This window comes from Xenopus tropicalis, chromosome 2 (assembly GCF_000004195.4).
Source record: "Xenopus tropicalis strain Nigerian chromosome 2, UCB_Xtro_10.0, whole genome shotgun sequence".
NCBI lineage: Eukaryota > Metazoa > Chordata > Amphibia > Anura > Pipidae > Xenopus > Xenopus tropicalis.
Window position 1 is genome coordinate 14,287,806 of NC_030678.2, and position 72,089 is coordinate 14,359,894.

The 72,089-nt window shown below is 42.3% G+C and overlaps 1 protein-coding gene across 1 annotated transcript; it reads left to right on the forward strand.

Moving 5' to 3' along the window:
* The first annotated feature begins 575 nt into the window (after positions 1–575).
* Positions 576–41,758, forward strand: mrps6 (mitochondrial ribosomal protein S6). The gene is given in 3 exon segments (NM_001097389.1): positions 576–695; positions 36,992–37,131; positions 41,504–41,758. Coding segments are annotated over 3 exon segments (369 nt in total). The 5' UTR covers positions 576–650; the 3' UTR covers positions 41,688–41,758.
* Positions 41,759–72,089: the final 30,331 nt, after the last annotated feature.

A 72,089-nucleotide genomic window follows, 5' to 3' on the forward strand; every position in this document is an offset into this window, starting at 1 on the left:
AAGCCCCCAGACGGATTCATCCGGCCCATTCCCCACACAGCCCTTATGGGGCTTCTTTTGTATTCACTGCACTCAGCCTCTTCTGATAAGTTGCCACCTGGCAAACAATTTCAAAAACGGTTTAAAACTAGTTTATTAACATCCCAAAAGTTTGGGCACACTAGCACTACTTTCCTGAGGTGTGCCAGCATATTACATATAGCTAGCGGGCTGCACATTGTAACTCAGGGAACCCACAGGTGCTTTGGCCATTTCAATATAAAACTGTATATTTGAGGTAGCAATTAGTATTAATTCATGGAATTAATAATACTAAAGGAATCATATTAGCAGGCTCCTAGTGAATACACAGAATGAATGTGAGGGAATATTGCCGCCCTACTGAGTGACACTGACACACTGGGGGAAAGGTCAGGCCGCCCATGTCCCTCAGGCTACAGTACAATGGCACAACCAGTGCGTGGGCGTGTCTAGGTAGCGGGGGCGGGCCTAGCGAGAGGAAGAGGCGGAAGAGGGGCGGGGCCAGGTGGCAGCAGTCGGAGTGTCCTTTAAGCTGCCTCTCTGGATTTTATTCAGTCGGATCTGGGCAGAGCCAGCACCTCTAGAGCAGAATCAGAGCCGCCGCCGCCGTGTGCTAGTACCGAGCAGCCATGCCCAGATACGAAATGGCTCTGATCCTCAAGGCCATGCAGAGGGTGAGTGGCGCCCATGCTTGCTGCTTTGTGTTCCTTCCTCCTCTCGCAGCCAGACGTGCCCGGCCCTTATTGGGTCTCATTGGCTTCCCCATGTGTCTCTCATTGGGGGCCCGATACACGTGTTTTGTAGGGGCCACAGGAGCCCGGCAGCTTGGCAGTCGCAATGGCACAGATGGCATCTTTTATTTCATACAAATTGTGCCTTTTTGCGTATATACTGCGTGTAGGGCTCGTACACACGCAGCTGCAATAGGAGGTTCAGGGACAGATTGGGCAGATATGGCAAACCATAAAAAGAAGTGCAGGGAACAATCTATATTGGGCAACAGCTGTTACATATTTTATTATAGGAATCAGACATGGCCAACCTGAGCTCCTACAGCTGGTGCTAAACTGCAACTCACTGCATCTCCGCAATACCTATACAGGGTCCCAAGGTTGTCCTGGGCCCTACAGTGTAGCATACTAATTTGGGATTTGTAATAATCCATAATACTCAACTGCTTAGAGATGTGTACAGCTTCTTGTTTTATATTTGTCTTTTACTAATGGTGACATAGTATTGTTTACCCCACAAATACACATATTGTATGTGCATGTAGTATTTATAGTAGTAGTGGGGATAATAGCCTCTGGGAAGGGACTGGGGCTGTGGGATAGCAGGTATAGTAGGGAGAGATGGTGCCTATAGTAGCAGTGGGGGGATAATAGCCTCTGGGAAGGGACTGGGGCTGTGGGATAGCAGGTATAGTAGGGAGAGATGGTGCCTATAGTAGCAGTGGGGGGATAATAGCCTCTGGGAAGGGACTGGGGCTGTGGGATAGCAGGTATAGTAGGGAGAGATGGTGCCTATAGTAGCAGTGGGGGGATAATAGCCTCTGGGAAGGGACTGGGGCTGTGGGATAGCAGGTATAGTAGGGAGAGATGGTGCCTATAGTAGCAGTGGGGGGATAATAGCCTCTGGGAAGGGACTGGGGCTGTGGGATAGCAGGTATAGTAGGGAGAGATGGTGCCTATAGTAGCAGTGGGGGGATAATAGCCTCTGGGAAGGGACTGGGGCTGTGGGATAGCAGGTATAGTAGGGAGAGATGGTGCCTATAGTAGCAGTGGGGGGACAATAGCCTCTGGGAAGGGACTGGGGCTGTGGGATAGCAGGTATAGTAGGGAGAGATGGTGCCTATAGTAGCAGTGGGGGGATAATAGCCTCTGGGAAGGGACTGGGGCTGTGGGATAGCAGGTATAGTAGGTAGAGATGGTGCCTATAGTAGCAGTGGGGGGATAATAGCCTCTGGGAAGGGACTGGAGCTGTGGGATAGCAGGTATAGTAGGGAGAGATGGTGCCTATAGTAGCAGTGGGGGGATAATAGCCTCTGGGAAGGGACTGGGGCTGTGGGATAGCAGGTATAGTAGGGAGAGATGGTGCCTATAGTAGCAGTGGGGGGATAATAGCCTCTGGGAAGGGACTGGGGCTGTGGGATAGCAGGTATAGTAGGGAGAGATGGTGCCTATAGTAGCAGTGGGGGGATAATAGCCTCTGGGAAGGGACTGGGGCTGTGGGATAGCAGGTATAGTAGGGAGAGATGGTGCCTATAGTAGCAGTGGGGGATAATAGCCTCTGGGAAGGGACTGGGGCTGTGGGATAGCAGGTATAGTAGGGAGAGATGGTGCCTATAGTAGCAGTGGGGGGATAATAGCCTCTTGGAAGGGACTGTGGCTGTGGGATAGCAGGTATAGTAGGGAGAGATGGTGCCTATAGTAGCAGTGGGGGGATAATAGCCTCTGGGAAGGGACTGGGGCTGTGGGATAGCAGGTATAGTAGGGAGAGATGGTGCCTATAGTAGCAGTGGGGGGATAATAGCCTCTGGGAAGGGACTGGGGCTGTGGGATAGCAGGTATAGTAGGGAGAGATGGTGCCTATAGTAGCAGTGGGGGGATAATAGCCTCTGGGAAGGGACTGGGGCTGTGGGATAGCAGCATTAGAACCTTACACACAAATGAGCTGTCCAATGTATATACTGGTTCTTGCTAGAATGTTTCTCGTTTGGCAATGGAAATCTACAAATAGGCTACTTCTCCAGTTTTAAAAGCAGCTACAAGCAGTTTCCTTTTTGGTGAGAATATTTCACTTTTTATAGTTTTGTTGCTGGGGAAACTCTCAGTGTGAATGTGACCCAACACATATTTTACTTCACGCTGATGGTTTGCTGTACGGATGTGTTGTACACCAGTCATCTCATCTTCTCCTTTAGTCTCAAAGTTTCTGAAAAGCCTCATTCGCTTATTTCAAGTGATCTACTACAGTTTAGTGGCCCTCGCCTTGTAGGCCAGGGGTGGCCAAAAGGTTGATTGCGGTCCACCAGTCGATCCCCATGGATTTCTGGTGGACCACGTCAAAGCCGGGAAGTGCGGCGGTTCCGCACATTTATTGGGTTCGTGTACGTATGCGGGAGGGGCCAAAAGTCGAGTGCCGGGGGAAAAAGTCTGGGCACCCCTGTTGTAGGCACTGAGTTGCTATTTGAGCTTTGTTTCTATTGGTTAGTGGTGCAAGGTATTCTGGGGAGTGACTGAATTGCCAAAGGATTAAATGTTTCATTTCTTGGATATTAATTGGTTAATACATGCCTTTGCATGGGGGGTAGCTGTCCCTTTTTATTCCTCTCAGTTTTCGGTTTTGAAAACCTTCACAGATTTCTTCAGATTTTGAAAGGGGAACCTGAGGAGATTTTTAATGGCCTAGCTATGGAAAGAAATGACTTTGGATAATAATATGTCAAATTTTATCATCAAAGACTGGTTCTTTCTACTGACTCTTTATCATGTGAATTATTTGGCACTGAAGCAAAAAGCGACACCCAACAAACATTTAGTAGAGAACTAATGGTTTAAGAACAGGAAAAATGAAGTAGGCAGGCACTCCGGAACTCCAAAAATGTAGATATAAAGCTCAAGTATCAGTAAAATCAAAAAAGTTTTATTATAACCTATACACATAAATACTATAAAGCCTTACGCGTTTCATACCTAATCATAGGCTGAATGACATCCAACAAGCACAAAATATTTAAAGCCAAGGTGGCCAATCACATTTCCAGAATATTGACCAATCACAAAGGACATGTAATTACAGGACTATTGTGGTATATAATACAAGAAAAGCTTTTAGCGTATCCACATAGTGTTAGTAGAAATAATAATAAAGTATAGTTTGTCTATTGACTAATAACTAATGTGCATGAAAAGTATATGCTATATCATATTATATTCACTGTTTATATCCCCGAAAAGTAATGAATTAATTAGCAGTAGTATAGTGGGAGGTAACAGAAAAAAGTATAATGGGGCATATAAATCTAGTATCTATACCAGAATACAAAATATGTGTAAGCTATAGTATAGATGGGGGGCATAATAAATTGCATATTCTACCTCAGGACCTTAGGGCGCTTCTTATATATTCACCACGAGGATCTGGTTTAACCCTACAAAACTGAAAAAGCCCTATGCCTATAATCTAATAAATACTTCCATTTAATGCTGCATTGGTAATAGGTTGGACCAAATATCCTTTAATATCTTAACTAAGAATTAAAGGAACAGTAACACCAAAATATGAAAGCGTTTTAAAGTAATTGAAATATAATGTACTGCTGCCCTGCACTGGTAAAACTGGGGTGATTGCTTCAGGAACACTACTATAATTTATATAAATAAGCTGCTGTGTAGCCATGGGGGCAGCCATTCAAGCTGGAAAAAAGGCACAGGTTACATAGCAGATAACAGATAAGACACCATTGTATTCTACAGGGTTTCTGTTAGCTGCTATATAACCTGTGCCTTTTTTTCTTTTAAATGGCTGCCCCCATGGCTACACACCAGGGTTTAAATAAACTCTAGTAATGTTTCTGAAGCAAACACAAAACTTTTACCAGTGCAGGGCAGCAGTACATTATAGTTTAATTTCTTTGAAATATATAAATTTTTTGGTGTTACTGTTCCTTTAAGGCAGGGGTGGGCAAACTACGGCCCGCGGGCCACATCCGGCCCCTTGGCCTTTTTAATCCGGCCCGCCGCCAAGTCTCATCACGTGAGACTTGGTGTCATTGGCGGGCCAGAATTAAAGAGACGAAGGGGGCGTAACGCTGGCCTGGTCCTGCCAGCCCTGGTCCGGTCTGGGGGTGAGTAAATGTGGCCCGTGAGCCAAAAAGTTTGCCCACCCCTGCTTTAAGGGCTCTGGCACACAGGGAGATTAGTCGCCTGCGACAAATCTCCCTGTTCGCGGGCGACTAATCTCCCCGGATTGCCATCCCACCGGCGATGCATTTTCGGCAATTTGCTGAAATCGCCTGCGCAGCGTGTGCCATCCCACTGGCGACTTAAATTTTCGCTGGTGGGATGGCAGCCGGAGAGATTAGTCGCTCACGAACAGGGAGATTTGTCACGGCTACTAACCTAAACAATGCTGATCATTTACTGATAATTGTCTCTACATGTGGTTTAGCAGAGACAATTCTCAGTATTATCTATGGCAGTGGATTTTCTGGCATTTAGCCGTGACAAGTAGCTGCTACTAAGTAGCTCTGTGTGTCTTCACCCTTAGTAAAAGACTGAAGACTAGTACTAGGCATTTCCAGAAAGTACCGATGATTTGACTTCCTGATAAAGTCCTGCCTAGTAGATATCAGGCCAATATCTATCCAGATATCTGTGTTTTGGCCTCATACAAATGTCAAAAAGTTGTAGGGTAAGTTGAGAGCCTGTAACTGCCAATGTAAAGCCAACTTTGGATATATACGGTAATTAGGCTTATTGATGTTCAGCTGATTCTAGCTAAAGGCATATAAATTCTTTACTACTGTTCCTCCTTTCAGCCTGAGGTCTACACTTTATTTTCTAATAAAGCATCTTTAAACTCTTTATTTACTTTTGTAGTTATTTCACTTACCCAAGTTGTAGACCAAGAAAAGGAAATTATTTTTAAAAATTAGAATTATTTGCTTATAATGGAGCCTATGGGAGAAGGCCTTTCCGTAATATGAAACTTTCTGGATAAAGGGTCCCATACCTGTACCAAAACTTGCCTCCAAGCCAGAAAATAAGCATCCGCTTTGAGGCCACTGGGAGCGACATCCAAGGGGTTGGTGAGCAACATGTTTTTCCTGGGTAACTGTTTGGGGATCACTGATCTAGACCATATTGTGTTAAGATGATTGATGACTGTAGGCAGGTTGGAGACCAAGGAATATCCCTGGCATTGTGCCATAAAATCTCCATTTGAAAGCCCCCATTGCAATATTTAATATGTTAAACAGTTTCAAACTGTTCCAAACCTTCAAAAGAATATTAGACTTATCCTTTTGTTTGGTGTAAAAAAAAAAAAATATTAACTAGACAAAAAAGTTTCTTCCAAAGGAATCAGCAGAGGTGCTTTGGGGAGATTATCTCATTTCAGTGAGGTAGGCCATGTACAGCAACCCAACCTTTAGCCATTTCTTAGTATCCAGGAAGACAGCACTGTGTATGAATAAAAATCCTAATACAATGCTGTTATAACGCCCTGTTAATTATCTGTATTCACACCTTTTTGATATATTAATGTCTTACTGTTTGAATGGTATAATAGTTCCCTAAATAAAGCCTAACACAATGTCCATTAACTACCTGACTGTAACCATCTTTTCCAGAACTTCATTAATGCAGAAATAGAGATAATAAAAGGAAAAGAATAAGAAAATTCATTTCTTACCTTGTTGTATATGAAGGAGCAAAGCTATGAACCAAGTGTCTTTATACAGATCTAAGACTGCTACTGTAAATGTATTATAATAAGATAATGTACCATCATTAGATGGCAGGGGCTCTCAAATGGTCAGGGGCAGATGTAGCATTATGTCAGATTAGAACTCATTACAGAAAATGTCTATTCATTCCTATGGGATTTTTAGAGGTGTATTTATCAAAAAGTAGACCCCGACAACTGTTAGTCCTGGCAGCATATAAATATTAGAAGTTACCTCTGTTTAAATAGAGTTCCTTAGAGACTTCAAATATTCCTATAATTTACAAAAGGGAAGGGGGAGTACATAATCCCTTATAATATTTTTCCCACAGCCTTGTGGCTTTATATGGGCACAGAACCCCTCAGTGACTTCTAATATCCTTATCATTTACAGTAGGGGGTACATTATCCCTTATAATACATGAGTGATACTCAGAGATCCCTGTATAACTCAGCCTGCAGCCTTGTGCCTTTATATGGTCACAGAACCCCTCAGTGACTTCTAATATCCTTATCATTTACAGTAGGGGGTACATTATCCCTTATAATACATGAGTGATACTCAGAGATCCCTGTATAACTCAGCCTGCAGCCTTGTGCCTTTATATGGTCACCGAACCCCTCAGTGTCTTCTGATATCCTTATAAAGTACAGTAGGGGGGCACATTATCTCTTATAATACATACTCATAGTATCCCTTATTATCCCTTGTTATAAGTCATACTCAGAGTTCTTTGTGTAATTCCTGTGCCATTGTTTTGGTTTGCAAAATATTGTAGAGGGTACATAATTCTATAGAATGGCTCTTCTTTCTAAATAAATAATATCGTTCATGATATACATGATAAAATTCATAAGCAGACACCTTGTTGCCACTTTGGGTACATTTTTTTCATATCACTAATGATAACTTTCCCTTTAAAGGACAACTAAGCCTGCTCCAAACATGTTATTTACATGTTTTGAGGAAGGCATCACTGAAGGAGCTCTATAAGTAAACTTGGGTTCTCTCTTGCATGACTTAGGACTACGGGCTTTGGGTTTTATGATATAAAAGCCATAAAAAATAACCAATGTATCTAGTGGCTATAGTTGCCCTTTGATTGTGTAACTGTATCACCTGTTTTCAGGGCTTTTTAATTTTAATAAACTTCTGCCTTTTTTCTTATGCAATAACTTCCCTGGCCAGGAGCTGGGGCTAATCCTTGTTTACTGGGCATTTCTATGTTAATAATACAATAGAAAGCTGTTTTCCCCGTAAGTAGAGATTATATGGCTTTACAGCATGTCCATTTGGCAGCTTTTAGCCTTACATTCAGCTTTTCTAATAACCATTCTGTTTAAATATGTTTTGTCCTAGATTGTGTAGAACAAGCTTCTTTCTCCTTTGTATTTAATAAGGAACATGTTAGATATAATTTTAACATGGTGACTCTACCTAAGCTGATCAGAAAACCCTGCACTACACTGATGAGCCCAAGAAAGGGCGAAACCGGTCTGTAGTTGGGAATCTGATCAGCTATTATCCTGGCTTCAGCTTCAAACCCAGTGGGTGAGCAGTAGCCTATAGGATAAACCCATGTAAATGGGATTTTTTTAAGAGTTTGGAATTCATTCCCAGAATTCCTTTTGTTTCTTCATTTCCATAGGAGTGTTAGTGCCCGGAGCAGCTCAGCAGCAGCACTAAACACCAACACAAATTCAAACAGTTCGAACAAAAAAAAATAACGGTGCATATGTAATTTCTGCATGCATCTTGCATCAAGGGTTAGTGGATCAGACAGTTATGTAAAAATAGCTTGTAAAATAGGAAACATGGTATACAATGTGACTGGATAAACCTGCCCATCTGTTTTGTTTTATGGTGAATTTAAGTAGAAGATATTTCTGCACCGTATTCTCTTTTTATTATTGATTGATCTTGTGCTATTTTTTAGAAGGGTAAATTGAAGTGCAGAAAGTGATCTGCTGGTTAGTACAGGTATAGGACCCGTTATCCAGAATGCTCGGGACCAAGGGTTTCCGGATAAGGGGTCTTTCTGTAATTTAGATATTCATACCTTAAGTCTACTAAAAAATCAATAAAACATTAATTAAACCCAGTAGGACTGTTTTGCATTCAATACGGATTAATTATATCTTAGTTGGGATCAAATACAAGGTACTCTTTTATTTTTATAGAGAAAGGGTAAATCAGTTTTAAAAACCTGAATTATTTGATCAAAATGAAGTCTATGGGAGACAGGCTTTCTGTAATTCGGAGCTTTCTGTATAACGGGTTTCCAGATAACGGATTCCATACTTGTAGGACTATATAGCAAAATCAGTGGAGAAGTTCTGGAAAGGCTCCATTTGATAGGCTACATGCAGTTGTCCTGGTATTTAGCTTGGCACCTTGGTGTTAGGCCTCAGAACCTACCGTTGCCAGAGCTCTTGGCTTTCCTGGCTAAGGGGTTTCAGCTCTGCTCCATTGGTTGCTGTAGTAGCTCTACAAAGTTTCCCCTCCCCAGAAAATTCACAGAGGAAGGGTTGTGGTGTTTTGACCATAATGTTTGCACAGTGCTCAAAATGTTCATCCAAACATTCAATGAAAAATGGTGCCAAGCAGGAGAAGGCGTTTTGGTCACTATTGTTCTCCATGATGGAGGGCTAAAATAAAATACACTCTGGTCCTAAAGCAAAACATGTTCCTAGTTAGAATTCCCCCACACGGTGACACCAATGGAATCTTCTGCAGACTATAACTGGCGCCCTATGGCTGCCAGTCCACATTCACTCAGAGATCCCAGACAGTCCCCTGTGGCTTAATGTAGCGCTTGGGCTAATGCTAACCTTGCTCTGGCATATTACTTATGATAGTGTCCTTAAAGGCTCAGTCCACAAGTCTTCCTCTTTACGTGTGTGTACATTTATATAGGTATGGGACCTGTTATCCAGAATGCTTGGGACCTCTGGTTTTCCGGATAAGTGGTCTCTCTATAATTTAGATCTCCATACCTTATGTCTACTAAAAAGTCATTTAACCACTAAATAAACCCAATAGGACTGTTCTGCCCCCAATAAGGGGTAATTATATCTTAGTTGGGATCAAGTACAGGTACTGTTTTATTATTACAGAGAAAAGGGAATCATTTAACCATTAAATAAACCCAATAGGGCTGTTCTGCCCCCAATAAGGGGTAATTATATCTTAGTTGGGATCAAGTACAGGTACTGTTTTATTATTACAGAGAAAAGGGAATAATTTAACCATTAAATAAACCCAATAGGGCTGTTCTGCCCCCAATAAGGGGTAATTATATCTTAGTTGGGATCAAGTACAGGTACTGTTTTATTATTACAGAGAAAAGGGAATAATTTAACCATGAAATAAACCCAATAGGACTGTTCTGCCCCCAATAAGGGGTAATTATATCTTAGTTTGGATCAAGTACAGGTACTGTTTTATTATTACAGAGAAAAGGGAATCATTTAACCATTACATAAACCCAATAGGGCTGTTCTGCCCCCAGTAAGGGGTAATTATATCTTAGTTGGGATCAAGTACAGGTACTGTTTTATTATTACAAAGAAAAAGGAAATCATTTATAAAAAAAAAAAAAATCAAAATTATTTGATTAATATGGAGTCTACGGGTGGTGACCATCTTGTAATTTGAGCTTTCTGGATAACAGATCCTATACCTATATAGGTGTATATATAAGTAGAATAACCTGGTATAATCAATTGGTCTTCATTAGTTATCACTGTGTACCTTTACTTTCATTGTTCCTATTATTTTATTGCTTCATCTTTCTGTTTAGGCTCTCTGCTATTCATCTTTATATTTTTAACTGGTTACAAACTGGTTAATTATTACTTGCAAGCCACCTGATACATTTCAAGCCTTTGAGCTGCACAGAAGAAATTGTAATTAGTTTTAATACTAAATACTAAAAGTTAATGTGCACAATCCCTTTAAAGGAGAAGGAAAGTCATTTTGGCATTTTACTGCCAATAGATTTGCCACTTTAGTGCCACCTAGAACCCTATATTTATTCTGCAGAAAGCTTTACCATACCTAGAAGCTTTCTCTGTTTAAGATTGCAGCTGCCTTTTTAGCTTGGTCTTCATAGCTTCCTGCTTGCAACTCTAGCCGTTATAGCTCAGATCACACATTCCTAAGGGAGGGGGAGTGAGTTTTATTCAAAAAAGTGTGCTCAAAGAGCAAAAACTAAATCTGATTTCTCAGTACTAAAGAAAAAATATAAATAAACAGATAAATGTCTAAATGAATAGATAAATGATCAATACACCATATATACAGATTGTCATATTAGAAAATATGTAACTGAATTATATACCAAGTAATTAGTTGAGACCCGGGTGTCAAAACCCCGAGTCTATCACTTAAAGCGACACTGACACCTAATATACCTTTTTTTTTTAAAATCAGCTATGTTGTTTGTAATGGTGGGAGCTTCTAAAATCCTAACAAAAAAATTCTCAAAGCTAAACCACCTTTCCATGCTCAGCTTCGGAAGAACTGTCCCACGGGGTAGCCATCTTAGCACCTCTTTTCATCGCTCCAAAATCAAAGGAAATGTCTGTCCAATTGCAAAGGACCAGCGACGCCGGACCTGTGCTGCCCTTCTGCCTTCATGCGCCATCACGTCATCGCGCGCATGTTGGCGCTTAGACACCGTGTGGTACTGGTATAATACAACTACAGTAATACCCCCCAAAGCCACACTATAACAATATAATATTACTATATTACTACTATGCTGGTGGTACTGGCGGCTGTATTACTCTAAAGACCCGGAGAAGAAATTACAAGATCACATGTTAGGGTCACATGATTTATTACACTGCTCAAAGTAAGGGAAAAGGAAAGGGGAGGATCTCCTCAGGTTGTGACGTCAGCCTGTTCGACTGACAGGCTGAGCAGATACAGTCGGGTTGGCAAACAGTCGGGTCCAGGATCTTCTTAAGTTTTTGAATAAGCGCTTTCTTGAAAAAACAGTCCACATGACTTATAGGTATGTTTGGAGGTAGATTCATTTTTTGAAAAGAATTATTTTGGTGTCAGTATCCCTTTAAAATCCAAGGGGAAATCTCAAATACGGCTTTCAAAACAGAGAAATCAATGTGCTCACCGAGATCCAGTAGTGGTCCGGGTGCTCAAGGCCCCGAACCCATAGCTAAAGGGAGAAATCATAGGCTTGATTAATTGCATGAACGCATGAAACGCGTCAGGCATTTTTGGTTTTAACATGAAGAAATAAAGACCGAGTTTTATAGCAGATTCTCTGAGTCCGGAGTGCTTGATGTTCCATTTTTGATATTGGAGTGAGTTTTATGAAGTCTTATGGGAGGGGGAGAAGGGAGAGAGCTGTGCAGCCCCAGGAATGAAGGATTTTTCTGAGAGAGGAAGTCAGATACCCTAAGAACATGTTTACAAGAAACGAGACAAGAAATCCTGTGTTTCTTTTGATAGAGGACTTTCTTTTTTTTTTTTTTTTTCACTGCCCATTTAACTCTCTCTGAATTCTAATTAGCATATGCAAATGTATGCTAATTCAGATTCGGTTCAGCTGGGACCACAGATCCGGGCGAAACATCCCTACTTAGTTTTTACCTTTCCTTCTCACTTAAGACTTAATCTTTAGAAAAAAAAAACCCCAAAAAACGAAGTAGCCTAATGCAAGTAAATAATGTTGCCAGGTAACTTATCATTCTGTTGGCTCCTTACAGTGATTCTGACACATTACCCATTGCGTTTGATAGAAATAAAGGTTGGATATTAGTCATGAGTCTGCTGAAAAGCACAGCAACTATACATTACAGAATAATCATATAATTATACAACAGAGACCTGAAAATCATTATTGCTTTTTTTTAATTTTCCATTTGCAAAATTGATGAACCGTTGTTAAATACTACCATAATCAACATAATCTAAAGGGGCACTGTCACCGCAGCCTCTAGGAAGGCCCAGAGTCTTAACATTTAGCTACCCAGAGCTTGAGACTTTGGGCCCTTTACTTTGTGCATTGGCACATAGCGGTTTCCAGCATTTCGTTGCATCGCTGCGAGTAACAGTTTAGGAGGTGGGGACCAACGCTTGAATCCCCACAGTTAATTTATTTGGCATTCACCTACAACTCCTTGTGCAGGCTGTGTCTCCCCATGATGGTCCCTTTGGTCCTTAGACTTGCAGTGGGGGCTACACATGGTTTCATCTGTTGGATGGTTGATGGCAAAAAGTATGTGTATGGTCCCTCATAACTTGTCCATCCCTTCAGCCCGTGGACTGATCAGATGGAGATCATATAAAATCGGCCTTTAGACACAGTGCTAGATATTTTAGATATATTTGTAACATATCATTTGTTTTAATGCTTGGAGAGAAGTTCTCCTTTGTGTATTTGTGTTTGTAGGAGTTGGCCAGGCTTTTTACTTGTCCTATTTGGCATTTCCCATGCATTTCAGTAGAGTCAGTGACCAGCAAATAAGGTCACATGTCCCAACGCCCTTAGGGCAATGGTACATGTAGTGATTCTGGGCCTTTGTCACCAAGGCAATTAAAAGCTCCACAGGATCAGGATTGATCAGAGCATGTAGTCACTCACCCCCAGAGTTATTAATTGCCCAAGTGGTAGAATGCCTGAATGCTACTTGTGCCATTGCTTTAAATCTATGTGCCCGCCATCTATTCTGCTACTCCAAGTTGTCATTGTTCTCACAATGACTAACCTTCTCTAATTCTATCTTTGTTTGTTTGTTTTTGCTACCTTGCAGGGTTCCATACAATAGGCCACGCTACATGGTAAAAATCTGATGGCCTTGGGGATTGTCGATTTAAAAAATAAAAGTGCGTGCTAAGCACCGAATATAGCCGGAACCACCGCCAAGAGAGCAAACCAAAGGACAAAGACTTTTGCACTTCTGTACACTGTTTTTTTTACTGACACTTTGTTTTATAAGAATTGTTAAAGCTTGAACACTCAACAGCTTCTAATCATGAGAGCTTCATTGGAAGCGGCGGATATTGCCATAGTGGCACTGTACTTTGTTCTCGTGTTATGTTTTGGATTTTTTGCCATGTGGAAATCAAACCGAAGTACTGTGAGCGGATACTTTCTGGCAGGTCGGTCTATGACCTGGGCAGCTGTGGGTGCCTCGCTGTTTGTAAGCAATATTGGTAGTGAACACTTTATTGGACTTTCCGGATCTGGAGCCGCAAGTGGATTTGCAGTGGGTGCTTGGGAATTAAATGCCTTGTTACTTCTGCAGCTCCTTGGATGGGTCTTCATTCCGGTTTATATACGTTCAGGAGTGTATACTATGCCTGAGTATTTGTCGAGGCGATACGGTGGACATAGAATTCAAGTGTATTTTGCAGTGTTATCCTTAATTCTCTACATATTTACCAAACTCTCTGTTGACCTGTATTCAGGGGCATTGTTTATTCAAGAATCTCTGGGATGGAATCTATACTTGTCTGTGATCTTGCTCATCGGAATGACCGCTCTCCTCACAGTCACAGGTGGATTGGTTGCTGTCATCTACACAGATACCCTCCAGGCCTTGCTTATGATCATTGGAGCTCTTACTCTTACCATAATAAGCTTTGTAGAAATTGGAGGGTTTGACGAAGTAAAAAGGAGATATATGTTGGCAACTCCTAATGTCACGTCAATTTTACTGAATTATAATTTTACGAACACAAACTCGTGCCATGTCTCCCCAAAACCGGATTCCCTAAAGATGCTACGGGAGCCTTCTGATGAAGACATTCCATGGCCTGGATTTATTTTAGGTCAGACACCAGCTTCAGTGTGGTACTGGTGTGCCGACCAAGTCATTGTGCAGAGGGTTTTGGCAGCAAAAAACATATCTCATGCTAAAGGATCCACTCTCATGGCAGGATTTCTCAAAATTTTGCCCATGTTCATAATTGTTATTCCGGGAATGATCTCGAGAATATTGTTTGTTGATGATATAGCTTGCATTAATCCAGAGCACTGCCTGGCAGTGTGTGGAAGCAGAGCCGGATGCTCCAATATTGCTTATCCCCGTTTGGTAATGAAAGTCCTACCTGTAGGCTTACGAGGGCTCATGATGGCTGTTATGATTGCAGCACTCATGAGTGACTTGGACTCCATCTTCAACAGTGCAAGCACTATATTTACTCTGGACATATACAAATTCATGCGGAAGAGTGCAACATCACGTGAGCTTATGCTGGTGGGAAGAGTCTTTGTAGCCGTCATGGTGGTCATCAGTATTGCATGGGTGCCAATTATTGTTGAAATGCAGGGAGGTCAGATGTACCTCTATATTCAAGAGGTAGCAGACTATCTGACTCCTCCAGTTGCAGCTTTGTTCCTTCTGGGCGTATTTTGGAAACGCTGCAATGAACAAGGTGCATTTTACGGTGGAGTGGTTGGCTTTATACTTGGAGTTACCCGTCTGATCCTTGCCTTTGTCTATCGGGTGCCAGAATGCAATCAGCCTGATACCAGACCCAGCTTTATAAAACACGTTCACTACATGTACATAGCGACTGCTCTGTTCTGGATTACTGCCATTATTGCTGTTGTAGTGAGCCTTTTAACACAACCCCCTAAGAAGGAACAGATTCGGACCACCACTTTCTGGGCACTAAAAAACAAAACTGTGAATGAAAAGAACCACAAGGAGGACTCTTTTAATGAACAGGAAAAAAATATTATGCAGTGCACTGAAAATAACATTAAGCAAGCGCTTCCAAATGGGAAGTCTGAGGAACACATCAAAAACGTTCAAACAGAGGACATTACTCTGCTCATGGCTTACAAAGAGGAGAGCAATCCCCTGAGCTCTTTAAGTGTCTCCGAAGCAGAGACCCCAGTGGATTGCTATTCCAATGGGCAGGCAGCTCTGATGTGCCAAGTACCTACAGAGGGGGCTGCCGAGTACCAGAGCAAATGCTCCAAATTTTTTGACTGGTTCTGTGGGTATAAAAGTGAGACTGCCAGCAAACGGGCCATAAAGGCGGAGGCAGAGGACGAAGCAACTTGTTTAAAAATGCTGGAAGAGAATCCGATTGTTTCGCGAATTCTCAACACTGGACTGGTTTGTGTGTGCTCGGTGGGAATATTTATGTTCCTATATTTCTCTCTGTAAGTGGTTTGTCTGACTTTTTCAACAGGATTTAAATGTGAATCCCAAGTGTTCTGATAGGCAAAGCCTTGGAGATACGAAAGTCCACTCAAAAACACTGAAAGATTCGGTCTTCTAAGGTGTTGTTTACACTACAAAGTTCTTTGGCCATGGGATCGCGGAACACATTCGGCACTTCTGTACGTGGATTCACCTAAGAATATTGTCCTATTGTCAACCAAAAATGTAATTTATTATTTTAAAAAAGGAAAGTTTACTAGGAGACACTTAAATGTAAATTTTGTCTCGCTTGGTCCGGAGGAAGAGGTATTGGGCACACCAAATTTTTTTTACATTTTGTTTTGTAAAAATGTTTGTTATTTTTTTTTTGCAACCTACCTTAACTTTGCCTTAGTCTCTGAATTCATCTCCACCCTCCTACTTTGTTAATGAAACCACAACAACAATGGACATTCTATTAGTGCTGGGCGGTATGACCAAAAATTTATATCACGGTATTTTTTTTTATTATATCGGTATCACGGTATTTGACGGTATTTTTTTTTCCCCATGCATGATTAGGTGACCACCCCAAACACAGACAGCTCACAGAGCCTCCTGGCAATTTTTTTACTATTTCCGGGTTGCGCGCGTGATGTCAGCGCGCACGTAACGTCAGCGCGCACAACCCGGAAATAGTAAGAAAAATTGCCAGGAGGCGCCCACACCGGTATGCCGGTAAGTTAAAAATTTTTTATCATTTTAAAAAAAACAAAAAAAAACCGGTGTTCGGTATATACCGGTATACCGCCCAGCACTACATTCTATAGAAGAATAGCTCTTCTGTGTAGATATTTTTTTGATTGTTTGACGTTACCATATGAATCAGCCCAAAAGGTTCCAATTTGTTTTTTGTTTAGCCCACACTAAATCACCTAGTGATTTTTGGAACGTTGGAAGCCGTTTTAATTGTTCAATTTCTGGTTACAGAATTGCTAGTTAGAGGGAAACTATCATCAACTATCATCATTCGTTAAAGGAATACTGTCATGTGAAAATGTTTTTTTTTTTTTTTCAGAACCCATCAGTTAATAGAGCTTCTCCAGCAGAATCCTGCATTGTAATCTGTTTTTCACAAACACAAACTGATTTTTTTAAATTTAATTTTGAAATGTCACATGGGGCTAGCCATATTCTTCATTTCCCAGGGTGCCACAGCTATGTGACTTCTGCTCTGATAAACTTCAGTCACACTTTACTGCTGCGCTGCAAGTTGGAGTGATATCCCCCCCTCTCACCCCCAGCAGCCGATCAGCAGAACAATGGGAAGGGAGCAAGATAGCAGCTCCCAGAAGGTATCAGAATAGCACTCAATAGTAAGAAATCCAAGTCCGGCTTGGGACTCCTCCAGTTACATGGGAGTAGGAGAAACAATAGGTTAGCTGAAAGCAGTTCTAATGTGTAGCGCTGGCTGAAAGCTCAGACTCAGGCACAATGCACTGAGATGGCGCCTACACACCAATATTACAGCTACAAATACATTTGTTGGTTCAAGAATAAAATGTTTAATGGCAAAGGGAATTATTTGCTATGTAAACAGTGTAATTTAGAAATACAAAGTACCCCATAAAAATCATGGCAGAATCCCTTTAAACGAGAAGCTAACCCACACAGGCACATGAATTTGTCTGCAATAAATAGGATAGAGGATTATACACTACACTGTATTTATCTTGCATTATGTTCTGGGGTATTATACTTGGTACTGGCACTGGGATAGTCTGATAGAATCCATGTAAAAAAAAAAAAAGTTATGTAACTCCCAAAAATACAGGAGGGGTTGACAGCTCTGCCTAAGGCAAGAGGTTTCTAAACTGTGGGGCTGGTTCCTGTAGGAGTGCCAACAGTAAAGGATAGGAGACCCAGTTTGGAAGACAAGATAGGATGAGGTTTGGGATTGAATGTCTTTCTTTCGCTTGTACTCGTAGCCCTAGAACTTAAAAGCAGGGTTTATATTTTTGGCCCTGTTTCAATATTTGTAATATTGTTGTAAGGTAAAGCTGACCTGACCAAATTCACCAAAATCCCACAAGGTCTGAAAACTGCCCTCAGGCTTAGATCATACAGTGAGATTAGTATATGCTACTTGCTGTATAGTAAATAGTTTATTATGAACAGGTGTTGGGTGTATTATCCAGAAAGCAATATGGTACATTTTCTGTGTCGATTGTGTCTGGCAGAACCACAAATTGCTCTGTGATCATCTTTAATTTATCAACAAATTTTATCAAATTGGCATATACAGGTATTGGACCCCTTATCCAGAAACCCATTATCGAATTACAGAAAGGCCAATAATTCACATTTTTAGAAATAATTTCCTTTTTCTCTTTAATAACAAAACAGTACCTTATACTTGATCCCAAATAAGATATAATTACCCCTTATTGGGGGCAGAACAGCCCTATTGGGTTTATTTAATGGCTAAATGATTCCCTTTTCTCTGTAATAATAAAACAGTACCTGTACTTGATCCCAACTAAGATATAATTACCCCTTATTGGGGGCAGAACAGCCCTATTGGGTTTATTTAATGGTTAAATGATTCCCTTTTCTCTATAATAATAAAACAGTACCTGTACTTGATCCCAACTAAGATATAATTACCCCTTATTGGGGGCAGAACAGCCCTATTGGGTTTATTTAATGGCTAAATGATTCCCTTTTCTCTTTAATAATAAAACAGTACCTGTACTTGATCCCAACTAAGATATAATTACCCCTTATTGGGGGCAGAACAGCCCTATTGGGTTTATTTAATGGTTAAATGATTCCCTTTTCTCTGTAATAATAAAACAGTACCTGTACTTGATCCCAACTGAGATATAATTCCCCCTTATTGGGGGCAGAACAGTCCCATTGGGTTTAATTACCGTTGTAATAATTTTATTAGCAGACTTAAGGTAGGAGATCTGAATTACGGAAAGACCCCTTATCTGGAAAACCCCAGGACCCAAGCATTCTGGATAAAGGGTCCCATACCCGTACTGTATAAAACAGTAAATATTGCCCTTTTTTTTCTTTTAACTTGAGCCACCATTTTGGGATGTGCAGTGTGTAGCTCACTGGTCACATGAGAGGAAAAAAAATGGAGATATAACTGTAACAGGAAGAAATGTCCATAACGGAGCTGCCTCTGTCCATTCATTGGCTGATGTAACCCAGCATGTATGTGTGCCTTTGGGTTGGTTTAAGCCCAGTGCCTGATTCAGGCCAGAGAGACAGACTTTGGGACTTTAATGGCAGTGTTCCAGTCTTTTGATGATGGTTTCCCCTTAACATAATTCTGTAGTTATTTTTAATGAATAAAGTTCCTCATTTAATGTTGGTTACTCTTGGTCAAACCACTTTTTATTTTTGTACACGCCCCTTCACAAGTGTTGGGCGGGGCTTACAGTTCACCATCTTGCAACCATTTCCCGCTCGAGTGAGTGCTGAGAGGCTATACTAATCGGCCATTTTATTCAGTCAAGATCACACACGCCCTAAATCAGAGGCTGTTTTTATAATCCTCTTCTTTGCCTTTAGGCATGTTTTTATAACGAGAGCCCTGCTGTTTCTAAACCCCGTTTTATACTCTTTTGAGGCATTGTATTTATAATGGTTGTTTTTAATCGCTAAATTAAGAAAGCAAATGTATAATTATGGTTTTATTTTTTTTATGCCCCAAAGCGTACCTTGTGACAGACATTTATAAATTAATAAAAAGAAAATGAAGGCCTTGGTTGCAAGCACTTAATAACACTAATGAAAATGTACAAACTTTAAAAATATAATTTTGCTTTAAAGTGGAGATTTTCAGGCTGGGTTAATGAGAGAGAGAAGCAAACAAGTACTTATTAAATTAATTCTACTAAAACTGTCTTTAATGTACCTGTAAATATGAATGAAAAGGGCAGCTTTGCTGTACTCCATGGCTTCATCTCAAGGCATAGAGCTTGCAGACAACTCCTTATGTGGCTCCTTGATCTCCAATCTGATTAGGGTGCCGGCTTTATTGTATTGTAGTCATCTTTCACAACGTGTAGAAGGCACAGGTTGTTTCACAATGGTTTTTTTTGCAAACCAGCACCCTGAAGTTAAGCAGAAGGAGATTTAGGTTCATATAGGGCTGATGTGCAGCACGACAGCTGCGCTTTGAGGCAAAATCACGATTACTCTAACCGAATACTCTTCCATAAAACAACGTATAAATCAGCTGTAGTTTTTAAATCACAGTCTCCAGTTGCGAGACAAGGATTAAGTTATAGCCAGACAGTAACATGAGAGCACAAGATGTCACTAACCTAACATACCAGAGCAGGTTAGTCCTACAGACAGTTTAGATAATAGGTCCACTGATGTCAGACATTTATGGGGTCTAAAATTTGCTACCAACTTGTCTAGTAACCCACAGCAATCAATTAGCAGGTTGCCTTTACTGGTTACTGTTTATTAAACAGACCACTAATTGGTTGCTGGGGGTTACTAGATATGTGCAAATATAAGGCTTTTTATGACATTACTGTGCATTAATGGGAATAGGTGGCGGGTGGAATGAGGCCTGTAGTATGCAGATGTTTGACAGGCAGCGAATACTGGGTGTTTATAGATCATTTTTAGCACGTAGATATTGGGATGTCTTACGGGCTGGTGTTGGGGCACAGAGGGATTTTGCCCTTAAACCTCCGCACCAGAAGGGCACCCCTGGAGAAAAGCAATACTGCACAAAGTACAATCCTACTAGGAAGGTAAGCAGGAGAAAAAGCAGGGCTGGTGTGTGGCAAAAATGCTACATCAACTTAATGAAAATTATTAGTAATGGCACAGAAGTGTCTGTCTTATAGCAGCACAGACCTGCTATAGTAATGGACCAAAAATACATTATGCTGTTGGTAGACTACAACTCCCAGCATGCACGTGCATTTTCAGCATAGACGTGGCTGATTATATATTTCATCCCCTCATAATGGTGCTCCAGCCATAACATCCCACTTCGGGCCCTCCATCTGCTCTAACCCCGGGCCTGCTTCTCTGTGAAGGCAAAATTTTTCATTCCCCTGTGGTTGTGCATGTTTGGGTTCTACAGAACCTAGCTGGGCCTTGAGGATGTTGAAATACTGTAAGCCTTTGAAGTGCATGCTGGGAGCTGTAGGGCCCCATTCCTTGTCTAGAAGTTCCGTGTGTCCTAAAAGGGATATATCAACTAATTGCAATCCTTTACTTGCAACTTGAGGGCCCATAAAGCTTTTTCCATTTTATTTTTAAATTCCGTGGCCCTGCAAATTACTAAAGGAACAACTTTTTTTGCTAATTTGTGAAACATGCACTAGTCGGTCTCTTGAATTGCTGCTTCATTTGAAAACAAAAATGAGTTGTCATGGTTCCCAAATGTCTTGTGGATAATTTTGTGCAATGTTGTGCCTCAGCGATAAATATCCCCTATTTTCATCTCTGTTTCTGGGACCAGATGGGTTGTTTTGTCTAGTGAAGTATATTCTTTATATAGGGCAGCACCCCAGGAAAAAAATGTTGCCATCCTGTCTCACCACCCATAGGGCTGCTGTATAAGTTTCACTCAGTTTTAGCCTACCTGTCCCCCCCCCCCCCCCATGTCAATTTTAAAGGGTTCAGGTTCATCTGGAAAATGCTCCTATTTAATTGTGTGGCATGGCCGCCCTGTGGCTGAGATGAGGGATCAATAAGGGAAGTTGTACAGCAATCCTATTAAATAAGATGGCAGTTTTCCTGGGCTTTAATTGCCTGCTAATTATTGTTCTTGTTACCAGCATTTGCCTTTTGCCAGTGCCTCATCAGCACAACCCAGCTCTGCATACTTTGTCCATCTACAGAAGGGATTTCTATCCTGCGGCTACCCGATGTAGCGGAACTATAACTCCCAGAAACCACCCAATAAAAGAGCCAGCAAGCAGTGTCATGACACTGGGAGTTGTAGTTTCATTACAGCTGAAGAGCCACATTAACGGCCCTAATCTACAGGGTGTATTTTAAAGCAGCACATATTTCTTACAAAGCAGATCTCAGAATTGTGACGTCATAAACTTTCTTGCCTTGTGTACTTACAGACCTATGGAAATGTTAGCAGTATTTTGTGTCCATCCTATACAGTACAGAGACTTCTGAACAAATAATGTACAAATGTATTGTTAATGTTTGATGCTGAGTAAAGTCTTTTGTTTTCCCAAGTGCCATATTAAAGTGACATTTTTAATGGTATTTTGTCTGGAAAATATTTTTTTTTTTCACCAGCAGAAATGCTGTAACCGTGACTATAAATATATAGTTTAAGCTGTGTTGACAAATTGGGCACAATATAAATGGGGTTTAATTTAAAATAATTGTTATCAAATTTGTTTTCTAAATACGTTGGGGATTGTTTGATGTAGGGGGGTGAATTTACATCAGTGAATTAACTCGCAGCAGCTAATCATTTTTGAGTAGCAAAAAACAAATTTTATTAGTCCTTATAGGTTACTGCCCTCGTACTTATATTATGTCCCAGTTGGTAAGCTACAAAACATAGTAACCCATAGCAGCCAATAAGAATTTGCATTTCATTTAGTTGGGTTTATAAGCCTGTTGGGAATGAAGGTCGAAAACGGAAGATCATTTCTTAGTTTAACTATGCTCCCTGGGAGCCAGTATGGCCGAACAGATCCAGGTCAACTTGTATGTGAGTCAACTGTACATTGCTTCTCTTCATAGTTAGGGCAACCATATGCAGTTTACCTTGACCTGTGGGTTCCTTTATAATTTAGATGAGCCCAAGTTTTAAATTGCACAATTATATGAATAATGATCAAAACCCTTACATATTTGGCCAATCTGATATCTGAGGCTTGTGGTATACATGCCATATTCTTTTAGTGGCTTTGAAGTGCCCAAACCCAACCAAGGAGCCTTTTATTAGTTTTCCATTAAAACTAACATCAGGGTCCTCTCATGCACTGAGGGTGCCCCCTAAGATCCTAAATATATGGCTGTCACACTGATTACAGGTCTGTGAGCTCTGGGGCAGGGGCATGGCTCTGTCCTATATGGTCTGCCATCTTATCAAGTCTGAGGGGTTAAGCAAAGCTAGTATGAAAGCATAATATTTTTGCCTATAAAGCCTAATGGCACGTGCTTGGTGGTTATTATGTTGTACAACACTATATGATTAAATGTGGTTTCCTGCATGAAACGCGTAGGCAACCTGATACCATGCTGATCTCTGAAGCGTAGGTAGCACTGGATGTGATACAACACTATATTAAAGCCAGTGGCATTTGTGCTGTTGCATTGGCAAAAATATGACTGTATGTTCCTTTAATTCGAGTGTGGTTGAATGTAGAAAAGTGCTCTCATACCAGTGGTGTATTAATGCCATAAAATTATAGGTTTAAATAAGTGTGTCATTTAGAGAGAGCCCAAATTATAAAGTTTGCTAAACCGTGTTCTGGTTTGGCACTACAATACCTAAAAGCCAAAATATGTCAAGTATTCTCACTATATTGCTTCACTCTCCTCTAGTCAATGTGGGTCTCTATAAAAATATACCTCATAAAACAGCTTATATGTAAAACCCTGCTTCATCTAAATAAACCATTTTCATAAAAATATGCTATATGTTTAGTAGTATGTGCTATTTAAACAGGAATTGCTCCAGCGCTCATTCTTGGAAAACAATGTGTTTTAAGTTTCACTTGAAACTGGATGAAATAGAAAACAATGATGGGATTAATTTCCCCTTGAAAATGTGTGAAATAGAAAACAATGATGGGATTAACTTCCCCTTGACTTGGGGAAATAGAAAACAATGATGTGATTAACTTCCCCTTGAAAATGTGTCAAGGGCAGGCGTTCACTGACTATTCTATTCCTCTACTGTTCTAAGCCTCCATAGGACTCCGTGGTACTCGACAGATCAAACCTGCCCAATTTTTTTTTGCCAAAAAAAGTGAACTAAATGTTAATAAATCTTGAATTATTGAAGTTATTTTAGAAAAACTCAAATTTTGGGGGTAAAATTTCCAAAAAACTTTTCGAGAAACAGTATCGGGAAAAATATAGTACAGGTATGGGATCCCTTATCTGGAAACCAGTTATCCAGAAAGCTCCGAATTACGGAAAGCCCGTCTCCCATAGACTCCATTTTAATCAAATAATTCAGAATTTTAAAACTGATTTCCTTTTTCTCTGTAATAATAAAACAGTACCTGTACTTGATCCCAACTAAGATATAATTACCCCTTATTGGGGCAGAACAGCCCTATTGGGTTTATTTAATGGTTAAATGATTCCCTTTTCTCTGTAATAATAAAACAGTACCTTGTAATTGATCCCAACTAAGATATAATTACCCCTTATTGGGGGCAGAACAGTCCTATTGGGTTTATTTCATGGTTAAATGATTCCCTTTTCTCTGTAATAATAAAACAGTACCTGTACTTGATCCCAACTAAGATATAATTACCCCTTATTGGGGCAGAACAGCCCTATTGGGTTTATTTAATGGTTAAATGATTCCCTTTTCTCTGTAATAATAAAACAGTACCTGTACTTGATCCCAACTAAGATATAATTACCCCTTATTGGGGCAGAACAGCCCTATTGGGTTTATTTAATGGTTAAATGATTCCCTTTTCTCTGTAATAATAAAACAGTACCTTGTAACTGATCCCAACTAAGATATAAATAATCCTTTTTAAGGTTTAATTAATGTTTTATTGATTTTTTAATAGACTTAACATATGGAGATCCAAATGACGGAAAAACCCCTTGTCCGGAATACCCTTGGTCCCAAGCATTCTGGATCCTATAGCTGTACTGGCAAAAACCCATTTTAGGTCTTAGTTCCCCTTTAATGTAGCTCTAAACAAGGATTAAACCTTTCTAAAAAGAGCCTTGTGCTCCCTGCATTGAACAGTTGCAATAAAAGGACAGTTTGGGGTTTAAAATGAGTTCTAGCAACAAAAATGATAGTATAACTTGCCTAGAATTATTAACCCAGATTTTCTGTTAGTCACCAGGATTTATACAGAGTTTGGGGGCATGGTTGGGCATAAATGGAAGCATACTGAGGCATGGCCGAGCTTTCCTGTGGCCGTTGAAGCCTAGATCACCCAACTTGTGGCTCTTACAGTATTGCTGGGGGTTTTTCGCCACAGTCTTCTGAGAGTTACAGTTATGCAGTGCTTTACTTATACAGATAAGTGTTTGGAATACTAATAGGGTCATTTAACAGCAGCAAGCAAGACTGATGCATAAGGAACCTTTCAGTTGGCAAATTATTTGCACAGAAGAGCAACTTCTGTGCAGGCTTTTAGTCTTCAATGACTGCTAATGGAAACCTTTGAAGCGACTGTGATTTGAGGGCATCTGCGGCCATTTATTATTTGTGTTCTTCTGTAACCTGTAATCTAAATCTATATCCGCCTGCTTTGGCTTCTTTGTATTTCAGACCTCCCCAGGTTCCTTGTTATTAGACTGAATCTACCAAACACTGTGCTTTGCCTGAAGGAAAATGTTCTATTCAGCTTTCCAGTATACATTCATGGCAAATTTTTAATGTTTTTAAAGTAATTTGTAATTGCTATGAAAAAGTAAAGCGCCCCTGTTTCCCGCCTATTTGTGTGGTAAATGTTATACTGGCCCTGGCCGGTGAAATACCAGCCAGATGGCAACCCTAGTGGTGATTGCCCAACCAGGTTGTGGTGTCACTACTTTTTGGTGTATAAGGCTTTATAAATGTTTTTTTTTTATATAAGAGAGTACACCATAAGTACCGCTAGACATCATATTGCACTTTATCACTGTGTTATGTTAATACACAATAAAAATATCCATCAGGTTTGAAATGTGGTTTAATTAAAATTTTGTTTGCTAAGGATTTTTCTAAAGACTGTGAATTAACTGCCCTTCTGGGCTCATCAGGTTTGGTACAGTAACAGCAGCAGCAGGTTGGGAAATTGATTTTTGGGTTAGCTTTGGCATTTCGTTAGGTTCCATAGGTTATATATAAAATTATTAATGTAAAGGTTCCAAACAAAAGGGTTAATATAGAGCACTACATACATCTGGAATCTTATTATGAGCTCAGGGACCCCAGCTAACTATATCAGGGTGACTGTTACCCCAATGTTTCTATATATCTGTAACCTTGTTATGGGCTAAGGGGGCCCAGCCTGAAGGCCAGTTGGGGGGGATTTGGGGTGAGTGCTTATTTGTGCCGTGGGTACCCCTGGAACTATAGCAGGGTGACTGTTACCCCAATGTTTCTATATATCTGTAACCTTGTTATGAGCTAAGGGGGCCCAGCCTGAAGGCCAGTTAGGGGGGGATTTGGGGTGAGTGCTTATTTGTGCCGTGGGTACCCCTGGAACTATAGCAGGGTGACGGTTACCCCAATGTTTCTATATATCTGTAAACTTGTTATGAGCTAAGGGGGCCCAGCCTGAAGGCCAGTTAGGGGAGATTTGGGGTGAGTGCTTATTGGTGCCCTGGGTAACCCTGGAACTATAGCAGGGTGACTGTTACCCCAATGTTTCTATATATCTGTAACCTTGTTATGAGCTAAGTCAATACAGGCCCCCACGCTGAAATCCAGGATGATTTGGCTTTGCCCTGTTAAACCCTGACAATGACGCTTTTCTCTTCATTGGAAGGGATCGGCTGTTAGTGTTTTGAATGTCACTACAAATGGGGCAATAAATGTTACCCGTGTGGCATTGCACATATAAGTTACAACAATAGCCATTTCAAATCTAGGCATGTTTAATGCCACCTCTGCTGCATTAACCTGCTGTTGTATCCCCTAAAATCATCCCCAGCTATTAAACACCACTAATACATTCAGTTTGCAGCCTTTTATAGTAGGTTTCTGCGTATATTGGATCAGATCAGTTCATGCGGGGAGCTCACTGCTGTTCTGTGAACGTGTGGTTCGGGGGCATATTCCGTCGCGCATTGCTGCCCAGTGTCGGACCTGCGCTACCAGGGATTCTAGACCATTAAAATGCAGATATTCATTTTGTAGATCAGTAACAGACTGTGAATGTTCCCAAAAGGCACAGGAGTCCTTCAGATAACTTAGGACTCAAATGCTTTCAGCTTACAGCCAAAGTGACTGTGAGGGAGAATGAATGCACAGGCACGGAATATTTGGACGTATTTTCTCGCTGGTTCAGGCCTTGATGTGGATTTTTTACAGAAATGCATAAAACTACAGGGTCCATGATGGCTTTTTCATTTGGTGCGAAAGATATAGCCCAGCATTTTATAGCACAATTATTGAATGCAGATGCGCCCGAGGCTTTTAACCTGAAGGGAATAATCGCAGTGAAATGCCTTGGCCGCCTTAATTGGCAACATGGTGTTTCTTACCCTTTAATTATGTTCCTGTTTTTTATAGTACAATAAAGCTTGTGCTGCTATGGGCAAGCGTCACAGTCACTTTCATTGTAAGATGTAGCTACCGTCTGTGCCAGCATTTATTACCACATTCAAATTCTGCCCTGTTTCCAAAAAGAAAAAAAAAAAAGTTGGGACATTGCAAAATTTAAATAAAAAGAGAATGAGATGATTTGCAAATCCTTTAAACCTTATATCCAACTGCAAATACCTGTACTGGTATCGGACCTGTTATCCGGAAACCAGTTATCAAGAAAGCTCTGACTTGCGGGAAGGTCATCTCCCATACACTGCACTTTAATCAAATAATTCAAATTTTAAATAAATAAACAAACATTTCCTTTTTCTCTTTAATAATAAAACTGTACCTTGTACTTCCCAACTAAGATATAATTACCCCTTATTGGGGGCAGAACAATCCTATTGGGTTTATTTAATGGTTAAATGATTCCCTTTTCTCTGTAATAATAAAACAGTACCTGTACTTGATCCCAACTAAGATATAATTACCCCTTATTGGGGGCAGAACAGCCCTATTGGGTTTATTTCATGGTTAAATGATTCCCTTTTCTCTGTAATAATAAAACAGTACCTGTACTTGATCCCAACTAAGATATAATTACCCCTTATTGGGGCAGAACAGCCCTATTGGGTTTATTTAATGGTTAAATGATTCCCTTTTCTCTGTAATAATAAAACAGTACCTGTACTTGATCCCAACTAAGATATAATTACCCCTTATTGGGGGCAGAACAGCCCTATTGGGTTTATTTAAAGGTTAAATGATTCCCTTTTCTCTGTAATAATAAAACAGTACCTGTACTTGATCCCAACTAAGATATAATTACCCCTTATTGGGGGCAGAACAATCCTATTGGGTTTATTTAATGGTTAAATGATTCCCTTTTCTCTGTAATAATAAAACAATACCTGTACTTGATCCCAACTAAGATATAATTACCCCTTATTAGAGGCAAAACAATCCTATTGGGTTTATTTCATGGTTAAATGATTTTTAGTCGATTTAAGTTATGGAGATCTAAATGACAGAGAGACCCCTTATCCAGAAAGCCCCAGGTCCCAAGCATTATGGATAATGGGTCCAATATCTGTACTACAAAGACAACACATGTTGAAACGGAGAAATGTTCTGAAAAATGTGTAAATTTGATACCATGACATGTTGGCAGGACGTGTTTTCCTTGTTTCTGTACTGAGGAGACCAATTGCTGGAGCTTTGAAAGTTAAATTTTGTTGATGTTGACAGGACGGCAGCATATGTTGCTCCAGAACCTGTATGTATCATTCGGCATTAATGGTGCCGTCCCAGATGAGCTCTGCTCACAGGACAGTTTTTCACTTCATCTCAGTCCATTTTAACTGAGCTTGGGCCCAGAGAAGGCGGTGCTGTTTCTGGATCATGTTTATAAATGGATCCTTCTTTGCACGATGGAGTTGTAACTTGTGCCGGACTGTGTTCCCTGACAAAGACTAGTATCCCTGAGCCCACACACTGATTTCCACCTGAGGGGCCAAACATCACGGCCATTCAGTGTTGACTCACCCTTGTGTACAGAGATTTCTCCAGATTCCCAGAATTCTTTTAATGTTACAATGTGCTGTAGGTGATGAAATCCTGAATTCTTTCCAATTTTACACTGAGGAATGTTATTAAAGGTAAAGGAAAGTCTCAATCACTGGGGGGTGCTTGGTACCTGCCCCTCCGCCCCAGGCTGCTTTTGTTAGTAGAAAACTGCACCGGCCCAGGGGTAACCGCGAGCAAGTGATCCTCTTCCTACTATGACCTCAAAAGGTGCCTACTGCATGTGCCTGATATTAATTGGAGCAGAGGCAGTGAGCATGCCCTTAATAGTCTGAGAGAGAAGGAGGGCTCAGAAAGCAAAAGGGGGTGGAGCTTCATGCTAGGCAAGGAAGGAAATAAAAGAGCTGCAGTTCATCTGCTTGTAATAGAGAAACAAAATAAATCTGCCTGCAGGGAAAAAAGGTTTGTAATTGTGGGGGATGCTTACAGTATTTTTAAGTACTTATACTTTAATAAATGGGGTTTTCCACACAACTGACTGTGGCCAAAGTTGCATAACTGCAAATGCTCTAGCGGTCATAAATGTCCTCCCTTATCCACAACTGCGGGTAACAGTTCTCTTAATAACTCTCAGAAAAACATTATTAGTGTTTTGTTCTGTTGTATATTTTCCCTTTTTATTTGTCTAATGGGCTAGTCTGACTGAATGCACCCTTGATGCGCCAGGATCCCATTATTATCAGTCTGACTAACCCCCTTAAGGGCAGTGACAGACAGGAAGATTAGTCGCCCCGCAACAAGTCTTCTTTGCCGCGGGCGACTAATCTCCCGCGCAATTCCTCTCAAGGCAACTTCGGGCGACTTCCGTAAATCGTAACAACGCTTATGCCATCCCACCGGCAATTTACATTCTTACCGGTGGGATGGCATTTGTCGCGGGGTGACTAATCTCCCTGTCTGTCACTGCCCTAAGGGCAAGGACAGACTTAGCTACTAGTAGCAGCTACTTGTCACGGCTACTAAAATAGACAATGCTGATCATTTACTGATAATTGTCTCTACATGTGTTTTAGCAGAGGCAATTCTCAGTATTGTCTATGGCAGGGGATTTTCTGGGGTTTAGTAGCCGTGACAAGTAGCTGCTACAATGTAGCTGCATGTGTCTTCACCCTAACAAGAAGCGAAACAGTCTTTTTGACTAGGACCCCAACATACATGGTCTGTTGTTATTGGTGTTATGGTCAGCCAACAGAATGAGGTCTGTTGTTTTTGGCAGCATATCTTTCCAAACAGGGCCATAATGGAATTTTTCAATGAAAAACATGCCGCAAAGATTTATTATATGCTACGCAGCTTCGGCATCCTCCCGTACTAAGCACATTTCTGCAGGAACAACCCCTAGAATAAAATTTTTAACATGGGTGGAGGCAATGGCAGCTAACATGGAGCAGAAAGTGTTGCCTGTGCCTTTTTGTTGTGCACAAGTTTAACACTAGTGTGCAAATAAACACAAAAATATTCTTGAAAATCGATTCAGACCTCAGACCGTTAGCACATCTATTAAAGGACGTTTGTATTTGCGAAGTATTGATTTAAGCTGTTTTCATACCTTTCCGTGTATAGGCTGGTTATTTATATCCCTATCCTAAACGCGCCCTTGGTAAGTATGTAACATTCCATTACTCGCCCATTGCACACCCACGTGCCTTTGAAAACGAGCCACACATTTTAAAATATAGCTTTTTTATCTGCTGTTTTCCATATTGTTTAAAGAAAATGTAAAGCCTCAAACTAGATGAGTTTATTATTATTTAGAGCGCTCTTCCGAGCACTATCGCAATTTATATCCTTTTCTAGTTTTAGTAGATATCAGTCATTTTTAAACAACGCTGCTACCCGCTGTTTGCTTCAGCTAACGGGCAGAAAATGTAATTCATTGGGAAAAGCGACTTCTTGTCATGTTGCGCTGCTTAGAGATGACCTGACATATGTCAGATGCCTCTTCTCTCTACTCAATAACTTCATTTTCTATGCAGAGGTACAGCACAAGACTTTCCTTTTCTCACAAAATTAATTTTCGAATTTTCAGATTTTCAGAGTGTAGCCAGTTGGCTGAAAGCAGGTGGCCTTGTTTCAAATTCATTATATTAGCACAGTGTTAAAACTACTAATATCTCGAAATCTAGTAAACAAGAACTAATGTTAATTGCAAATGTGATTAGAAGAACATTCTTTGAGGGTTTAAATTCTATTGTGGCTGATTATTATCCTATGTATAGCCCTTTATAGTGATTGTACTTTATTTACGGTACATAAATTCCTGCCCCAGTGGAGCTTACATTCCCTATAACATACGCACTCTCTTTTAACACTGACATAGTGTAGCCCTAATTTAAGATGGAGTGATATGGGTATTCCGGCATGGCGATGGTTGTACGCCTTAATGCAATTGCAGTAGGATTAGAGATGGTTTTCCTGTGAATGGCTTGCGGTTTTTATTCTGGTTATGCCTGTAAATAGCAGTCACGCTAATATCTAGATAGTAGATAGATAGTCTTGCTGAATTGATAGAATGAGTATAATTATTGTTAGTAATGGCCATTTCTAGTAGGAATAAAATGCAAATTTGCCATTGTATTTTTCTGTAATATAAGTCTTAGTACAGGGGAACACCTATAATGGCAAGCAGTAGTTTTATAGTACCTGTACACGTTATGAGAAAACACGGGGGGTTTCCATACTATGGAAGGTTCCATTTTTAGCCCTGTTTGCCTGGTCATGCCGCCACAGTAGGACAAAAGGAGGTTACTCGTGAGCCACAGTCAAATGTAAAAAGACTTGGGGAGCAACACAAGCACCATAAAAGTTCATGGAGGAGCCAAATAAGGGCTGTGATTGGCTATTAGGGGCCTCTATGCACCCTATCAGCTTACAGGGGGCTTTATTTGGTAGGAAATCTTGTTTTTATTCAACCAAAACTTGCCCCCAAGTCAGGAATTCAAAAATAACTGCCTGGTTTGGGGGCACTGAGAGCAACATCCAAGGGGTTGGGGAGCAACATGTTCCCCCCGAGCCACTGGTTGGGGATTTTAGAAAAAAAATAGAAGTAGAAATTATAGCTAAAAGCTTAAAGGAGAAGGAAAGTAAAAAACTGGCATGGATATACTGTATTTGATTAGGGCATCAGCCCCCCTCCTGAACCGCCGCATTGCCAACTCACCCCCTGCCTCTGGATCGGCGCACCATCCCGCAGAAGAATCTCCGGTCTTCATTATTTGGCGCCGACATTTCAAAATTGCTTACGTCACTTCCCCTTTCTCCTTGCTTCTAATGCGCATGCGCCTCTTCCTGATCGCAGTGACGTAAGCAGTACTGACGGGCACGCTTTTCTTCTGTTATTAGAGATGTAAGTGGTTTAAATTGTTCCATATGAAATTATATGTTTAATAATATAGGCTAAGTTATTGAGCTCATGTTGTTTTTAGACTTTCCTTCTCCTTTAAGGGGTTGACTTGTTACATCCTGGGAATAACGGTGGCCCCACCTGGGCAGATATAAGTTACTGATTTAGTAGCTTATCTGTCTGTGTATGGGGCCTCCTGATGGGCATAACCAACCAATATCAGGCCAAAAAACTTGCAGATGTCGATCACGCAGGTTTGATTTTCCTGTCAGAGCAAGAACCACATTGGCTCGTTGATGCGGCCCTCGCCCAATGGCCTCTATCCCCATTGTTGCCCTAGTGCCAAATGAGCAAATCAGTCCAATTATCGCATTAGGTGGGTATTACGGGGAAAGATCCACTCACAAACCACCTCATCAAACCAACAGATCTTATAATATATAGCCAGCTTTAGTTCTGAAAGCCAATCTGGATAGTTTAGGAGTCCCGAAAAGAGAGGTCCAAATGGTTTTTAGGGTGGCATAAGATTGCAGTAATGGAGAATTAAACCCAACCCATTTTCACCAAATACACAATCAAATATAATTATTTTTGTTTCATTTGTTTAATTAGGTTTTCTTCATGTTTGAAAATCAGATGATGTTTTAGGTCACATTCATATAAAAATATAGACAATTTTAAAGGCTTCACAAGCACCAGTGTACCTGTAGATGTAGCCATGATCCTAATTTAATCAGATTTGTTTTCACTGAAATGATACTAAAGTTCAATGATTTGTTTTATCCCGGATAATTCAGGCGAAAGAGGATTCAAAAATATTTGTCGACCAAACAAAACAGGACTGTTGTTACAAGATATTCGACAAATTTTGAATCATACAATTACTTAACCTTGTTTCAATGCCGGCGGCATCAACAAATTCTTGTGCTCAGGAACGAGGCGCTATTAACTGTCACCTCTAGCTGTCGCTTGAATGAATCCTCTCATTATGCATTATGTGTTCTCGGGGAGGAGATTAATAACCTACATATTTAAATGAATTACATTTCGTTAAAAAGGTGACTCCGAAAAGTTTACCCGTGGGGGCCCCTTACTGATGCCAGCAGAGAGAAGCACTTAAACACTTCCAGCATTCAGTCTGCCTCGGGGAACCTCCAATGTATTTGATTTTTAACTCAGGATATTTAGCTTTAAAGTCCATTCTTGCTCAATGTTTACTGCCATTGTGTTTATAGCTTAGGTGGTTAGATAAAATCATATGCTATTGGGAAATATACTGTATTATTTCTTGGTTTATATGGGATTCACTGTGTCCAACTATCACAGTCTCAGATTGAAGTGTAGCGAGAGCAATGCCAAAGTGATAACTCCATTCTCAAACTTGTTTTAAACCCTTAAGGATTTCACCAAACTGGAATATATATATATCGGTAAATATTGCCCTTTTACATCCTTTCCCTTGAGCCGCCATTTAGTGATGGGCTGTGTGCTCCCTCAGAGATCAGCTGACAGGAAATAATGCAGCTCTAACTGTAACAGGAAGTAGTGTGGGAGCAAAAGGCAGAACTCTGTCCATTCATTGGCTGATGGGGCCTAGCGTGTATGTGTGCCTTGGCTTTAAATCCTATGATCCCAGGGAGCGGCCCTTAGTACTTAAAATGGCAGTTTTTTATTTAGGATTACCCAATGGCACATACTACAAAAAAAAGTATATTTTTATGAAAATGGTTTATTTAGATGAAGCAGGGCTTTACATATGAGCTGTTTATGTAATATATTTTATAGAGACCCACATTGTTTGGGGGTTATAGTTTTCCTTGAACAACAGTGCAAGATCTATGAATATAAAGGACGATTGTCGGTGGAGAGGGCAGGGAAGGGAGGGGTTTATAGGCCGTTACAAATATACCGGCAAGTACATTGCCAATAAATTTGTGGCAGATGCTGGGCCTAGTTGGGGATTTACCAGCCAGGCCAGCCAAATACCAGCCAGGTGACAACCCTGTACATAGATTGGTGCATCAGACTTTCCTATCCACATATCTATACACAGGTACACCCATCACTGGTGAGGCCTTTGGATGTACCTGTCAGCTGTCCCTGTTTAGGCACAGTCCCAATTTTGTAGATACCCCCCCCCCCCCCCCCCCAAATTACTTACCATGGCGTGGGTGCCGACACAAAACACTGCCACAAGACAAATCCTGTGATACATAAATTATAATAGGTACTTAAACTGAAATTACAATTGCAGGTTGGTGGTAGGACACACATTTCACACTGTTCCACCCACAGTGGAACACAAAAACACGCAGTCACTGTTTACTGTTGTACTCTATTTAACTGGCTATACATGTAAAGATCCACTCATTTGATATGGTTGCCAAATGAGCAGTCATTTTTAAACCTTATAGTTCAGAATATGCCCGGTATTTAGACAGATATTGTTAAGGAAGGCCTGTCCGAGGGCCCCATGCATGGGCCAATAAGTTGCTGGAAGGACTTAATCTACTATACCTGATATATATATATCTCGCTGCTCCTTACCTCTGGAACTCTATCCCTGAATCCCTCCGTAGGGAACACTCACCCACTCTCTGTAAGATAAAGCTCAGCTGTTACCTTCTGGAGCACTAAACCACTATTTTGCCCAGTCCTGCGCTTAAGGGCAAATGCCCATACCTGGTGCACTCTTACCTTCCAATTTGTGCCTGTATGTTACCCAACCACTTAGATTGTAAGCTCTACGGGGCAGGGACCTCCTTCCTACTGTGTCTCATACCCCATGGCACTTACTTCCTGTGTATTTATACTTATTTATTGTATTTATTATAACACTTGTCCTCCCTGTGTGTAATTGTGTATATTGTGATGCTTTATAAATGAAGTTATACACACATATATATATATATATATATATATATATATATATATATATATATAAAAGCAAATGATTGAGTACAGCCAGACCCACGCTATTCAACTCATTTAAGTACCTTATACAGTGAAAATTGGCGCCACACTTTCTGTTGCTTAGTGACACACAGTAAACAACAAGTGAGCGCGATGCATTGATCAAATATGTGTTTATAGCGTGGGCAAAATCAATAAAGAAAAGATGAGGAAACGAAAAAAAGCATATAATAAAGTAGCACGAGAAAGGAAAGCAGAGAGAGCATAGTTCAGATAGATTAGATAAGTTAAATTGAGCGGAAGTTGCCCACCCAGCGGATCAATCAATGCAACGCACTCATTTGTCTTATCTATGGCCTACAATGACATCCCCAATTTATTTTTGACCATCTTTAATAATCTTAAGGGGAGGAAATTCAGACATTATTGAAACATATTAGTCGTATCAATAGCCTGAAGGGCTGGAATGGGCAGTCATGCTTTGAAGGCAAGAAATGTCACCCCCTTACATTTTTCTTCATGTCACTTGTACCACCAAATAGTCATCTGACCACAATGTACTAATAATATAATCATGTGCTTATATTTGATCTAAAAATAAGGGTCATTCCTGCAAAGCAAAAAATAAAAAGGGTTATAATCAGACAAATGTTACGCTGTTTTTTAAATGGGTTTGTCCCCCAGCGCCCACAGAAAACAGCAAATTTAGGTCAAAGTGAACCAGAAATCTTAATATTGTTCTTATTTAGAATCTATTCCAGGATGGGACTATAGCTGTGGGGTATAGTAGGGAGAGATGGTGCGTATAGTAGCAGTGGGGGGATAATAGCCTCTGGGAAGGGACTGGGGCTGTGGGATAGCAGGTATAGTAGGGAGAGATGGTGCCTATAGTAGCAGTGGGGGGATAATAGCCTCTGGGAAGGGACTGGGGCTGTGGGATAGCAGGTATAGTAGGGAGAGATGGTGCCTATAGTAGCAGTGGGGGGATAATAGCCTCTGGGAAGGGACTGGGGCTGTGGGATAGCAGGTATAGTAGGGAGAGATGGTGCCTATAGTAGCAGTGGGGGGATAATAGCCTCTGGGAAGGGACTGGGGCTGTGGGATAGCAGGTATAGTAGGGAGAGATGGTGCCTATAGTAGCAGTGGGGGATAATAGCCTCTGGGAAGGGACTGGGGCTGTGGGATAGCAGGTATAGTAGGGAGAGATGGTGCCTATAGTAGCAGTGGGATAATAGCCTCTGGGAAGGGACTGGGGCTGTGGGATAGCAGGTATAGTAGGGAGAGATGGTGCGTATAGTAGCAGTGGGGGGATAATAGCCTCTGGGAAGGGACTGGGGCTGTGGGATAGCAGGTATAGTAGGGAGAGATGGTGCCTATAGTAGCAGTGGGATAATAGCCTCTGGGAAGGGACTGGGGCTGTGGGATAGCAGGTATAGTAGGGAGAGATGGTGCCTATAGTAGCAGTGGGGGGATAATAGCCTCTGGGAAGGGACAGGGGCTGTGGGATAGCAGGTATAGTAGGGAGAGATGGTGCCTATAGTAGCAGTGGGGGGGATAATAGCCTCTGGGAAGGGACTGGGGCTGTGGGATAGCAGGTATAGTAGGGAGAGATGGTGCCTATAGTAGCAGTGGGGGGATAATAGCCTCTGGGAAGGGACTGTGGCTGTGGGATAGCAGGTATAGTAGGGAGAGATGGTGCCTACAGTAGCAGTGGGATAATAGCCTCTGGGAAGGGACTGGGGCTGTGGGATAGCAGGTATAGTAGGGAGAGATGGTGCCTATAGTAGCAGTGGGATAATAGTAGATTTTTCCCAGCCATAAGTTTTGTGTTATTGTATCCCATGAGTATTATAAAAGTGGTGCATATATATTGGAAATTAAGTTTGTAAAAGGGAAAGAAATACAGTCTCTGCCCTAGCTTAGTCATTTACTTTCCCTTCAATTTCTATTGACTGTTTGGCAAATTATTTGGCACATTACTCCTTTCTCAGAGTAATGAGAATACTTGGGTGTGTTATGTTGTTACCTTTTGTATTTTTCCCGCTACTCATTTTATTTGCTTTCTTCTTTTGTTTCTCCAGCCTGAAACCGCTGCTACATTAAAGCGTACGATTGAGGCTCTCTTCGAAGGGGGGGCTGTTGTACGCAACCTGGAAAATTTAGGAGAAAAAGCTCTTCCATACAAAATCTCCAAGCACAACTTGCGGCACACTCGAGGAGGGTATGTATACCAATTCATTCAATAGATCGAAGGCATGGTACCCAGATAACCATGGATCCCTAAACTGAGGTATCTGGGCCCTAGGGGACTACAATGGGCACCTTTGTTACATGGGGTTTCTGTGAGTGAGGGGAGCTTCAGGGGTTAAGCTAGAGACCTATGGACCTTGAAGCAAAATTTCTTCTACCTTTCCTTACGGCACCAATGTACCTATGTACCCAGTGGCTTGTAAATTCCTACTCTACCACCCATGCACCCGTATACCTTTACATCTACATTCAACTCAAAAAACATTTGTTCCAAAATATAAGTATTCCTTTACTATTGGGAGCCATATTTGTTGAGACCATTAATATCCCTGGCAGCTTCTTTGGGTGACTTGTTTTTCTCTGCTAAAAAAGCAGTGTTATTTAGCACTTACAGTCACATCATAGGACCTGAGTCAGGAGCTCTGAGGGCTAAGACAGAAAAGGAATAAAGCTGGATCATTTTAATAAGGTCAGTTTTTGTATCCCCTTAGCTGCTGGCTTCTTTGTGAATGGTGGGAAGCGAGCATAGGCCCCCGGTGGCTGTTCCAAATCAGGGAACAAGAGATAGCTTTTTATCTGATGGGTCCTAAGCCGTGTACAGGAAGGGAACAGTATTCACCTTGGCACCCTCTTTTGGCTAGAAGCCTGCGCAAACCAACCTAGGGTTAATGTTCTGTAAAGATGCCAGCTTTATTCTACAATGTGCCTAATCTCCTAATAAAATGTGTTAGGTTGATCTCACTGGGGGAACTGGATTAGCTGGGAAAAATATCCCTAAAATATAGGTCTTTTCAATTTCTCTTGTGCTAAAATTTTAGGAGCGTTACATTTCCAGTTACTTATCGTGTATTTGTCGTGTATTTTTGCTCTTTATTTGTGTCGCACTTACTTAGCGGCCAAGGGGCATATGGTCCTTTTTGTGCTAATGCCCTAGGACCAAACTAATGCATTACAATAAAGGGAATAGGAGCAAGGACAGCATCAATGAGCCGATGTGGTCCTTAATCCCAAAGAAAAATCAAGCCTGCCGAATCCAACATATGGCCACTTTTCGGCCAGATATCACCCGGGTAGTCCTGTCAGAGGGACCCATACACGGGGAGATAAGCCACCGACTTGGTCTGAAGGACCTGAATCATCAGCTTAAATCTGCCCATGTATGGCCACCTTTCTACAATCATTTCATCCTCTTTGTTTTTGTCCAATGAAAATACATTTTATCTGTCGGTTTTCTCCCAACTTCTGTGAAGCTCTGCTTTTAAGCCTTGCCTAAGCTGCTATTGTATCTTGGGCTGGCTAACCACAGCCTTCTATATTACTCTCATAGCCCTCCTACTGTATTTCAGTGCCATGACCTAGCAGCCCATGTCACTGGGAAATTAGTCCGTGACCAGGGGTGTAATTGGCTCTCTCAGATACCAGATATCTACTGTATGCTAGCCTAGGTATTTATTCTGTACTAATTCTTCAGCTTTAATGTAAACCTAGCAGAAGTCCTGTCTCCCTTTGAGATGCATTTATAGTTATATAATTATTTTCACACAAAAATGCTGCTCATATCCCATTTGCTCCCCTCACTGCTCAACAGATAAGTGCTCCTGAGCTTCTATTGTAAAGCTACTCTTTAAAAACCAGACTGTAAAAAACCAGGCAGAATAGCCTATTTCTTCATGTTCATAAATCCACTGCAAACAAATCCTAGACTCCTGGGTCGTTGTTGTGCTGCCCAGGCTCCCAATGGCACGTACAGCCTGTTGCTCGATGCCCAAGCAGCTCTGGGCAGAACTACTGAGCAATTCATAGCGATGCTGAGGCGCTGAATGGAATTTTACAGCTCTGATTAAAAATAGGTCACATTTGAGTCTTAGAGCTGTGTTCTACAGGGATGTGAATTAGTCACCTCGAGACTGCGGTGTGGCTGTAAAGGAGATACATATACAGACCCCCCCAGAATGATTCTCATCGTGCAGGATTAAAATCAACCTATCAGTCTTGTTTGTTAGAGCTTTTATTTCAACGCTGGTGCCCAGGAATGGGAAAAGTGGCATGGGGGGGGGCGGAAATGAATTGATATAGGAGAGGGAGCAATCACATCATCTAAATCACTATACAAAAGGGAGAGTGAGCCTATACATAAGTCTGCGAGCCCACCGCTCCCTATTCCCACCCCTCCTCCTGCTATCTGTACAGTGGAAATTTCCACTGCCTTTGTAAGCATCACGGGCAGCCTGCGATTGCTCAGGCTTTAAGATAAAATAAAGTATTGCCAATTGGAAGCACAATCAGAAGCCTGACGGTAAATCCATCCTACGGCCACAAGTCAGGCCACTTCCTCTCAGGACAACGTTTATTTTAACAAAAGCAGCGTTTTCCCAAAAAGAAAAGAAGAAAACTGTGTAAAATCCAGGAAAATGTAAAATTAGGGAAATGTATTATATATGGGAGGGGGGGGGGGCTCAAAAAAAGCATTGTAAATTGCTGTAAAATTGAGGTTTCACTGCAATTAGATTTAATTGCGTATTGTTTTTATTAAACATTACTTGCGGGTCGCGGGCAGGTTTGGGTTGAGCTCTTCCACTCGCCCTCCCCACCCGCGATGTAACAATACTGGCTGTCCCGGCTTCTGTATTTATAGGTGCGTCCATGCCCCGCCCTCTTTGTGACATCATTGTGGGGTGGGGCAGGCGAGGGTCTATAAATACAGGGCAGAAGCCGGGTTGGGTGGGGTTTGCGGTTGGGAGCGGGCAGGTTAGAGTCGTGTGCGGGTCGAGTTTTTCTCGAGGTGCACATCACTACTATGGGGAGCTCTAATATGGCAGCTGCAACATATATAAGATTGAATGTGCTGATAGCGCGTAAGGGGTATGAACCAGTTAACTTAATGATTCCGGGGGACTGAGAAGGCAAGCGACTGGGGAAAAAAGCATGAAGAATGTTCTATATAGAGAAAAATTAGCTAGAAAGTTGATACACATCAGAATTAATGGCCACATATTTATTTATTGAGGGGGGGCTTTCATGGAATTATGTGAGGGTCATGCAAACGTTTACATTTCTTAAGGGGTCACAACTAAACCCTGTGGTAAGTTATGGGAACATGTGTTTATTTATCTGTGCACATTATTTTGTGTTGTATGGATAGGATTTATTAAAGCTCCCTATACTATAATGTACGACCAGGCCATGCTTTCCCTTAATGTGATTGGCTTGGAATGCATGGCTCCAATCAGGGGTCACTGGCACATTAACCCTCTGGGTGAGGGAGAGGAGACAGTGAGAGCAAGAACAAGCTTTGTAGAAATTATGGAGGTCAATCCACAGGAACATAAATTTATGGTTTAGGAATAAAACTTTAAATGGTAGAGAGAATTATTTGCTATGTAAACAGTGTAATTTAATAATAACAATCATGACAGTATCCCTCTAGCTGCCTAACCATCAGCTGAACTCTGATCAGTAATATATGTCAATCATGTGAGTTGTCTCTGGAACAAAATTTGGGAAATTCTTCTTTTCTTTGTGTATTGGGAAGCAGAAGTTGCCTTATGACCATGAGTGAATGTGACTCCATAAAGATTTATAAATATCCTGATAGGGAAACTTAAAAGCGTAAATTACCTTTAAATGTGTTAAAAGTATCATAGAAACAGTGGCATTCTCTGACAATTTGCAGTTGGTTGTCATTTATTTATTCCTTATACACTAGTAACCAGCCATTGGTTTGAAAGACAGACTGGAAAGAGAGGGCACGGATAGAAAGAAAAATACTAGTGCTAATAAAATCATATTGGGATTTATCTTTTTCTAGATATCATTATAAATGTCAGATTAAGAAAAATACTACGAAGGGCCAATAAAATAAGACCAGTTGCAGTGTTCATTAAAGTGTGTATCCCCTTGTTCAACATGAAAACTAAATGTACTCCATGTTTGATCCTTGTCAGTTAGTGATGCTGTAATGGCAGATTCTGTTAATGCCTATAAGAGGGGCCTGGATGAGTTCTTGAACAAGCACAGTACCCAAGGCTATTGTGATACTAATATCTACAGTTAGTACTAGTGGTTGTATATATAGTTATGTATGTGAGTGTATAGATTGGTAAGTATAGGGTGTGGGTGCTGGGTTTACTTGGAAGGGTTGAAGTTGATGGACTCTGGTCTTTTTTCAGCCCTATGTAACTATTAGGTTACCTGCGCACAGACAATTCCACTACATAATTAACTCCTGTTAACAAAACAGTCACAAAAAAGGTGTTCTGCTGGAGTATAAATGGAGTTCTGATATAGTAGGAGATCTCAGTTGACAAAATTGCTGCCTTTACATGTACTTTTTTTTTTTTTAGGTATTTCTTGATAGATTTCCATGCCCCTCCGACCATCATTCCAAGCATGTTGGACCACTTGTCTCGGGATATTGATGTCATCAGACCGACAATCCTGAAACAGGAGCAGCAGAAGGAAGAGAAAGAGTGTCCGGGAATCCTCCCAGTCAACCTCGAGGCCAAGTTCAAGAGCAGGCGAAAATGATCCCCACTTTAGTCCTTGTATAAAGCATGTATATTTGTATGAGCTTTAATAAATAAATGTCTTTACCAGTGTTTTTCTTGCCCTTCTATGCTTGTGTCATATTAAATGCAAAGGGTATGGAATAATATACCCATATTAAAAGTCACTGATTACTTAAAGGTTAAGGATTTATACAGGTCATGGAACTCAAGTACCAATCCAATATATGTATATAAGGGGATAAAGCTGCAGGCTGAGTTATACAGGGAACTCTGAGTATCACTCATGTATTATAAGGGATAATGTACCCCCTACTGTAAATGATAAGGATATTAGCAGTCACTGAGGGGTTCTGTGCCCATATAAAGGCACAAGGCTGCAGGCTGAGTTATACAGGGAACTCTGAGTATCACTCATGTATTATAAGGGATAATGTACCCCCTACTGTAAATGATAAGGATATTAGCAGTCACTGAGGGCTTCTGTGCCCATATAAAGGCACAAGGCTGTAGGCTGAGTTATACAGGGAACTCTGAGTATCACTCATGTATTATAAGGGATAATGTACCCCCTACTGTAAATGATAAGGATATTAGCAGTCACTGAGGGGTTCTGTGCCCATATAAAGGCACAAGGCTGCAGGCTGAGTTATACAGGGAACTCTGAGTATCACTCATGTATTATAAAGGATAATGTACCCCCTACTGTAAATGATAAGGATATTAGCAGTCACTGAGGGCTTCTGTGCCCGTATAAAGGCACAAGGCTGTAGGCTGAGTTATACAGGGAACTCTGAGTATCACTCATATATTACAGGTATAGGACCCATTATCCAGAATGCTCGGGACCAAGGGTATTCCGGATAAGGGGTCTTTCCGTAATTTGGATCTCCATACCTTAAGTCTACTAAAAAATTAATAAAACATTAATTAAACCCAATAGGATTGTTTTGCATCCAATAAGGATTATTTATATCTTAGTTGGGATCAATTTCAAGGTACTGTTTTTATACTACAGAGAAAAAGGAAATCGGTTTTAAAATTCTGAATTATTTGATTAAAATGGAGTCTATGGGAGACAGGCTTTCCGTAATTCGGAGCTTTCTGGATAAGGGATCCCATACCTGTATAAGGGATAATGTACCCCCTACTGTAAATGATAAGGATATTAGAAGTCACTAAGGGGTTCTGTGACCCTGTCCAGTTACTCCGGCCAAGTTTGCCCTCCGGGTGAGTGGCACCGAAGTTTGGCACCTATTGAAAATATAGGTTTCCCCACAAATGCTGTGTGATAATGATATATCTTCACTATGTTGCCTTATTCTCATTTCCTATTTGCCAATCATTCAGTGCCTATGGAATTAGGCTGTACTGCTGGATAGAACTTTCCCAAAGCTTGCATACATGACAGTTTGCTTGTATATTTTCCAACAGAATTTTGGCACATGTTTTTCTAATTTTTCTGCCCAATGGACTGAGCTTTTTGTTATTGCTTTCGGAATGATGTGCTCAGTTTGGTCGAAATCTTTACACAATAAACAGCAAAATTATGCTGGAAATTCATCAGCATGAGTACCAGAACTCATATAGACAATGTTCCAAATCTTCTGGCCTGAGAAATTACCTTGATCGCTTCAATGGCCCCAATTTTAAGAGTTTAAGCTCCCTTGCCCCTACTTGCTCAATCCATCCCCCCTTCGTCAGCCTGCAGGAAAGCCCCCGCTTCTGCAACTTGCTATTCACTAGGGCTGGAACTAGGTGTAGGCAGAATAGGTGGCTGCAGTCAAAGCAACATGGGTGCCATAGGCCTTAAGGTGGCCATACACCTTCAGATCCGCTCGCTTGGCGATGTCGCCAAGCAAGCGGATTTTCTCCCAATATCCCCCACCTATGGGTGGGGGATATCTGGCAAATCCAGGCTAATTCGGTTAGAATTGTAACGATGGGTATAGGCGAAGTTGGATCGGGAACCGCATCAACCAGCCGATCCGACTAAATTTTATAACCTGCTTGATCGATATCTGCCGATTTCTGGCCAGATATCGGTCATGCAGGCCCGTCGTTAGTGCCCCTACACGGGCTGATAAGCTGCCAAATCGGTCTAAGGGACCCATATCGGCAGCTAGAATCGACCCGTGTATGGCCACCTTAACTCTGCCTTCAAACGGCTACAATGAAGAACGCCTAATCTGAAGCAAACAATATGGCGGCTTCCACTCCTTTGAACTAATGCAAATTTGATAATGAGATAAACTATACCGCATACTGTGCTGTCTGTCGAGAGCAATACAAATGGAAATAAGCTTCTACCTCTAGAGGAAGTAAATGTCACATAATATTGAGCACATTTCTTCTTTAATTAAACATGGAAAAATATATTGTCTGTTCTAGTCTCTTCTTTAAATGGCGTTTGTGTGTATCTTTCCTTATTTTGCCAAGTTTTTACTAGTGGGCAGCCTTTCTTGGACGGCGTCTGGCCAATGGGAATATATTCGGGCCAAGGAATCTGTTATTGCTGAGTAACAGCTACAAAGTGGAAAGTTTTAATAAACCATGTTCTGTAGCTGACACATCAGTCTGTGCCAGCCTGAAAGCCTTATGTTTGTCTGCTTAGTTTTGGTGTTGGTGATTTTTAGCATTCTTGAACTTAACACCTTGTTGTTCCTGAACCCTCCCAGCATTATTGCTATATTGTGCGATGCTGCTACATATAAGCAGAACAATTTGGTATGGGTTGGTCGGCTCCTAAAATATACCCTAATATTTTCTGGGAGAATTCTGCTTACTAGAGGGGTATATTGATGATGGTGTTATGACAAACCTAAGAGAGAGGACCCTGTTTATGGACCTGTGCATCTGGTTATGCCTCTATTTATGTCATAACCCTTCCTTGACGCTAGATCACATGATGTCACCGGGGAGCGCTGTGGCAGAACAATTTTACAATAAGGAGCAATGGGACCAGCCTGCCAGTCAGACAATGGCTGCTTAGGCAAGAGTAAATGCAAACGTAGCAAAGCAGGTAATACTTTCACAAACAGCCAGTGATATATAATACATGGAAAATAAATATACTCTTCATGTCTTTGTATTTCCAACAGGCAAAACTATTGGGAAATAAGAAATAAAGGTATAGTGGTGCTATCCATAGGCCTAGCATTATCTCTATTCTACTTCCTCCCATGAAGCGCTCTCTACCTCTATGCTCCCCCAGCCTTCCTTTTTACCTCTTAAGTCAGTGATCCCCAACCAGTGGCTCGGGGGGAACATGTTGCTCCCCAACCCCTTGGATGTTGCTCTCAGTGCCCCCAAACCAGGGAGTTATTTTTGAATTCCTGACTTGGGGGCAAGTTTTGGTTGAATAAAACCAAGATTTACTCCCAAATAAAGCCCCTGTAAGCTGATGGTGTGTATAGAGGCCCCTAATAGCCAATCACAGTTCTTATTTAGCACCTCCATGAACTTTTATGATGCTTGTTTTACTCTTCTTACATTTGACTTTGATTCACGAGTAAGAAAGGTTGGGGACCCCTGGCTTAAAGTGGACCTGTCACCCAGACATGAAAATCTGTATAATAAAAGTCCTGTTCAAATTAAACATGAAACCCAAATTCATTTTTATATTAACACATCCAAACCCATTATAAAAGCATTTAAAAATCACAGCTGTCAATCATATATTGCTTGCCCCGCCTCTATGCCTTAGGCATAGAGGCGGGGCAGACAGTAACTTTAGCTTTCCATTCAGCACTTCCTAGATGTCACTGCACATCTCACTTCTCCCCTCCCTCCTCCTTATCTAACTGTGTAGCCAGTGCATGGGCCTGGGCATCAGGTCCCCCATTCTATCACATAAACAAGATTTTGGCATGATACAAAGCTTGCCTTAATAACAGTGTCCACAAAATGGTGCCTTCCTGCTTGCTTTGATTGAGTAATTCCAAGACGGAAGGAAACAAGATTTATATTATTTATATAGAGTAAGTAAAGTTTATTTTGCTCAACTAACAATATAGAAAATCATTTGGACTTATTTCTTAGGGTGACAGGTCCGCTTTAAGGGCTCCATTGTATTTTATTACCCTAAAGTAGATAACAGTGAGGGTTAATTTACTGGGTATGTGGCCAGTAATACTACATTAATACTAAAGGCCCCCATACACGGGCCGACTATAGCTGCCGATATCGGTCCCTTGGACCGATTCGGCAGCTAATCGGCCCGTGTATGGGCAGAACAGAGCGGCCTGGACGACCGATATCTGGCCTGAAATTGGCCAGATCTCGATCGGCCAGGTTAGAAAATCCAGTCGGATCGGGGACCGCATCGGCTCGTTGATGTGGTCCCCGAACCGACTGCCCCATAACCACAAATATAATCCGATCGTTTGGCCCCAGGGCCAAACGATCGGATTATTTTTTTAAAAAAATTACTTGCTACCCGATATCGCCCACCCGTAGGTGGGGATATCGGGTGAAGATCCGCTCGCTTGGCGACATCGCCAGTGTGTATGGGCACCTTTACACATCCTAAAGTAACTCCCTGTGCTGAACTGAATTGTTAGCTGTTAGCATATATTGTATATGAAGACCTATGTGTTACTACAAAAAGTGACAGCTTTATAAGGATTTACTTTCAAATCCATTTAAATCTGTTCATTCTTCTCAAATCGGACTTCTTTATGATGAAACAGTGCTGTAGTAAAGAATAAAGATGATCATCCTTTTGCCCCTGTGTGTTTTCTCATACGGGAATGTGGAAAGAATGAGATGAAGTTGCAATAACCTTTTGTATTTTTAGATTTTTCGAGCAGGGTCACTCTTTGCTGGGGTGGTTTTTTTATGGTAAAAAGGTTATTTTTGGAATGACTGGTGTGCCCTAACTGTATGAGAATCACTGTTACTCAAGAACCAGTGATCCCCAAACGGTGGCAACATGTTGCTCACCAACCCCTTGGATGTTGCTCCCAGTGGCCTCAAAGCAGGTGCCATGTTTACATTTCTGGCTTGGAGGCAAGTTTTGGAAGCCCAGAGACACAGTTTTACTGCAGAGCCTCCTGCAGGCTAATAGTCCACATGGGGCTACCAAATAGCCAATCACAGCCATTATTTGGCATCTCCAATGAACTTCTTTCTTTGTGTGTCTCACCAACTGTTACGACTTGAACCCTGCCCGGCCTGTTCAGTAGCTGTGCAGGTACCTCTCAGCCACAGGAGATATTGAGTTCCTGGTGTGCAATTATTATTTATGGGAGTTCCTTGTAGCCTTATTTTTCTACCTTTGGCAATTATTAACGTTGTTCCCTTTAAGAATGCAAGGAGAATGCAAGTCAAAATGTAAAAAGCATACTGCCCAATAGTCCTCCTATTGTTTAGTAAAAACACCACACTTTTGGCTCACCTAATCAAATATTTACTCAGTCACACTTACTGCACATTTTCTAGAACAGGCAGCCATCTCTAAAAAGGTATTCTCCCTTCCTTTCCCTCCTTGCTTCATACTGCACATGTGTTTCATTCCCTCCCCCCTCCCCTCTGCCAGATCCGCTTCTGATTGGCTGGTGGGCATGTGTAGCTCAGAGCAGGAGACAGGATCAAGTTACACTCATGCTCAGTGAATAGGAAGGCTGCCGCTGGCACCTACAGGAAGGGGAGAGAGATTTCAGTAATGTCACTGTAGGCTTCACACTGCTGTAGGCTGCCAGCACCATATCTCAGAGAAGCAAGCAGGGATCTGAGAATTTAGATATTCAGTAAGTACTTAAAAAGAATGCCTTTAGACTTACTTTTATATTAACCTTTCCTTGTCCTTTAAAAGGTCCTACCCCCACTTGGTCCTTGTTGGATCATTTTTGTTTATTAATGGTTGTTCCTATATCTGTATCCCGTGTTGTTTCTGAATTGGTTACCTGGTTATGTGAAGTGCTGTTCCTGAGTTCTTGGTAATCTGGGTTCCTGTACCTTGAGTTTCTATTAAAGTTTTGCGCTCAGGATTCCTTGTTCCTGTCTCCTAGTAACCTGCTCCCCCTAACCTGCTTGGTACCTATCCATAGGGCTCCAAACTAATGGTGTGAATCTGCACCACCATGACCTCCCTGACACCAACACTTTTTAGATCTGATTAAGTTGGGGATTCCTGCTAATGACTATGTTTTATTCTATGCTGTGTTTTATTCTCTGGTGTTCCTTTAACTGGAGACGCTTGGAGGAGAACTTGTGCTAATGACTCACACAGAAGCTGACGAGTTCTTTAGAAAGACTTTGTATCAATAATAAAAGTTATTTCTTTCAGTTCCCAAATGGAAGTTCCCAGTTTGTCTTTTAATCACCGAAAGCAAATGAATCTGTTGGAATAAGGTCACTCCTCTCTGTTCGCTGCTTCGTTGTTTAATTAGCCTGAAAAAAAAAGTGTTACATTTTCCGTACACAATAAGGGAATTGATTGAATTTCCATTTTAAACCTTGATAAAATAACAACAGGTTCCCTAATGAGAAAACACAACCATGTAATTATCCAACTCGACAGAACTCTACAGAGCGATCGCTCATGCTTAGAGTAAATGAGAGACACCGAGCAGTATGGGAACAGCATTTCTACACCTGCGGCTCAAGGAAGGACCTGTAGGAGCAGAAGGAGACCTTCTCCTCCTATGGGTGGGCGATATCGGGAGAATTTGGGCTAATTCGGTTGTTTGGCCATGGGGCCAAAAGATTGAATTAGAATGCCGGAATAGGTGCAGTCGGTTCTGGTGCTGCATCAACGAGCCAATGCGGTCCCCGGTCCGACTACATTTTTTAACCTGCCTGATCGATATCTGCCCAATTTCAGGGCAGATAGCGGTCAGGCAGGCCCTTTGTTTCTGCCCCTACATGGGTCAATACGCTGCCGAATCAGTCTAAGGGACCAATATTGGAAGCTACAATCGGCCCGTGTATGGGGACCTTAAGTTGGTGGCTCTGGCCAATCATGTCTATCTTGATACGTTTCAAAAACTCCAGAATGAAATTGCTCAAGTAACGCTCAGTGAATAAGCTGGTGCAGGTAGAAACATGGCTTCCCTAATAATCGAGTCTCTATTATGTTGGCTGAAATGACCAGCAGGTGGCCCTGTGGTTTTCGATTAATTATAGTGGATTAAAAACTGCTGATATCTTGAAAACTGCAAAAAATAACAATGGGAATTGCTAAGAAGAGCAATTTCAAATGAGTTTGTTTTGAGGGTTTACATGTCCTTATGGATCAGCACAAGTGATCACTAGGGATGAATTGAGGATTTGATGAGAGGCAAATTCACTCTGAGGGCAAACAATTTGCAGATACATTTCTGTTTTTTCCTCCATTTGTCTATTCTGTCCCACCATTCCAAAGATGCCAGTCCTGTCATTAAGATGGTTCCCACTCTGGACTCCCTGGTGGGTTTGACACAAATTGGAAGTGCCCCTTAGCTTTAGAAATGGACCTGCACATTTAATGACATTAAATAATTGAAAAATAATTGATTAACATTCATCAATGGAATGGAACGGGTCTCCTAGGGCCCACCAGAGAATATGACAGGGAGGGCCCACTCTCACAGCAATAAGATAAAGACAGTGCAAAATGTAAAAGGCATTTCTTTGGATGAGAACCTACTAGGGCTGGGTCCTACAGGGAGATCCTCGGGTACCAGTCCAGTCCTGTCAATACTGATCTGCCATATATAGCTATATAGATCCTAAATCAAATTTCTAAAAAAATAAAATAGCCTATAAATCTTGGCTAGAGATGCCATATTGTATATACTTACTGTGCCAGCCTAAAGTTTCTACAGGGCCAGTTATTACGTTCTTTTGCAAACTGCACAGGTCTCTGAGCTGCCATGTAATGAGAATTTATTACTAATCAGCTTTGTAATGTGACTTATATTCTGCATATACACAGTATGTTGTGAGTCAATCCCTAAGCTCAGTAACTGACAGCAGCACAGAACGTATGCTGGGAATTAGAAGAAGAGACAATGGGGGCTACTGGGGCATCTTTGGAGGCACAGATCTTCCCTGCTAAAGGGCTGTGGTTGCCTTGGGCTGGCACCGAACCCTGAAAAGTAACTTGTAGCATTTCTAACCTAATTCTTTGTTAAGCTTTAGTTCTTCCTTATTGTTCAATTGTTTGTTATAATGTCAAACAACAATAACCCTTGGTAACACTTTACCCACCCCCCACACCAGGGCTGGAACTAGGGGTAGGCAGAAGAGGCAGCTGCCTAGGGCGCAATGATTAGGGGGCGCCAGGCAGAAGCCTCTGCTGCCTACCCCTAGTTCCCCTACTTTGCCATTGCCCCCGCCGCTAATGACAAGCGGCGGGGCAATGACCCACGGCATCGCACCCCCCCCCCCCGAACTGCGCATGCGCGCCAATGGAGGGGGCGGGGCGGGCGAGGTAGCCGACCGGGTTGCCTAGGGCACCCCGGACGGCTTGGCCCGCCCCTGCCCCACACACACGCACCAGAAGACAACTTTTCAGAAATTTCCCAGTATCTCTGGGCTGTAGAAAATCTATGCAATGTATTCCTTGCATTTATGATTCAGACCCTGAGGAAATAGGACACATTTTCATCTTGTTTATCTACTATTTGTGATCTCCTACACACATTCCTGCCTCAGGTTCCTCTGGCCAGAACCACGGCTCCCACCTCCAGAGACACATTGACATTCAAGACCTCAGTTCCTTCCCCAGTCCAACATACACAAGTGGATTCACAGCTTTAACTTTGGATCATGCCTGCATATTGCTCATGCTGCTTTCATCTTGGTCTACTTCATTCATTTATTGGTTTTATTTGTCATTCATTCTTATCTCCAACATTTGCTACCATCCTAGAACCTGCTTCCTTCAAGCCTCAAGCTTATCACAACTTATTCTAAAATGACTCTCTTGCATCCTTTCTATTCTTGGCCTTCAGACAACCAAAAACTCATGCCTATGCCTATTGAGATTCCTTTCAGCACAGATCAAATACTGGTTTCTCAGAATGGACAACCTATGGGCACTACACATGAAACACTGGTTGGCCAATCTTTGATGTGAAGTACACCCTAAACCATTTCCCCTATATGAAGTGAGACCTTCCCGAGTCAAGGAAGTGGGGTAACCTTTGTTGGAATTGCCTGGATGGGTTACCAAAGTGAGACACATTTTTGTCCATTGTGGGGTACAAATAGAAAGTATAATTTAAAGCAAGACCCATATCATAAATACAACCAACCAACTTGAGTTATAGCAGTAGCCCATTTGGAACATTCTAGCATTTTGATTTGCATCTGCCCTGCATCTGGCAGGGGCACATGTAAGTGGGTGGGAAGGAGCCTTATTTCCCCCCATTTTCTCTGTAAAAACTGGCTGGGGAGGGTGTTTTTTGTGAAGCTGACCTTGCGGTCCAGGCCCCCCTTGTCCCCCCACCCACACGGGGCCTGCTTCCTCTATAGCTACGTGCTTATCATCATGGGCCCAAGGACTGAACAGTTGGATTAGACCCAGTTTGGCCTGCCAGTTATGTGGTCAAATGGAGCAAAGATCCACTCATTTGGTGATCATAGATCTTCTCACACCTCTAGCCCAGCCAATAAGATCTCTGTTTATTTTATTGTTACTTGTATGTACTGTATGTATAACTTTATTTATAAAGCGCCACAAGGGTACGCAGCTCTGTACAATCTTACAATATACACAATTACACACAGGGAGGACAAGTGATATAATAAATAAATACAATAAACATATATAAATACACAGGGAGTAAGTGCCATGTGGTATGAGACACAGTAGGAAGGAGGTCCCTGCCCCATAGAGCTTACAATCTAAGTGACTTGTCTTATGTTGTTTACAGTCTGGACTTTACCCAGCGCTTGTTCTAGGCCAGCCAATGAAATATGGTTTTATCATCTACGCACAGTTTCCTGCACTCCAAGCCAATGAAATCTGCGTTATTATATTGTGGATTCAGGCTCCTCTGTAGCACTTACAATATCCTCCTAAATAAGTTGTTTTTAAAGTTAATTTTAACTGGAATTCAAGTTCATTTTTAGCTGCAGTATTTTGTTACTGACATTTAGAGAGAAACAATGGAAACAAAACATATTATATAACAGCATTCCCAAAGTGCTGCTCTCTATCTTCATAAAGAAATAAGCAATTTGCAATAAGTGCGTTACCTCCGAAAATCCTTCTGTCTCTGCAGAACAAGGAGTGGGGTTTGCGTGACTTTTTTAAATGTAAGAAATAAATGAATTGAGCGCCGGCTTATGAGGAGCACGATGCACCCATGGATCATTTTGCCTCATTGTGAAATCATGTCAATTTATGACACGGCACATCCACGCAAGGAGAGATGGAATGGAATTTTACTGAGATTTACCCCAGTGACAGCGCTGCTTTTGCCTCAAACGTGTCAGATACCACCAGCCCCAGAGCTGACAGTCAGAGAGGTGGCTATTGGGAATGAGGCACAATGGCTGACAAACTGACAGATATATAAGAGTATAAAGGTTGCCTGGTGGAGCTAATATTGTGTGTAACAGGCTAATAACAATGGCAGTGTATCCTGATAGATTATATAGAGCTTAATGTCTGTCTGTCCTATCCTTCCATCTGTGGCTTATATCTATCCATGTGTTGGCAGTGGGACCCAAACTGTGGGGCTGGCACATCTAGGGGGCCCAGACTAAAGGCCAGTTAGAAGACAGTTGGGTAGAATGTCCTTCGATATTCCTGAAAGCTCAGGATGATAGATTGTCTAATCATGTATTTCTACTGTATCTATTTCTACATTTCCTTCCTACTGTGTCTCATACCACAGGGCACTTAATCTCTCTGTATTTATACTTATTTATTGTATTTATTGGGGGTAACACTTGTCCTCCCTGTGTGTAATTGTGTATATTGTAAGACTGTACATCGCTGCGTACCCTTGTGGCGCTTTATAAATAAAGTTATACATACATTGCATCTATATCTTATATATTAATCTATCTATCTATCATCTATCTATCTATCTATCTATCTATCTATCTATCTATCTATCATCTATCTGTCTATCTATTACCATCTATCTACCTATCTCTTTCTTTCTTTCTTTCTCTCTCTCTATCTGTCATCTATCTATCTATTTATCAACCTACCTGTCTGTCTATTATCCATAGCAGGGTATAGCAGGCTTTACACTGGGTTTTATACAAGTAAAACTTGCCCCCAAGCCAGAAATTCAAAAATGGGCACCTATTTTGAGGACACTGAGAGCAACACCCAAGGGGTTGGGGAGCAACATATTGCTCACGAGCCACTGGTTGGGAATCACTGAGCTATAGGGATGCACCAAATCCAGGATTTGGTTTGGGATTCAGCCAAGAATGCCTTATTCATGCCTCTGGCCGAACCGAATCCAAATCCTTAAAATCATGGCCATTTTGTCACATAAAAACAGAAGCTGAAAAACCATCTTTAACACTTCCTTGTCCTAAGTTGCATATGCGAATTAGGATTCGGATTCAGTTTGGTATTCGGCCGAATCTTTCGCACAGGATAGATCATCTATCTATCTATCTATCTATCATCTATCTATCATCTATCTATCTATCTATCATCTATCTATCTATCTATCTATCTATCTATCTATCTATCTATCTATCTATCTATCTATCATCTATCTATCTGTCTATCTATCAATTATCTATCTATCTATCATCTATCTATCCATCTATCTATCTATCTATCTATCTATCTATCATCTATCTATCTATCTATCTATCATCTATCTATCTATCTATCTATCTATCTATCTATCTATCTATCTATCTATCATCTATCTGTCTGTATCAGTCAATGTGTCTCTCAGTACAGAAGCCAAGCAGTGGCAATGTGTATGTGAGGATATAGAGATATAAATGCAGCAGACGGCTCCCCAGAAAGCCCCCTCCTCTCTCCTATCAAGTGTGGAAATTTCCACTCTCTCAGTGTATCGGAGAGAAAGCAGCGAGCAGAAGGGATAAGGGGCTGCCCATGCTGAATACAATGGCTACATTTAAACCTAGGATTCCAGTCTGAGACTCAGCCCTCAATATTAATATATAGTGGGATGAGAGCAACTGATTCCTACTGAGCCTGGGCTTGTTTGTGCCAGGGCACGTAATGAATTTCTTAATGTATGTATTTCATAATAATGTATTTCGTAAACATAATTACATCTTAAAACAAAGCATTCTTTGCCTATCTGTGTATATAACATATTTATTTATATAAAAAATGACAAAACAAAAACTGTAGTACCGTGTTAGCCAGTGTCAAAAATAATAATAATAAAAAAAAAACACAAATACAAGAGTATTGTAGAAATCATACCTATATTGGCTAACAATAAAAATACATTGCAAGCTTTCAGAGCTCTAAGGCCCCTTCATTTTGCCTGATGCAATGTATTTTTATTGTTAGCCAATATAGGTATCATTTCTACAATACTCTTGTATTTGTGTTTTTTTTTTTTTTATTATTATTATATAAAAAATGAAAAACTTCTGTTCCACTGTCACTTATAGTGCTGGCATGTCTTTAATAGGGTGCAAGAAAGGGTTACTTGTCTAGGACTGCGTGTGTATATACAGTAGTAAGGCAAGGTGTCAGAGGTAGGGGATGTGACTGTGGTACTGTGTGTGTATAGTAAGGCAAGGTGTCAGAGGTAGGGGATGTGACTGTGGTACTGTGTGTGTATAGTAAGGCAAGGTGTCAGAGGTAGGGACTGTGGGACTGTGTGTGTATAGTAAGGCAAGATGCCATAGGTAGGGGTTGTGACTGTGGGACTGTGTGTGTATAGTAAGGCAAGATGCCAGAGGTAGGGGTTGTGAGTGTGGGACTGTGTGTGTATAGTAAGGCAAGATGCCAGAGGTAGGGGTTGTGACTGTGGGACTGTGTATATAGTAAGACTGGATGTCATAGGAAGGAGCTGTGAGTGTGTGACTGTGTGTGTATAGTAAGGCAAGGTGCCAGAGGAAGGGGCTGTGATGGTGAAAAAGTGAATTCACACAGTGCCCAACCTGCTTCAGACAATAGGCAACAACCCTAATTCCATCCTGCATGCCCTCTGAAATGAGACATAAACCCACCCAACTCAATGTGAAATTGCTCGTCTGAGCACTTTTGCTATAAACATTAATTTCACTTTTAGTCTTTCATGATTTTACACTGCATATATCATGATTGTGTACCACAAGTGCCCCCTGCTGGTCAGATCTCCAGAAGATGAATGTACTGATGCCGGAAGCATCTCCGGGTGCTTCTCTTCTCAGTTCTACTGCCTGTCAAATTGAGTGACAGAACTGAGCTGAGAAGCATCAGGAGATACTTCCTGCATCAATTACTGTCCTGGGCAGGACAGCAGGGGGCACTCCAGTGTAAAACTGCCAATATCATGAGAAGAAGGAAGAGGCTGCAGCTGTGGGACAGTGGGAAGCTGTATCATGAAGGGGAATTCCTTTTGGTATAGGGTTTACAGTAAGGCAAGCTGGTATAGGGGGAAGGGGAAGTATATATATAGTAAGGCAAAATGAGAGACATCTGAATCTAGAACTTTATAATAAGCAACTTTTTAAAGAGAGATATAAAAATTGAATGTGAATCCCACGGTGTGAAGCAGATACAGGAGAAAAAGAATCACACATAAGGGGGGAACCAACCAAGCGGAGCTGAAAGAGAAGAGATATCTGTGGGTTCTGCATCACATAATTAAATTCCTTCTGCCATCTTCGTATTAAGTTGCCCCTGTCAGGCCGGGCTGCGCAGTCTGGAGCTTGCAGCGGGTTTATTCTGATCCGAGGAGCGCATTGCAAGGCGAGACTTCTTTCTATAGCTTAAAGAGATACTGACACCTGAAATTAAACTTTTTTAAAATATATCATTACACTGTCTTTGCATGAGCTTTATAATTTTGCCATAAAAGTATTTGCCCGATGCTTGAACATTCCCTATCTGATCCCCCATGTCCCTCTATGAGGGGGCGGCCATATTTGTGCAGCAGGAGGCCGTTAGCATTAGAAGCTGTAACTGACAGGCTGAGAAGGGACAGTCAGGTTGGCAAAACAGTCAGGTTTAGGGACTTCATGTTTAGGGACCAAATCTGTCAGTTCCGGAATGTGGCTGCATGGCTCTGAGGTACTGCTGTGTTAGCCCTTTACAGAGTGGTTACTGGCCAACTGTGCCAAAGAGGTGTGGTTCTGCAAAAATGGATGCTTCTTGCATAGTCCCTTCCGCTTCCCGTTCAGGATCAGACCGGGGCTGCAACCCCAGGGGTGGCCCCCCACACCCCCTCAGTATACCCACACTCAGCCGTCAACCTGTGACATCCCTGAAGGGGAAAGCACGATGCTGCCACAAGTATATAAATAATAATGGAGTTGGGCCCCCACTCACCTACAACCCACCAAGGATGTGAGTTTGCTGACCCAACCCCCGGGTAAACAGTTCTGGATTTCTGTTTAGGGTGCCCAGAGGCCGCCCCCATACATACGCATCCTTTTCACACACACGGAGCACTGGGGACAGGATACGCTGAAGTTTTTTGCGCGCAGGTCCGGATTTGTGGCAAGGCCACAAAGGCCCAGGCCTTTGGCGGCATAAACTTCGGGATGACATGCCGCCCCGCCGCAGCGAAATTTTGAAAATCTGTTCCCATACTATGGGGGCAATGGGGTTGTGTTCGCGTATGGGGGTGAGGAGGCGCAGAATGGGGGCGGCCTTGGGGTGCCCAAAGTTGAAATCCGGCGCTGTTTGCCTGTCCCATACCCAGTCCTCCATATGTGAGCAAATTTACATGCGGCTGGACAGCATGCCGCCCCTAAATTTGTGCTGCCCTAGGCCCGGGCCTTTGTGGCCTCTTCACAATCCATAGGTAAACCTACGGGTCCCACAGGTTTTGGGCAACATTGGAAATGGCGCTATCCTGCATTCCAGGTGAATTATGTCCAAAATCTCACACTGCATTTGCGACTGTAAATGAGCCCTACATTGCCATGTTCTGATCCGATCCTCCTATAAACTGGTTAAAAGGGGCGATCTTGGCGGCCTAAATTAGAACAGTGCGGCACACAGAATCTAAAATTAACGGAGGCTATTTCAGAGCTTGGCTCTCCCTCCATGTTCCAGCTGTGCGCGCAACTTCCCCCCCGCGGACTCAGTTTGATTTAGTGGACTAATTTCTTGTCCATTTGGGCTCATAAAATCCATCCGCCCCCACCGCCTCATTTGCTGCCCGAGGTGTATGTTTTGAATTACTTCTCCGCATGCATCTCCATCTTATTTGCTTTATTTTTCTCTTGTTCCAAAACCTTTGTAGGGTTATATTTAAAAAAAAAAAAAAGAATTTTGCAAAAAAAAACAAAAAAGGAGATTTTATTGTGTTGAAGCCGGAGCTTTTTCCTCTGTGGGAGTTCTGGCGAGCGGCGCTGATTCAGGCTTAGCGTAACATCTGCTGCTGTAGCTGAGCCATCCAGGTTTATTGGATGTGCGGAGAATAATGATTTTTGGTGTGTTATACCAAAATCTTCCTGTAGATCTGGAAACGTAATTGCTAAAGCGTTAATTTTATCCCCCCCTAATATATATATATATGTATGTGCAAGACCATGGCTACTAGCCAATCGGCTGCACTTGGCAATGCCACACTGTGGAACCAAAGTGCCAATTTATTCCGGCTTTGCATAGAATCCATCTGCTGATGTACAAGCATTTACTGAACCTAAAGACCAGCGGCGTCAAATTACAATAATCATGTAAAGTCAGGCACAGCGTGGTCGAATCAGTGGGGCTAATTTACTAACACTTGGCAAATCTGAAGTAACCCATAGCAACCAATCACACATTTACTTTCAATATTCTAACGGAAGCAGAGCAATCAAAGCTAAATGCCGTTGGGTTGCTATTGGTTACTGCACCGAGTTATTGAGCCTATGTGTTTGCTAACTTGCTGAGGATGCTGGGAGCCATACTTAGAGGTTAACCGTTTAACTGCCACGCTTGTCAAGCAACACAGTCTTTTCAGACCTTTGAATGACATGCAGAAACAGAAGTGGTTGCATTGCTGGGTTAAAGGGAGGAGAATGTTCTATACAATGCATATTTGTAATTTAATCATGAACTGAATATTAACTCTGGGAGAAAGAAAGGTGTAACTTAACCCCTGTTGTAAATGATAAGGATATTAGCAGTCACTGAGGGGTTCTGTGCCCATATAAAGGCACAAGGCTGCAGGCTGAGTTATACAGGGAACTCTGAGTATCACTCATGTATTATAAGGGGTAATGTACCCCCTACTGTAAATGATAAGGATATTAGCAGTCACTGAGGGGTTCTGTGCCCATATAAAGGCACAAGGCTGCAGGCTGAGTTATACAGGGAACTCTGAGTATCACTCATGTATTATAAAGAATATTGTACCCCCTACTGTAAATGATAAGGATATTAGCAGTCACTGAGGGGTTCTGTGCCCATATAAAGGCACAAGGCTGCAGGCTGAGTTATACAGGGAACTCTGAGTATCACTCATGTATTATAAGGGATAGTGTACCCCCTACTGTAAATGATAAGGATATTAGAAGTCACTGAGGGGATTCTGTGCCCCCCATATAAAGGCACAAGGCTGCAGGCTGAGTTATACAGGGAACTCTGAGTATCACTCATGTATTATAAGGGATAGTGTACCCCCTACTGTAAATGATAAGGATATTAGCAGTCACTGAGGGGTTCTGTGCCCATATAAAGGCACAAGGCTGCAGGCTGAGTTATACAGGGAACTCTGAGTATCACTCATGTATTATAAGGGATAATGTACCCCCTACTGTAAATGATAAGGATATTAGCAGTCACTGAGGGGTTCTGTGCCCATATAAAGGCACAAGGCTGCAGGCTGAGTTATACAGGGAACTCTGAGTATCACTCATGTATTATAAGGGATAATGTACCCCCTACTGTAAATGATAAGGATATTAACAGTCACTGAGGGGTTCTGTGCCCATATAAAGGCACAAGGCTGCAGACTGAGTTATACAGGGAACTCTGAGTATCACTCATGTATTATAAGGGATAATGTACCCCCTACTGTAAATGATAAGGATATTAGCAGTCACTGAGGGGTTCTGTGCCCATATAAAGGCACAAGGCTGCAGGCTGAGTTATACAGGGAACTCTGAGTATCACTCATGTATTATAAGGGATAATGTACCCCCTACTGTAAATGATAAGGATATTAGAAGTCACTGAGGGGTTCTGTGCCCATATAAAGGCACAAGGCTGCAGGCTGAGTTATACAGGGAACTCTGAGTATCACTCATGTATTATAAGGGATAATGTACCCCCTACTGTAAATGATAAGGATATTAGCAGTCACTGAGGGGTTCTGTGCCCATATAAAGGCACAAGGCTGCAGGCTGAGTTATACAGGGAACTCTGAGTATCACTCATGTATTTTCTCTTTTTTTCCAGCTTGAATGGCTGCCCCCATAGTTACACAGCAGCTTATATATATTTATTTAAACTATAGTAGTGAAGCTTAGGGTGAAGACACACAGAGCTACTAGTAGCAGCTACTTCTTTTGGCTTTACTTGGTCATTTACTGATAACTGCCCCTACCTGTGTTTTAGCAGAGGCAATTCTCATTGTTGTCTATGGCAGGGAATTTTCTGGTGTTTAGTAGCCGTGACAAGTAGTTGCTACTAAGTAGCTCCACGTGTCTTCGCCCTAAGTCAGCCAGTATATGGGCATCTTTTGTCTCTTCAAACAAACAAATCACTCTCTACCTATGGTTGTGATGACTTAACACTAGAAGGGGACTTGCTGTCACATTCACTCTTTTATCCCTTGATGTGGGAGATTTTGGTTTAGGGTGGGTGCACCCAACGGGCCTGGGAGAACTGCAATTAAAATCTCAGCAGCAACTACAAACTAAAAACGGTGTGTTTCTTGCAGTAACACAGGGTTATAATTAAAAGAAATCTGTATTCTGGGAAAATATAATTTATAGATCTTCTGCTGTTGAGTCTTTCTTTGTAGCCGCTTTGTACAGCCCTTGGTTAATGCTATGGGGCCCACTGTGCCTGCTGAGCACCCAAAAAGTCAGTGACGCTGTGAAAATTCCCAGTGGAACCTGGGGACAATAAATACATTAATTTGGCAATAATCTCCAAGGAATGCTATTAGGTCCCAATGAGGCTGCAGAAAGAAAGAGAATTTCAATAGGTCTTTACTGAGTCCCAATAGAGGCTAGTTAGGTGCCATTTTATTATGCCCGTATGCCATTATTTACAGACACACTTTAATAGTAAAAATAATGGTAAACAAATAAGCTTGCAGTTCTTTACCAGACTGACTATCTATAGGGGCTTTTGGGTTACAGTGTGTAATGTTTGTCACACTGTTTTTTGGATATCTGCACTCTTCTTTGTAAAATGCTGGCTTTTTCTTGTAATATATATTGGGTACAAGAAAAACTTCTCATGGTTTATTACATGAAAACTCAATAGAAGGCTATGGGGAAATTTGGATTTGATTTAGATGTATTTTCCCATTAAATTAAATCAGATTCAATTCAGTGAGAAAACGGTTCCTCACTTAAAAACTCATGAACTAGATTCAATTTGGGATGCAATTCAGTTCAGAAAAACTTATCTCACTGTTTATCACATGGAAACAATATTAAAGTCTATGAGGAAGAAAATGGAATTAAGGGAAAAGTTTTTTCTCCTCGAATTGAATCTCAGCCATGAGTTTTGCAAATGATGAACAATGGGATAACTTGTTCTCACTGAAATTAATCTGACCCATTATTGGACTTCTTTTATGGCTCCATAACATGGGAGTTAGTCTGTGGCCACTAAGCCCTATGAGGAAATTCTCAATTTTTACTAAATACAGTATCAGTGGAAGCAAATCCACCAGCAATGTTCCTGCATCCAGTGAAAACCTTTTTTAGAAGCATGGAGGCTGTTATAGCAAAGACAGGAGGGACCTCATATAAATCCTTGTGAGGATTGGACAGGAAGGTCCACATACGTTTGGTCATATAGTGTATATATATAGTGTATATCAGGGATCCCCAACCTTTTATACCCATGAGTCACATTCAAATGGAAAAAGTGTTGGGGAGCAACACAAGCATGAAAAATGGTGCCAATAAGAGCAATAACTGGCTATTTAATAGCCTCCTATGTGGACCGGTAGCCTATAGAATGCTCTGTTTGGCATTATACTGGGTTTTTATCCAACCAAAACTTGCCCCCAAGTCAGGAATTCAAAAATAACTACCTGGTTTGGGGGCACTGAGAGCAACACCCAAGGGGTTGGGGAGCAACATGTTGCCCCTGAGCCACTGGTTGTGGAACACTAGTGTATATCATCATTACAATTTGTTATTTATTTATATAGCACCAAGAAGTTACTCAGACCTGTACAATAATACTGTAAACAAACAGGGTACATACAGTAAAGTAAGAAGCAAGGGTTACAGAATAACACAGGATGGGTAGGGGGCCCTGATCCAAAGAGCTTGCAGTCCAGTGCGACAACATAAAGCAAAAATACCCCAAAAAAATAAATGTGATTTTTATCCTTCTATGAGATCTGGATAAATACTAAGGCAAAGTAAAAACATATGTTCCTTTTTTGTTCTTTTCTAGGACACCGTTTTGGATTCCAAAATCAATTCTGCTTATTCTGCAGGTCCACACAAATATTCATAATGCAAAATAACCTATACTTCTAAACACATGGATTATGTGGGAATAATGCCAAGAAAGTACCATAAATCAGTTAAACACAAACTGTTTCTGAAAAGTTTTGGGCCCTGGAGAGGTTCCATCACACTGAAAAGACCTAGAAGCCTCCCTGGCAATTTGTTACAATCACGTTGCTCTCTGGGGGTTCAGTGACATCACCCCATCTTGGTAAAATCCCAACACAAAGAGCGTTACATATAGATAATGTATTTATATAGAACCTTTTAGAATTCAATGTAACGGGTCTAAACTGCTTTATTCCTCTGTGATCTCTGGGTTATAAAAATAGTATGCTTCCAGCTCTTCAGTATTCATCAGTCAAGTCTCATTCATCATTCAGGTCTCTTTATCAACTGGCCATCTAGCATTATCCCTTGTGGCAGTGTGACTACTGGGGGAACTGCAAGGCCTTTCCTGTACCAGCAGTAGTGGGCAAGGAACCAGTAGAGTCTTCAGGTCGGCCGCGGGCAGGTTGATACAGAACATTGATGTCCAGATCAGGCCACAAGTGAAGATGGCAGACAGAATTATCATTATAATAAAAGTGAGTCAGGAGAAGTGGCAAGCAAAATAAATCAGGAAGAGGCCAACATAAGGAACCAGGAATTTACTTCACTATAATTGTACCCAGTAACTCACCAGGAGCAGTGACCTGCAACTGAGCACCCACACGAATTGAGAACTGGGTATGGATCGCTGTGCCCTGGGCCCCTCCAAAGATTTTTTTGCAAAGGGGACCGGTGCACACTAATTACGCCACTGGGTATGGAACAAGGTTCAATTTACGCACCATGTTTGTCACGGTTCTGTTGTTAACACCACTCTAAACAAGTGATCTGTGCCCTAGCCTGACAACTCCCTGCTCCCAGCACACATTTTTATACTACAACCTATTGATTAGGCCAGTAGCCCAAAAATCTGGCACGGGCAGTGGGTTGGGGAACCCTCCCTCTCTCCTTCAAACATTCTCCAGCCCATTTTCCAGCTCTTATAAAGAGACAAATCTTTCCAATACATTTACACATATTTTCTGGAGCCCGTGAAAGCACTGACAACAAACTGGGGAAAATTCCGCCTTTCTGGTACTTTTCCTGCTACTGTGTCAATACTTCTCTTTATATAGTCAGTAAAATATAGGCTCTGAGTATTCTAGAATGTAGTAAACAGTTGGCTGCACTTAACCATTCTGTTCAACAGGACGGTCCCTTCAGGTAAAGATAATCAGTTCTTACAAGCACCCTTCAGAGACATCTTGTGGGTCCAAATAAGCCCGAACTGGCAATCTGTGGGTTCTGGCAAATGCCAGAGGGGCTGCTGTAAGGTGCCATAGACACTCACTATTTATTGGGCTGGTAGGGGGCTGTTTGGGCCTCTGTGTACTTGAAACGCCAGGGCCTATTATGATTCCCAGTCCAGACCTGGGTAGTGTAGTGTAGCAGATAAAAAAGTAAAGATGCTGTTAGGAGGGAGGAAAAATGACCAATTCATTTTTGTTTAAATTTAGCTAAAAGTACTAGTACTGAATCATCCCCGCTCAGCTGGAAGACAAAAATAGAGACCTAAAGTAATTAAGTTTGGTTCCAAGAGGTATTTTTAGTTTTTTCAGCATGGAAAGGGAAAAAGATACGTGCAAGATAGTGATTCTCTGTTCTCTGTTACAATAAAGATCCAGAAACCCAAATTCACTACCAAAATATTAGGAACCCCACACTAAAGTAATACATTGTTTTCCCCTGGACCAGTGCTCCCACACTGACAGGTTTGCTGTCTTTCCCAGATGAAGAATGACATGTAGTACTGCAAAACCCCAAAATTGTATCTACTGCCCAATTCTACATCTAGAGAGAGAGGGACAGCATAGAGAGACAGCAAAGATAGTGGTGCCGGGGCTGTATTTACCATATAGACACCCAAGTGCCCGTTCCAAGGGAGGCAGTTTAGAGAGCATCTTCTGGGTGCCAATATGGTAAATAAAATGCGTTGAAGGGGTAGTTCGCCCTTAAATTAACTTTTGATATTATGTAGACATTGATATTCTGAGACAATCTGCAACTGGTCTTCATTTTTTATGGTTTTTCAGTTATTTAGCTTTTTGTTCAGCTGCTCTCTATTTAATATTTTAGCAGTTATCAGATTGCTAGGGTCTTATTTACCCTAGCAACCAGGCAGGGGATTAAACAAGAGATAGGAATATGAATAGTAGAGGGCCTGCATAGAAAGAAAAGTATTAAAGAGTAAGGCAGCGGGACTGAGCTCCGGTGCCTAAGGAGGCACGGGGTGTTAATGCGGCCCTGGGTGGTGTAATGATAAACAGTTCCTACAGCCTTGTGTATTGTTTTCTGGTGATTTAATTTATTTCAGCACTAGGGTTTTCATTCTTAGATCGTGTAATTCAGGGGTGTCAAACTCAATTACATAAGGGGGCCGACATTTAAAACACAGGCTAAGTCGCAGGCCAAATACTAAGGGGTATATTTATCACAATGTGTAAAAAGTGGAGTAAGACATTACCGGTGATGTGGCTCATAGCAGCCAATAGATGCTTTGCTACTGTTGAAATCTGATTACTGATTGGATGCCTTGGGCAACATTACTGGTAATGCTTCACTCCACTTTTTACACAGCATGATAAATATACCCCTTAGTCTTAGTTACTATGTGAGGAAAATGGAAATTGATCAGGCTGGATGGTCAGACACACTCACCAACGGCCACATAAAACAGCCAGGGGGGCTGGATTTGGCCCCCGGGCCTTGTGTTTGACATATATGGTGTAACTGAATGAAATTGCCTTCTGCCATTTTATGTGGTTCATAGATTTTACCCACAGTGATTCCCCTCTCTAATGAATAGGTATTTTGGGGCGCATTGTTGCCTATAAGGGGGCATCTCCCGCGGGTGACAAAGCACCCCATCCCATCTCCCTTAAAAGTAAAAGGATTCCTATTGCTCTGCCTGGGGTTAGCATTATTTTCTTTATTGTAGTGTCTATGCACCTTTTCTACATCAGCCCAACTGAATGAGCTCATGTAAAAAGTTTCCTTTCAAACATAACGCTCTTGTGAAATGAACGCATTGTGGATTTACTGACATACAGGAAATAAATACAATCCTGCAAGGGCAGCCATGCTAGTGACATTTTCAGAAATAAAGTCCTTTCCATCACTGCTCAATTTATCACATTTTCAGTTACCATCTCTGCAACGGCTGATGGCCCATAGAGCGAGTTAGTTGCCCGCGATAGAGCAATGCTACAACGGCTAACTATCCACTCCCAAATGCCTTTCCACTGGCAACAATTAGAGTTACCGGTGAAAAGGCTTGTGCATTAGTGATGTGTGGGCCGGGCCAATACATGCGGGTTTACCCACAGGTTGGGCAGGTTTGGGCCGACCTCTGCACAACATTTTTGAGTTGTGGGTGAGTTTGGGTCAAGCTCTTCAACTTGCTCTCCCCACCCGCGACACTGCCAACTTCATGCTTCCGGCTCTCTTATTTATAGGTGTGCCCCGCCCCTTTTGTGATGTCATAGGTGGGTGGGTCGGATGGACGCGGGTATATAAATAGAGGGGACAAGCCGAGTCAGGTAGGGTTCAGGCTGGGAGTGGGCGGGTTAGGGTCGGGTGTGGGTCCAGTAAAACCCGACCTGCACATCACTACTGTGCATCGCTTGAGCTTTCCGAAGTAACCCAAAGTTTCCTCTTGCGGTTTCCTCCTGTTTTGTCCTTGATATTGTCTCTAATATCTTCTTGTTCTGCTACATCAGTGTCTGGTTCACTGGGTTATCACGTGGTAATAACCAAAAACTTTCCCTTTTGATACATAAAACAGGAATCTTTCTTATAATAAATACACGGCATATGGATATTGAGAATCTCTTAGGGCCAGACCAAAAGCAAATCATTTTAGCTGCAATCACCTGGAGTATAGGAAGGATTTATAGATTTATAGAATCACAAATATTCCTACTGGTTTATTCATTTCCACCAATTAATAAGATTTATTATGACGCCATTGTAGGAAACATCATTCTGCCTATGCTTGTCCTGTTTATTCTCCAGTCTAAACAATTTTTTGAATGATTTATTGATGATAACACTTTTTCATGATGTTTCTCTATGTATACTTGACATATTTCCAGTGTAAACAATGTTATTAAATTTCAAGTTAAATCATGGAGTCATTCTGTGCAGTATTTATTTCACATGCATTTTCACAGTGTTTCTTCCTGTGGTAGGTAGGTTTTATTAAGGTTCTAATTTATTGATGGTCATTTATGACCCTTGGGGTGCAAGTGTACTAAGGGCAGCTCATTTTAAGTAGGCGCTTGTACTCCTTTGGGTAGGCGCTTGTACTCCTTTGGGTAGGCGCTTGTACTCCTTTGTGTAGGAGCTTGTACTCCTTTGGGTAGGAGCTTGTACTCCTTTGGGTAGGAGCTTGTATTCCTTTGGGTAGGGGCTTGTACTCCTTTGGGTAGGAGCTTGTACTCCTTTGGGTAGGAGCTTGTACTCCTTTGTGTAGGAGCTTGTACTCCTTTGGGTAGGAGCTTGTACTCCTTTGGGTAGGAGCTTGTACTCCTTTGGGTAGGAGCTTGTACTCCTTTGGGTAGGAGCTTGTACTCCTTTGTGTAGGAGCTTGTACTCCTTTGGGTAGGAGCTTGTACTCCTTTGGGTAGGAGCTTGTACTCCTTTGGGTAGGAGCTTGTACTCCTTTGGGTAGGCGCTTGTACTCCTTTGGGTAGGAGCTTGTACTCCTTTGGGTAGGAGCTTGTACTCCTTTGGGTAGGCGCTTGTACTCCTTTGGGTAGGCGCTTGTACTCCTTTGGGTAGGAGCTTGTACTCCTTTGGGTAGGAGCTTGCATTCCTTTGGGTAGGGGCTTGCACTCCTTTGGGTAGGAGCTTGTACTCCTTTGGGTAGGAGCTTGTACTCCTTTGGGTAGGCGCTTGTACTCCTTTGGGTAGGAGCTTGTACTCCTTTGGGTAGGAGCTTGTACTCCTTTGGGTAGGAGCTTGTATTCCTTTGGGTAGGGGCTTGCACTCCTTTGGGTAGGAGCTTGTACTCCTTTGGGTAGGAGCTTGTACTCCTTTGTGTAGGAGCTTGTACTCCTTTGGGTAGGAGCTTGTACTCCTTTGGGTAGGAGCTTGTACTCCTTTGGGTAGGAGCTTGTACTCCTTTGGGTAGGAGCTTGTACTCCTTTGGGTAGGAGCTTGTACTCCTTTGGGTAGGAGCTTGTACTCCTTTGGGTAGGAGCTTGTACTCCTTTGGGTAGGCGCTTGTACTCCTTTGGGTAGGAGCTTGTACTCCTTTGGGTAGGAGCTTGTACTCCTTTGGGTAGGCGCTTGTACTCCTTTGGGTAGGAGCTTGTACTCCTTTGGGTAGACACTTGCACTCCTTTGGGTAGGCACTTGCACTCATTTGGGTAGGCACTTGTGCATAATTGGGTAGGCACTTGCACTCATTTGGGTAGGCCCTTGTGCATAATTGGGTAGGCACTTGCACTTATTTGTGTAGGCACTTGTGCTCATTTGGGTAGGCACTTGCACTTATTTGTGTAGGCACTTGCGCTTATTTGAGTAGGCACTTGCGCTTATTTGAGTAGGCACTTGCACTCATTTGGGTAGGCACTTGTGCATAATTGGATAGGCACTTGCACTCATTTGGGTAGGCACTTGCACTTATTTGGGTAGGCACTTGTGCATAATAATTGGAGAGGCACATGCAATCATTTATCTTTATGTGTTGGTGGGGTGCTTGAAGTTGTTTGTCAAAAACATCTGTCGGCCCACACTTGTGCAATGTCCCTACTGAATCTGGGAAGCGTTACCAGAGTGCTCGTCACCGAGGGGTTAAGTGCTGAAGTGCGCTTACTGCGGCTATAAAACTGCCTGATTGGACCCCGGTGATTAATTTCGCCCCGTGCCAAAACATTATCATTCTATCATGCCCACGTGTTCTGGAGCAGGAGGTCTGCAGTTTATTTTCATGATTGTTACATATTTTGCAGGCAAAAAACATGTTTGGAAAGCTAATTGCACAAACAATGGGCCTTTTGTTTTGTGTTCTTGGGGAGAAACTGGGCTGAATTGTGCTACAAAAGATGCTCAGAAAGTTAAAGCGACGCCTTTTTCTCCAGTAAAACATGGGACTAAAATTGTGCCAGGATAACGGCCTCAGCAACTGCCCCTTCTCCGTTACTGCCCCTCAGCTTGGAAAAGATAATGAAGAGAAAACAGGCTTTATTTATTGTAAAATATCCTTAAGCCCTGGTATAAATACCCAGCATCCCTGGGGTTAGGTGGGATGGTTGGTATTTATTGCTTAGAAACCCAGGGCTGACAAGAGAATCCCAGTGGTTTTTATTTGGGTCACCTTAGCATGGTGGGGGAATGGTGGCATTGCTGCCCTATACACTGGGGTCGTAGGTTCTATTCCAGCTAGGGCAGTGATCCCCAACCAGTGGCTCGCGGGCAACATGTTGCTCATTAACCCCTTGGATGTTGCATGTCACTTGGGGTGACTTAAAATGGGCGGCCTGTGGCAGGGAAATGGACAGGCTGGGCTAAGGGGCACGTTCTTGCACTTCTGTCTGGGGTCTTCGTAAATGACTCTTACCCCCATTCTTACCCCCATATGTAATAAATGCCACTAAGTTTGCCCAGGATCAGTAACCCATAGCAACCAATAAGATGTTTACTTTTAAACAGGTGGCCAGTAAGTTCTACCTGCTGATTTGTTGCTATGGGTTACTGCTCCTGGGTAAACTTCTACAGGTTTAGAATCTATTATACTGAATGCTTGGGACTGGGAGATTTCCCAGAATCATTCTGCAATTTGGATATTCATACATTACCACTGTTTTGGCACCAATATGTATTCATGCAGCTTTATTACCATCAAGCCCGAGGCTCTGTTTTACATAAATCTGTTGTACATAGACCGTATGTGATAGATTGACAGGGGGGAAACTGAAAGGGAATGAAAAGCCAGAAGCCTAGCATTCCCTTCTAATAATCATCCTGTAAGCTCCTAGTGCCACGGGTGAGTAGGGTGGCCAAGGATCCCTTAGGATCCAAAGAATGGAGAGAGTTCAACCAAAACGTCTGAATTTGTACTTGTCCTTTGAATTATTTTTAAATGTCAGGGGGGTATAGTTTCCCTTTATATGGATGCTATGGAGATTGCCTTCCTATAATTTGGAGCTTTCTGGGTAAGGGATCCCATACCAGTATCATTGCTGTCCATTCCAACCTAGAGCCTCTCAGTTGGCAGAGGCACCAAATAAACCAGATAAACTGTTACAAAAAGAAGGACCAGACAGACTTGGCTTCCAGTAAAGTTGGATGTCATTTCTTAATGTGCAGTTTAATTCAGTTTTAGAGCCACTCTATGCTGACCATACTAATAACATGTACAGGGATGGGGTGCAGGGATGGGGTGCAGGGATGGGGTGCAGGGATGGGGTACAGGGATGGGGTGCAGGGATGGGGTGCAGGGATGGGGTACAGGGATGGGGTGCAGGGATGGGGTGCAGGGATGGGGTGCAGGGATGGGGTACAGGGATGGGGTGCAGGGATGGGGTACAGGGATGGGGTGCAGGGATGGGGTGCAGGGATGGGGTACAGGGATGGGGTGCAGGGATGGGGTGCAGGGATGGGGTGCAGGGATGGGGTGCAGGGATGGGGTACAGGGATGGGGTGCAGGGATGGGGTGCAGGGATGGGGTACAGGGATGGGGTACAGGGATGGGGTACAGGGATGGGGTACAGGGATGGGGTACAGGGATGGGGTGCAGGGATGGAGTGCAGGGATGGGGTGCAGGGATGGGGTACAGGGATGGGGTGCAGGGATGGGGTGCAGGGATGGAGTACAGGGATGGGTGCAGGCATGGGGTACAGGGATGGGGTAAAGGGATGGGGTGCAGGGATGGGGTACAGGGATGGGGTGCAGGGATGGGGTGCAGGGATGGGGTGCAGGGATGGGGTACAGGGATGGGGTGCAGGGATGGGGTACAAGGATGGGGTGCAGGGATGGGGTGCAGGGATGGGGTACAGGGATGGGGTACAGGGATGGGGTGCAGGGATGGGGTGCAGGGATGGGGTGCAGGGATGGGGTACAGGGATGGGGTGCAGGGATGGGATGCAGGGATGGGGTACAGGGATGGGGTGCAGGGGTGGGGTACAGGGATGGGGTACAGGGATGGGGTACAGGGATGGGGTGCAGGGATGGGGTACAGGGATGGGGTACAGGGATGGGGTGCAGGGATGGGGTGCAGGGATGGGGTGCAGGGATGGGGTACAGGGATGGGGTGCAGGGATGGGATGCAGGGATGGGGTACAGGGATGGGGTGCAGGGATGGGGTGCAGGGATGGGGTGCAGGGATGGGGTACAGGGATGGGGTGCAGGGATGGGGTGCAGGGATGGGGTACAGGGATGGGGTACAGGGATGGAGTGCAGGGATGGGGTGTAGGGATGGGGTACAGGGATGGGGTGCAGGGATGGGGTGCAGGGATGGGGTGCAGGGATGGAGTACAGGGATGGGTGCAGGCATGGGGTACAGGGATGGGGTGCAGGGATGGGGTGCAGGGATGGGGTGCAGGGATGGGGTGCAGGGATGGGGTACAGGGATGGGGTGCAGGAATGGGGTGCAGGGATGGGGTACAGGGATGGGGTCCAGGGATGGAGTACAGGGATGGGGTGCAGGGATGGGGTACAGGGATGGGGTGCAGGAATGGGGTGCAGGGATGGGGTACAGGGATGGGGTACAGGGATGGGGACAGGGATGGGGTGCAGGGATGGGGTACAGGGATGGGGTACAGGGATGGGGTACAGGGATGGGGTGCAGGGATGGGGTGCAGGGATGGGGTGCAGGGATGGGGTACAGGGATGGGGTACAGGGATGGAGTACAGGGATGGGGTACAGAGATGGGGTGACCCAGGCTCATTGGATGGAACCTATGGTATATAAGGCCCTCATCTGACCCATCCCCCGCCCAATGCTTTGCACCTAACCAACACCCCCCAATCATTGCACTGTAGGCCTGTGCCTACTTCTTAGTTCTAACCCTGATCTAGAATTTCTCTGAACCGCATCCCAATCTGTGCAGCAGTTATTGTAGGTCCCACAACGGCCCCTTTATTCCTCTGGGCCCCCAGCAGCTGCTAATGTTATGTTCTTGCTATTTATAAAACTTGGTACTCAAACCACAACATTTAATTGTGTTTGTCTTAATACTTAGGGGGCTGGCCTGCTGAATTGTGCTTAGTATAGATTATAGAAGGATACCTTGTATCATGGGAACACTCTGCATCAAAGGAATCATAGGGAGTTGCCTCTGATATGGACTAATAATTTCTGTCTTTGTTTCTGGACCTTATTCCATGACCCATAGGTTACTGTCTGCTGCAGGTTTCCTTGTAGGGCATTGTAAAACAACAGAAGGGCTATGGATATAAGGAAGGCTACAGAAAATCAGCCAATGGCAGTTTGGCAAGTAGGGAGAGACATATGTGTATTATACAAATTCTAAGGGAAAATACATTTATTAAACTGGACATTAATTGACTGCAATTAATTAGATATTAAGGGGGAACTCCAGCTTCTGAACCAAAATTTGTTAAATAGCCCCACACAACACAGAAACCCCTAATATACCCTAATAAAAAGTATGAATAAATACGATTTTATATACTGAAATCCAGCTGCAAAATAGTTCTCCTACTTCCAAATCATATAAAATCCTGGCAGGGGAGGAGGGACTAAAACATTGATGTTATATATTGTAACAACTTCTCCACAGCTTACAGACAGCATGCAGGAACTACATAACCCACAATGCATTGCTCCTTTATTGACATCACGTGCGCAGGGGATTGTGGGATTGGGAGGATGCAGGCTGAAGGCTGAGGACAGGCGACTACTGTTACATTTTATTTGAGTCTCAAAGTAGATCAGCAGGGGAACAGGGGGCGGGGCTTAGGGAAACCATATCATTACATTAAAAATCATGAAAAGGCTGCATACTTTTTATGCATTTTTTGATGCATATTTGCTTGAAAATATGTTTACATTTCAAATTAATTGGATATTAATAGGACAGATACATCCATGTAGGGAGTATTCTCCAGCTTCAGCGCGGAACACGCACAGAGCTCTCTCATCCAAACAATGAGCTGATTGTGCTGCAGGCTCCGCAATGCCAGGCCCTCCAACTGTTGTCCATTAAGTTTATTGTGATAAATAAAATATTGACCATCTGGAACTGCCGATCTCTATCTAATCTCTGGAAAACAAGCAGGGCGGCAAATTAGGGCTTCTCCCCGTAGCAATTTAGAGCCACAATTGTAGTCAGTCTGCTGCAACATAAATAACAATAATTGCAAGTTTATTCGCCTGCTTCACGCATCATTTAGGCTTTTTATTACAGTCATTGAGAAGCAATATGGCAGCTCCATCACATGTATAAATGTTTATGACCACATGGCCTTACATGACCATTACTTTGTGTTATAATCCACATACAAGAACCAGAAAGGGTGTGGCCTACCAGCCTGGGGGGCATGTTCATGGGTTGGTAGGCCACACCCCTTCTGGTTTCTTGTAAGCAGATTGGTGGGAGAGGCCAGCTGAGCAGGGACCTCT